The sequence below is a fragment of the Carya illinoinensis genome, chromosome 1, assembly GCF_018687715.1.
Source record: "Carya illinoinensis cultivar Pawnee chromosome 1, C.illinoinensisPawnee_v1, whole genome shotgun sequence".
In the NCBI taxonomy this organism is placed as follows: Eukaryota; Viridiplantae; Streptophyta; class Magnoliopsida; order Fagales; family Juglandaceae; genus Carya; species Carya illinoinensis.
The window spans coordinates 46,009,177-46,081,265 of NC_056752.1; the positions used below are offsets into that span (position 1 = coordinate 46,009,177).

At 34.5% G+C, this 72,089-nt stretch overlaps 2 protein-coding genes across 2 annotated transcripts; both read right to left on the reverse strand.

Annotated features, from left to right (window-relative positions):
* Positions 1-24,408: 24,408 nt before the first annotated feature.
* Positions 24,409-39,694, reverse strand: LOC122277658. The gene is made up of 3 exons (XM_043087748.1): positions 39,388-39,694; positions 39,242-39,283; positions 24,409-24,823 (listed from the first exon to the last, which is right to left on the reverse strand). The coding sequence occupies exons 1-3, from the start codon at positions 39,601-39,603 to the stop codon at positions 24,737-24,739; spliced, it is 345 nt and encodes a 114-aa protein (XP_042943682.1). The 5' UTR covers positions 39,604-39,694; the 3' UTR covers positions 24,409-24,736.
* Positions 39,695-45,861: 6,167 nt separating this feature from the next.
* LOC122277669 (protein SIEVE ELEMENT OCCLUSION B-like) lies at positions 45,862-49,309 on the reverse strand. Its single transcript, XM_043087759.1, has 7 exons — positions 49,015-49,309; positions 48,723-48,815; positions 48,143-48,588; positions 47,957-48,051; positions 47,735-47,865; positions 46,952-47,410; positions 45,862-46,787 (listed from the first exon to the last, which is right to left on the reverse strand). Exons 1-7 carry the CDS (start codon positions 49,219-49,221, stop codon positions 46,191-46,193), a joined length of 2,028 nt encoding a protein of 675 aa, XP_042943693.1. The 5' UTR covers positions 49,222-49,309; the 3' UTR covers positions 45,862-46,190.
* Positions 49,310-72,089: the final 22,780 nt, after the last annotated feature.

Sequence of the window (72,089 nt, forward strand, 5' to 3'; positions counted from 1 at the left end):
TTTGTAGAACTTAAGTGCTACAAAAATAATTCCCACCGTTAATATAAACAACAAATATAAATGTAAATAATTATAGAAAATAAATCTAGAATACCTGATATTCTGGAGAGGCAAAAAGATCACAACACTTTATCCAGTCGTCTAATTTCATCTGCTGGAAAGGGCACTGTGCAGCCTCTTCAAACGTCTCAAATTTCTTGAAATGGTCGTGACATCGTCCCTTGTGACATCGGAATAGTGTAGCCATTAACTCATTCATAGTTCTCAAATCCTCGCTACGACCAAAGTCGAGGTCAAATTCATCCTAATTATAAATTAATTACGTTAAAAATATGATAAACTAATATAGGTGAAAAAAATGATATAATAAGTAAACTCACCAGCACACAACTCCGAATGTGTTCCTTAATGTCATTCGGCACATCTCTCCAGGAGTGCACATAAAATGGAGCGTAAGATCGAACTGCTGTGCCAATATAGGAGGAAAGCGCTGCTGCAGTATCATTCACTCCTTCAGTGGAATTATCAGGAATTGTGATTTTCAGTTTACCATGCCTTCGATTTTTCTCAAGTGAGATGCCGCGTGTATATCCACGACCGCGACAAGCAGATGCATTAACTAATAGATGATAGTACAATTTTGAAGGTTTTATATATTATTTATTGAAACAAATCTCTTGATTATATATAGTATTAACGTAAACATTCCTTACCGGTAGGTGTCGACTGTGCATCGTTCTCTGTAATGTTAACTTCATCTTCGGGAACGGACTCCTCAGGTGGGGAGTCCTCAATGGGTTCGGGACTTGAACTCGGTGGAGGAGGCACATTTCTCCTTTGTCTTTTTGGCGGCATACTTGGAAATGATTATATATAACAAAAAATATTATTAGAATAAATTTATATTTATTATAAAATTCTATAATGGTTGTATATGAATAAACTTTTTAGTACTTTTAGTCTTCATCTTTGGATGTATTGTCCATGTTTGTTTCAGAATCTCTCTGTATAACATCTTCGTCATCATCATCAAGCTCTTCTTCGTCATCCTTATCCACTTCCCCCTCGGATTCTTGTTCGTCTTCTTCTTCTAATTCTTTTTCTGTACTTTTCTCACTTTCTTCAATTGAATGATGATTTAATGAAGACGGGTCGAGATGGATGAGTGGGACGTCATCGCTACATAAGAGGAGCAACTCGAGTGCACCGAGGGCAACAAATAAGTTAATACCCCCTCCTCCATCTTCCTGGTAGGCCTCTACATTTGGAGTGTCATCTTCGTCTCCACTATTATCGTAATCTGCACTCGTTCCTACTTCATATATATTTCGAGGGATAAATTTTTGTACAACTCGCCAAGTTATCTCTCCACTATCTTCATCAGCACTTTTCATTGGATCAATCAAGTAATAGATTTTAGTAACTTGACAAGCCAGTACAAATGGATCATCTTCGTACCATTTAGATGCAGTATTGACACTCGTAAAATGATTATCCCTATATATCCAATCCCGACCACCGCCTAGATCCCACCAATCACATTTAAAGACATATGTTATAGACCCACCCAGATATTTCAATCCGATAATATCACGAATGACACCATAATAATCAATATCATCTGTTCCATGACTCCCCTCGACCAAGACACCACAGTTTTGAGTTTTTCTATTACGTTCACGGTCCAGAGTATGGAATCTATAACCTTGAACTGTGCATGCAGTGTATCGAAGTGCTCTGTTTGATGGATCACGGGCCAATGCATACAATTCAAAAGAGACTGATCCGGGATCACGAGCACGTTGTTCCAATATCTAACAATTTAAATAATGTCATTTATTAAATATTAGCTAGAGTTAAAACTTTCATCATGTAACATATATTATCGAGTTTAGTTCATACACGTTGTTCAAACCATCCAGAAAATTCTGACTCGTGTCTTGCCACTATATCTTCGACGCCTTCCATCTTAAGTTTGTCCATGTGCTCACTGTATAGTATAATTTATCATATTATTTTACATAACAATAGTTAAAGTTAACCTCATTATCTTTAAAATTATTTAAACCTTGTGCAACGACATATCTGAGATAGTGATCAATCTCCTAACAACTATTTAGCACGTATTACCGAACTTTACCCAACTCTGTATCAAGTAAATCGTAACCCATTTGTGCACCCAAAGGTCGTACATTCTGAGAAAACACTGATAGCTCATGAAGAGGCGGAGCAACAAGATCAGCATTTCGTTCTTGACGAATAAATCGTGTCTCAACACCACGAAGATATAAAGAGCAAAGTGTTAACTATTCATCGTGTATATAGGCCTTTGCTATTGAACCCTCAGCTTTGGCTTGATTCCCAACAGTGAGCTTCAATCGACCTAAATATCTTTCAACTGGATACATCCAATGGAACTGTACCAGTCCACCCAACATGATCTCCCTGGATAAATGTATTGCTAAAAGAACCATGACATCAAAAAATGAAGGTGGAAAGATTTGCTCAAATTTACATAGTATAGTAGCAATGTCTTCTTCCAGTTTCTGCAGCATATCTCGATTCACTACCCGAGCACACAAATCCTTAAAAAAATACACAGTTCAGTTATGGCAACACGTACAGCAGATGTTAGCTTCCAACGAATTTCCACCGGTAATAACTTCTGCAAAAATACGTAACAGTCATGACTTTTCAATCCGCCAATTTTCCAATCATCATGGCTTACGCATCTACTGATATTTGAAGCATAACCATCTGGCAACTTCACACCTCGCAACCATTTGCAGAAGTCCATCCTCTCCTCCCTTGTCATTGTAAAACATGCATGCGGCATGACCACCCTCTCACCTTCCACTCGTAAATGCAAATTATGTTTAATTCTCATTCTCTCAAGATTTTTCCTTATTTTAATCGTATCTTTCGTCTTTTTATTGATGCTCATCAATGTACCCAGTATATTATCACAAATATTCTTCTCAATATGCATTACATCCAAACTATGTCGCAACATGCAGGACGACCAATACGGCAACTCAAAAAAAATACTATGCTTTGTCCAATTCAATTCTGCTACGCCTCGTTTTCTCTTATTCTTTCCCTGACCTTTGCCAAAATTGTTCGTTGCCACATGTACCAATTGTTCCAGGATCTCTTTCCCAGATAGCTCATTTGGTGCAATTCTATCTTCTACTCGTCCATCAAACTTAGCAGATTCTGTTCTCCATGCATGATTTGTTACTAGATAAAGTCAATGACCCACGAAACACAACTTTTGAGAATATTTTAACCACTCACTAGTAGTTTCTTTATTACACGTCGGACACGCTAACTTTCCTTTAATACTCCAGCCGGAAAGATTTCCATATGCCGGAAAGTCATTTATCGTCCACATTACCGCAGCATGCATCTGAAAAGTTGTTGATGTGGATGCATCATAAGTTCTGACGCCTGCTTCCCATAACTCTTTCAACTCTTCAATCAACGGCTGCAAATATACGTCAATGTCATTCCCAGGTGATATCGAGCCGGGGATAAGCAAAGTTAACAGAAAGTTGGGCGCCTTCATGCACCTCCATGGTGGAAGATTGTACGGAATCAACACTACAGGCCAAGTGCTATAACTTTTACTCATATTTCCAAAAGGGTTAAATCCATCAGTTGTGAGTCCGAGGCGCACGTTCCTTGCTTCTATCCCAAACTCTAGAAACTGATTATCGAAAGATTGTCACACAAGTGAGTCAGCAGGGTGCCTCATAAATCCATCATTTTGAACTCTTTTCTCTTTGTGCCACTTCATATCGTGAGCTATTTTCTTACACATGTCTAATTTTTGCAACCGGGGTTTCAATGGGAAATATTGCAATACTTTAACCGGCACGCTTTTCTTATCATTCCACATCGACTCTTCGCATACAGGACATGCTTGTTTCTCCTCGTTCTCTTTCCAAAATAAAATACAATCATTCTTGCACGCATGTATGGACTTATATTCAAACCCTAATCCCCTTCTCAACTGTTTTGCTTCATAAAAGTTCTTCGGCAATGCAGATCCTTCGGGAAGCACTTCGTTAAATAAGTCTAATACCATGTTAATTGCTTTGGTTGACATTCCACACAATGACTTTATATGAAACAACCGCACAATAAACGACATTTTAGAATATTTTGTACAGCCTGGATAAAGTTCGCGCTTTGCATCTTCCCACATTTCTGGAAAATTATCTGAATCATTCCGTTGCCCACTTGAGCCATTGTTGTCAACCTCATCCATAAACATCCCACCTCCAATGTCACTCAACATCTCCTCCATCTCATTTCGCTCATAATCATTATCCACGTGCCGCAAATTTTCCCGCTGACTGAATAAGTCATCCGCTAATTTTGCATACGGCTCACCATGCAGTACCTATCGAGTATACCCCAAATCCATACCGTTCACAAATATATGACTTTCAGCTTCATCCAATCCTATCGCACATAAATTTTTACAACCTCGACATGGACATTTAATGTAACCATGACTACCAGCAGAGGCCTTTGCAAAATTAATGAAGGCCCTTACTCCACGCGCATAGGGTATGTAATCTTTTCCAAGTCTATCACGTAGACGCATCCAACTTTTATCCATTTATAAAAACATATAATTTTTTAGTAACACATATAAGAGTTAAATACACATGCATGTCATAATACATCATGTTCAAAGTACTCTTTCTCAAGGTAGTTGGTTCTATCCTATTCGAGATTATATTCTCCATATTGCACAAGTCTCGTCACTCTACTATTTTGAACGTTAGTAAAACTTTCGGCAGCACTTCCCCATAGTTCTCCAAGTATACATGTTCACATATAGGGATTATGTGACGCCCCCAAATTACGTTTGGGATCAGACGGACATTTGAAGCGTCGAGACATGCAACACAAGGTTACCTGCTCCCGTTCATGACATATAAGATACAATATTCCTAACATGAATCTAACATTATGCAATATTCACAGCGGATAATTTTTTTTAGCAATACTATGCACCAAATTGAAAATATCCCAAATACTTAAAACATACTTCATATATAAAGATCCATTGAATATCCTAGTCTACTGTGTCTAGTTGGTCAGCTCCTGATCCTCTTTCAGGTCCTGTAACAAGATCTACCATTCGGGAGAATGGTAGTTGGAACTACCACAGTGAGATTTGATTACAAATCTCAGTAAGTTAACAAAACAAACTTCCACACAGGCTAATGATGCATGGATGACAGTAAAAGCATGAATGCATAATCAAATTCATAAATAATTGAAGCATATCTTGACGTACAATATAGCATAATTGACATAATTTAAATTGAAACATAAACTGAATTTGACTTGACATGAACTTGATCTGAAACTTGACTTAACATGAAAAATACATACTCCACAGTTGTTGTGGCCCCATGTATTTTACGTGTAAATACATATTTCACAGTTGTTATGGCCGCATGTATTCTATACGTCATAATGCAGTTAAATACATACTCCACAGTTGTTATGGCCCCATGTATTCTACGTGTCACAATACAGTTAAATACATACTTCACAGTTGTTGTGACCCCATCTATTTTACGTGTCACAATTGCTGTGTCTCACGTAGTGTATACGTCACAATTGCTATAACCCCATACTTCGTGTGCCACAGTTGTTGTGGACCCCACAAAACTAAATGTAACTCAAGATGAAACATGACTGGAAGACGAAAGGACTGAAGCCGTAACGTAACATAACGTGACTTGAACATAACTTGAAAGACATGACCAACTTGAGATAGAAATATTTCGTAACATGACATATAATAAACAATATATTTAATATGACATACTTGCAACAGTGAATATTACATGACTTGACATACATGTAATAGATGGCATACTTAACATGACGTACTTGTAATGTATAGTAATACATGATAGAATATATTATGTAACAGTTTTCATATACATGACAGAATATATTATGTAACAGATAAAAACCAATGACAGAATAAATTCTATATAACAGACAATTATGTTATAATTTGGCATGGCATGACATATATGATAATACACAAATATATACACTGTAGTTCATTTACTTAGCACACATACATAGTAGACTGCTAGTAAGTTAAAAGCTAACTTACTTCGATCTCCGCGTTTCTTATAAAACCTTAAGCGCGATTACGAGGAACTGTAATTAGTGATTCTAAAAGTTAGCATGAAATTACTAATAAATTGAAATATGAAAAATACTAATTAAAGAGTAAAATTTTCATTTTTTTTATTCTGCATGTAGGAAAATGACCGTTTTACCCATAACTTAAGGATTTTGCAAAATTAACTCCAAAAGTCTCCAAAATTTACATGCCTCATGTAAATTTTATCCTCAATTCAAATATCAATTTATAAAAATTTAAAACTAATCACAACTATTAAAACTCCATAGGACCGAAATTCCTATATGCTATTTCTATTGATTTTTGTTTCCAACTTGTTTTGATCAACTTTTTTTGATCTATGACTTATAAATATGTGATCTTCAAACCAAACCATCACATGGTTTAAAAAGATGTCCTAAAACATATATAAGCTTCTAATTCAAGATCACATGGTTAGAAATTAACCAAAACATAAATTTAGCCAAGAACATCCACACTTTGGATTATCTGAATATCTCTTTACATAAAATTTCATATCTTTGAAACTAACATCAAATATCTTCAAAATAATAATATAACATGTATATAAGATGCTTAGGATCCTCCAATAAAATTATCAAAGTCATTGGAATAAGTTTAGACCACCAAAGAGTTAAACTTTCTCAAAACATAAACTGTTTTTCCTCTTCTAGTTTCTAAGTTTCTAAATCTAAGCAAATCTTTCATCAAAACCTTTAATCATGCAAAAATCCTCAACCAATAGTCATATATACATGTTAACAATACTCCATAAAAATTTCGGACCAATATCTATCTATTAGCTTGGTCAAAAACTCCAAACTATAATATATTCTCTAGTTTATCTTCCAGAATGACCTTTTTATAGTTTACATAATATTTTACTGACCAAATGATTTTCAAATGGGACAAATAAGATATCCACGTAAACTAAACTAAAAAAGGAATAACTTATATGAAGGATACTTTATGATAAAACACTTACAAAAGCTTCGAAATGGGTGTGCAAAAGAACTCCTAAAAGCTGTCCGAGAGAGAGTGTTTGATATTCTTTTAAAGGAACGTGTAAATGAGGATAAGTTCGTGGGTGGTGGCTGAAGATACTTATGGACGAGATTTGGAAGATGATAAGGCTGGAGTTGAGAGTTGAGTGTAGGTTTTTCTTACCCAAAATATCTATAAAAGATCATCTCAAGATATTTCTATCCAATAATATCTACAAAAATCAACTTAAGATATTTTTATCTAATAATATCTATAAAAATCAACTCAAGATATTTTTACCTAATAATATTCACAAAAATTAGCTCAAGATATATATATATATATATATTTTTATCCAATAATATTCACAAAATCAGCTTAGGCTATTTTTCAAAAGTGGAGAGTATACTTGGAAGAGTAAGGTGGCTAAAATCTTTCCATGTGTCCTATTAAAACTTTCTAACTATCTCTAAGAATCAAAAACATGCTTCTGATACCACAGTGAGTAATAACATCAACTATATGATTAATAGATTTGTGAAAACTTATCAAGTCTTCACGAGATTCCTAAAACCAATAGAAATTTCACCGTTAAATTTCTAGCAGGCTGTTACAGATTATAACCCTAAGAACAGTATACCCGAAGAACAAATGAGAAAGACACCGAAACTTCATACTAAACGTTCAAAGTAGGAATAACGTTTATGTGCAATATAGATAATATAATCTCAAACTATCCACACTGGACAATTCAAGAATTAATGTACACCTAAATGTACACTAATTTTCAAACGGGTCTAAGGTTATTTATGCAATGTTATACAATATTTAACAAAACAGTCTACAAATAAATTAGCGCACATTGTTTGAATTATCCCGATGTACTAATAATATTTATATTATTAATGATTGATAACACTTAGAAATTATTTGTTGAATTATATATATTATTTGTAGATTTATATTATTTCGTATTTAATATAATATATAGTAAATTAGATTATAATTACTAGTTATACTATATATTGATAACACTTAATTGTTATCAGTTATTATATAATTATTACTATTATTTCCAAAATTATTATAATTATTATAATAATTTTTATTATTAAATAATTAATTATTATTATAATTACTTATCTATTTCTTATTAATCCTTCTTTAATACTACACATTACATGATAATTATTATTAGGGATTGATACTAATAACACTATACTATATATTATTAGATAAAATATTTATTATTATTCAGCTATTAGATTTTTAGGAATTATTATTTTATAATAATTATATATTAATAATTGTTAATATATAATATAAATACTTATTTATATTATAATTTTAGTAATACGAATTTTTATATATACTATATAGTTATGCCTTATAATTGACCCTTAGTAATATATCTCATTTATTATATTAGTTATTTAACTAATTATATAGATAATAGTTTTAATCGTAATATTATAATTTATAATTATCGTTATTATAATTATATACTATTTATTTTTATTTTTACACAAATAATCACACTATTTATTTTTATCGAAATTGTTATATATATTGTTTAATTACAACATATTACTAAAATAGACACATAAATTTACAAATAATTATTATTTAAAAACACACACTATACTAAAACATTATCACATTAAGAATAAACATATCTGATTAGCTTATAATTTTGTCTTCCAAGTGTAGAAGCTGTCAAGGTAATACAAGGATAAGTCCAGGATCACCGTAAATTGATAAAATAGGACCGTAGAAACATTCCCCACTGTTAGTAGATGCTTATTCTGGTTGTTTGTGGCTTCAAAACATGCGTTTCGAAGCTTTCGGTAATGGTTGAGTCGACTCAACGATTCCGTGTCGTAACGTTTGGACGTCACGACACAACGTCCGAACGTGTGACCTTTAATATTCTTTACGTTTGCACGTTAAACTGTAACGTGCGAACGTATTTTTTTACGTGCGAACGTTTTTATCCAACGCTTTAACAAAACGTTCGAACGTAAACCGTTGGTCTTCTTCGGCTAGTAAAAACGTCCAAACGTATGACGGTTCAAATTCATTACGTCCGAACGTTTATATCATACGTTCAGAAATGTTCGGATGTAATGAACTCATTCGTACGTTTTTATCGAACGTTTGAATGATACGTTCGATAAAACGTCCGAACGTATCATCTTTGTAAATTCACACGTGACAGTTTTAATTTTAATGTGCGAGCATACTTTCAATAACGTTCGAACATTTCCTATTAAAATATTTTTATATTGTTTCCTTTTATTATTATTATTTTAGATATTGAAAACGTGAAATTATTTAAAAATTTTACTGTCAAAATTATGTAAATTTATAAGGATGATATTTTAATTTTTTGTATAATTCATATATGTCAGAATACGTATGTATCTGTGATTCTAATCATTTTTTTTAAAATATTATAACTTATATATTTTTTTAATTTTCAAGATATGGCTCAGTATATGACAACAAGGAAGAGAGGGAGGGATGGAGGCAATCTGGACATTGTTTGACTGGGGGCATGAACTGTTATGGGGGAACAAGAAATCCTCATTAATGAGTTTGATGAGCTCAGCTGAGAGCAGAAGACGCTGAGAGACGTCTTCGTCACAGAGGCTGGGGCCCTATATGCACATTGAGGGGAAAGATTTACCCATCAATGGTTCGAGAGTTTTACATTGGGATGACCACCATGTCTAACGATGCATCATCCCATACTCTCAGTGTACGCGGTGTACAGTTTCAGTTTTTGGCGGATGTTATTGTCGACTTACTCCAGATTCTGTATATACTACCTGAGTCGACAGCTGCTTAGGCTGGTGACACAGCAGCTGCATTTTCCCCGGGCATATTCGAGGCGGATCCAGCCGCTTTTGCTTCATCTTCGGGCCCTGTTGAGTTGATGCCCAGTCATGAAAAAGATCGACCCGAGGGCGATCCTATTGCTGCTGAGGTTGGTGATGATGAGCGGGACCAGGATTTCTACATCCTCACTGGCACAGACCGCACGAAGCTCGATAGGCCGAACTCTTTCAGCCAGAATCAGCTGCTACCTTTCTTTTGCATGTTGCACATTTTTGAAATAACAAATGTAGACTCGGTGGCACATAAGAGCACATTCAGTCGGGCTCGTGCACAGTTCCTGATTTGCTTGGCACGTGGTGAGCCCTTTGACTTGCCCATTGTTATATTTGAGTGGATCCGTTACGAGGCCAGCATCGTTACCACGGATAATCTCCCGTACGGAGTCATCATCAGCCGCTTATTACTAGCCCGGGGAGTGCCACTCCAGGCGGAGGAGATGATGATAAACCAGATGAGCCCATCGACATAACCACACACCGCCGGAGCATTGGACAGGGGTGAGGCTCAGCTCGGCGTCAGTCTGGTCCTACGCCAGATGTTGTTCCCCTGACTGAGTCTGGGGCTGATGTTGCTCGCCCGTCGGCGAGTACTAGTCAGCAGCCGGGAGTTACATCTGCTGGGGATGTGCGACCTGCTTGGGTTAATGCAGTGATGACAGATATGAAGGTGCATATAGATCGACTGATCGATAGACAGATTGCGTATATAGATCAGGCTGTCGCACATCTTGCACATCATGTAGATGTGCTAAACAATAAGGTTGAGACATTGACTGAGGAGTTTTGATATTTTGTAAACCAGCAGTTCTGAAAGTGATTTGTAAAAATTTATCATATTTTATTTTTTATTTTCGACATATGTAATGGACACAAATATTTAATATATGTATTGTGTAGCTTAATTTCTACTCTTAATTTTTTTTTAATATAACGTTACTCAATCTTACTATTAAAAAAATATATATTATGGTTAATTTTTGCAAATTAACATATAACGTTCGAACCTTATCACTTTAACGTTCGCACGTAATTAGTTAAAATGTTAAAATGTTCGCGCTAAAATTTTTACGTTCGCACGTCAATATACATAACATTCGAACGTTATTGTGACATGCGAACGTATTATGTGAAATGTCTGAATGTTTTAAAATTCTTGCCCAACATTTAGTGACAGTTCTCACAAACTGTCACAGTAAATACGTTTTAGTCACAGTTTGGAAACCGTCATTATTTATAATTTGTCACTAAAAGCCATATTTGTTGTAGTGTTAGATATGTTCAGAGTTGCGGTATAAGTCTTAAAAAATACTTAAATAGCATTAAAGCTTTTTTATTAAAAAATTAAGTTATTTAAGTGTTACATAATAAAATAGTTTTAATCTCAAATAAGTTAAAAAGAACGTTTGAGATGATTGATTTGTTGATTTAATATAAGCTTTGTAATTTGTTGGTTTAATAGACTTAGGCTTTTTTTTTTTATGACTAGGATTTGTTTCTCGCTCTTATTTGTAATTCTCAGGAGTTTGAGATGTAATCACGGTTTTCTTCCGTCATAAGTGAGAGCTATCAATAAAATTAGGGTACCGTCATCTTCTTAAAATAATAATAATAATAATTTTCTACTAGTAAAACTTATTACTTAAGTTATAAACTATAAACTCTAAAATTATAAGCTATTTTTTTTACCGCAATTTCAAATAAGCACTTATTTTTACAATATACGTTACATTGACTTATCTATTTTTTTCACATACCATTTAAATATTTTATTAATTTCAAATTAATATTCTTTCTAACTATGAATGAATTTGCAGTTTCTCCATATCTTTTACTATTTGCAATATCTTTGCATATCCAATATGGTATAGCTTCGTCCTATACACAAAATAATATATATATAAGAAAACAAATTAAAAATAAAATCAAAAGATGAAAAAAATGTGACTATATATATTATGACAAAAAAATTAGAAATATTAGATGCATGTAAATCATTTCATTTCTAATTATGCATCTAGAAAAGTATTAAAACTCATTTCCTCAAACAAATGTTAAGAGGAAGACAAAGTTGAAAGAAAAATGAATAAATAAAATTTTACAACGATGACTAGTACCAACTAAATGTATAGGGATTGTAGTATAAAAATGCTTGAAAGGCCTACTGGCCTGAGCCTAACTTAAAGGCAACGAGTCGACGACGCGGTGCCCTGTACGGAAGACAAGCACCCCTGACATGGGATATAGATGAACTTCTCAGCAAGGGTATAAAAGCTAAACCCTAAGTTAAAATATGTTTCTTACGTTCTCTCATATACTAATATTCTTGCAAAAATTGAGTTGGGTTTCGGAAATGTTTTATCCACGTATCACAAGTCCTCACTTTTCTTGTGATGCAGGAGATCGAGATCGGTGACCGATGTGAATAGCTCTAATTAGAATAACAACGCGAGGGATGAGAGCAAAGTTTTCAACCCTGTCAAAGAAGTGCATATAGGTATTGGCAGCTTACGGTGGCTGTAGCATTCGGGGGTGATAGCTAAGAGGAAAAACGATCTACCATAAAGTTACGTCAGAATTTGAGTTTCAAGTTAATGCAACAAATGAACACTTTCCGTTTAAATATTCAGGACTATACTAAAGGATAGTAAATAAATTAATACTGTAGGGTCAGTTTTGTAATAATCTGTATCTCACTTGAGGTCAAAGACTCAAAAAACTGGTGAATCATATGGACATGCGGTAGGTTTACGGTAGACTCAAAAAAAATTATAATAATAAAATGAAATAAAAAAATTATAGACCGGATGAAATGAGAAAGTTGTTGATTTTGCAAGGGAAACAAAAAGATTGATGATATATAAAAATCACGTAAGATTTTTATTTTTTACGGTGGAGGTGACTTTTTTATCATAGACGTTCGTAAAGTTTGTATGTTTGAAGCTTGTTCATAACATTATTCAAATACAAAAATTTTGTTAATATTGTCTTCCTTATTTATATCACACACTAATGTTATGTTGCCAGTGAGCTTTATATAAGATCTTGCTTTTATGCTTAGTTTATTTTCCATTATATATATATATATATATATAATTATGCTCCCATCGAGGAATAGAATAATGGGCATCAGCGGATAAATGGTAGACTTGTAGCTATCAGAATTATTGGTGGGGTGGCCGTATTTATCAACATTTACGATATTTTACGAAATGTTATACGGACTAGGATTCTTTTACGCTGCGTTAGATTGTTTTACCTCCTCTCAATTCATTTTAATTAATTATTATAAATTTTTTAATTTTTAACCTAAAATATAATAAATAATTTTTTTTATTTTAAAATAATAATATTATTAAAAAATAATATTTTATTTAATTTTTAATATTTATTTTAACTCAATTCAATACAATTCAACGTTAAAATCCGCTCTTACAATTTTTTTACTATTTACAGAATGGTACATTTGTAGCACCATGCGTAGTTTGTGTTCCGTTTGAATAAGACAACTTTGGTTGCCGTGTTCTCTCTTCATTTTCTATCAAGTCTTGCCTTCAGAAAAAATAGGCCAGAGGGAAGTAGTGCTCGGCTCCTCCTTCCCTCCTCTTATCTTTAGATCAGATAATATATAGTAGTTTTTTTTTTTTTAATTTTTTATTATATTTTTTGTCTAAAGTGTGATAAAACGTTGATCTAATGTTCTCGATAGCCCAACGATCACCAGAGCCCTATTACAAATTCCCAAATTGTCAATCTTTCAATTAGGTGAAAAATTTTGTCAAACAAAAAAGCACATAAGTCACACGTACATGTCAAAGTACGTGTGAGTTCTACACGCCGCCACTTGGAGAAGCTCCTCCTGTCGCTACGTGCGACATTTCTAAGACCAAGACCCTTGTCTTCTTCATACTTGACTGTCAACTAAATTTTTAGGATGGCGCGTGCAATGGCGCGTGTCCCTCACGCGCCACTACAATATATTTACTTTTGTATATTTTTCTTCCAAGATTAAAAATGTGGATATACAATTTTTTAAACTGTAATTCGTCATTTTCACATTTATCTTTTTTATTTTTGTTATTAGATTTTGCTTAAGTAAAATATAAAAAGAAATAGTCTATTGAACTCTTTTTGTCCATAGAGTGAAAATCTTCTTTTCCTCTGGAGAGTGGGGTTTGGAAGTCCTCTCCTCTAAAGGAGAATGAGAGATTAAATATCTACTTTAGGTAAAGTGTTGTTTCTCATATATAGGGCTGAGCAACCGGGTACCGGACCGGGTATACCCGGCCCGGAACCCGGATTCTAAATCTAGGCCGGATTCCGGCCCGGATACACCCGGGTTATGACCCGGGCTGGAACCTGGATTGATCGGAGATTTTACAACCCGGAAATCCGGGTTCCGGCCTCTACCCGAGTTTTTTTTTTTTTTAAGCCTATATTATTAAACTTTTTTCAGAAAAAATGTATTGTGGCACTCTCTTTATTTTTCAGATCTTTGCACATAATGTTCCTTCAAAACTCACTTCAATGCTTCCCAAATTCAAGATTGTCATGCAGAAAATTCATACACCAAAAAAGTAACGCCACTGTCGTTAGGAAGTAACGCCAGAAAATTCACTTCAATGCTTCCCAAATTCTAAATGCACTCACTGCCCAGTTAGGAAGTAACGCCAGCACTCCCTGCCCACTTAACAAATACAACTACCACGTCGCTCAATTAAATTCATCACCAAAAACGTCAATCCAGTGAAGCCTCAAAGGCTATGGTTCTATCAATATGCAGAACCAGGTTGTCATGCAGAAAATTCATACACCAAAAAACCAAAAAAGTAACGCCACTGCCCAGTTAGGAAGTAACACCAGCACTCACTGCCCACTTAACAAATACAACTACCACGTTGTTCAATTAAATTCATACACCAAAAAAGTCAATCCAGTGAAACCTCAAAGGCTATGGTTTTATCAATATGCAGAACCAGGTCTTCAAATATCTGAGATATGGTCCTCAAAGGCTATGGTTCTTCCATCTGTTAAAGTTACAAAAAAAAAAAAAAAAGGATATTAAAACACAAGTATGACAAAGAAACTCTTGAAACTCAAAAGGAGGTGAGTTTGAAGGCATAACAACTAATTATTTAGTTGGAAAAATCAGTTGGTTAATTGTAACCAAAATGAGTTGGTATTCTAAATCCAAAAAAATCAAACTGAAAATTTGGCAAATAAAGAAAGGTTTCAGGTTCAAGATTTGAACTTTCGGAGCAAATATATACCATTCACATCTCCTTTCCTTACTCTTGAAGGAGTACATCATATAAAAGAAACAGGTAACCAAACCAACCTCCCAATCTTTTACCGATCTAGCAAAATGTTAATCCAATTGAGTAACTCCATTTTGAAGTTACATATGATTCGCCAATTACTTCCTTACAACATGCAATACTACACAAATCTAGAAGACACATCTTCAGAGGTCAATCCCTACAGTACACAAGATAAAAAAATATGTTGGCAAAAAATACGTAGCCTTATAAGAAGCACCCAAATACTTCATAGGCAGAGAAAAAACTTTACAGCCAAGAATACAGGCCAAGATTTCCGCATCACCAGCTAGAACAATATCATATTTTGCCAAATCAATATCCAAATCTAATAGCACTTCAAAAAATAAGAAAAGGCATCACAAGTTTCACGGTTGTTCGATTTGTGTCACCAAAAATCAAAGTATCATTGGCAAAAAACGACTGGGACAATAACGCCCCTTCACTATCCCTCGACCCCACCAAAAAACAACAATCCCCTATCCATTGTAGCTTTCATCATTCTACTCCATGTCTTCGTAACAACCACAAACAACAATGGCAATCACGGATATCCTTATCCACTACTGGGTAAACTTCACCGACACGGCACTTCTACCACACAGTCCTATAACCACTAAAAAAGACTCCATTCTAATCCACCCAAAAAAAAAAAAAAAAATACTGAACCCAGCAAAATATTACCGATTCATGAAACACCTATCAGAAGAATCGCAAGAAAACAAAAGACAAAAAGCATTACGCATACCTCTCCGCTTGAGAATTACGTTTCTCTTCCTCGGTGAGTTGTAAAGTTATACCAAACCGCTCGACTCGACGACGAGAAGACGGCGATGACAGGATGACGGCGACGACGGGATGAGTGGATGACGGCGACGACTGGATAAGGCTAGGGTTTCGGGAAAATTGGTTGAGAGAGAGAGAGAGAGAGAGAGAGAGAGAGAGAGAGAGAGAGAGAGAGAGAGAGAGAGAGAGAGAGAGAGAGAGAGAGAGAGAGAGAGAGAGAGAGAGATTGGGGGTGGCGAATCGAGATGCTATAGCCTGTAGGGGGATATAACCCAGTGCCAAAACGGCGTCGTTTTGGCACTGGGTTTGGGTTTTAAAAAAACCCAGGTACCGGGTTTTAAATCCAGTACCCGGCCCGAGTGCACCCGGGTTTTAGAAACCGGGTGTTTTCCGGGCCGGTGCCCGTAACCAGAACCCGGTTATCCGGGTTCCGGACCGGGCCGGAAAAAAATCCGGCCCGGTTGCCCAGCCCTACTCATATAGTTATCTGTATAGAATTATAAAAATTAAGATTATACCAGTCACAAAGAAATTTATATTTTGGGAGAGCTTCAATTGATTAAGTAATCATTGCAATTTGTGTCCATACTTCGCCAGATAGGTTAACGTCAACTTTGCCACATATTCTCGAAGAAATGGCATATGGAGCCTGGTGGTGTACCATACTTAACATATGTTGGGTGAGGGACGCGTGCACGGAGTGTGCCACCCTCCACAAGGTATCTCTCCCAAAACCCCATGGTACTGGTTTTGAATGATCTCGGATCCCTCGTCTCTTCCTTGCATGGAAAAGGCGTGCTTCTTTTTTTTTTTTTTTTTTTTTCCTTCTTTTCAATAACTATTATTCTTATAATCATCATTACTATTATACTAATCAATGTTGAATCGTTCGGTTATTTTATGAAAAGTTGTGTTGTGAAAAAATGATTAAAAGTAAGAGCAAATAAGCAAACTATCACGCGATATAAAATTAACATGATTTGATAATTTGCTTATATTAAAAAAATTGTATGAAATTTATTATGTTGAAAAATGATAAAATATACTTTAGGATAAAATCACACAATCTAGAGCGATTATACTATTTGATTAAGTATATATTTATAAAAATATTACATGATAGAAATTCTAATTTTTATTTTTTTATATTATTCACTTAAACAAATCTCGAGCAAACTCTCTAATTAAACTTCATTCGAGCAACTTATCATGCAAACATTAAATGAACTTCTATCTTGCACTACTTGAGTGAAAATAAATACCAAAAATTGACTCAAGTTGAAGTGAAGATGGCCCAAACCTCATTAAACATATGCAAAACAAAACAAAAAAAAACCCGCACATTCTTGTTATGGTCATCAAGTCGTGCCGAGACAATAATAAATCAACTCCACAAATTCAACAAATTGTCATAAGTTTTACAAATAGATAGATGAAAGAAAGTATTTTTGAGAAACGTGAAAGCACGAGAAGAGATGATGAAAGAATATTAATTCAAAGAAAAGCAATAAATTTAATAGGGAAATCTTACTTTTTTTTTCTTCAAATTGTAATATTTTTTAGTAAGATCAGCAAATAAACAAAATTCTCTCCTAATCCTTCGATTTGAAATATAAATTGTAAGTTCTTCACTTTAGAACTTGACCGTTAGTTAATTAGATACATGAAAGATAGACGATGTACTGGGCCGGTTGTAACAATCCAAGCTGTTTTAAGAAGAGAATAAAAGTACATAAAAAGAAGTGATAGCTAAAGTGATAAAGCGACAGTACTTTTGGTAGATATATAATTGCTCATTATAATGCGAATTAAAGAGTGGTATCGTCCATTTTTTAGGCATTGCATTTCAAAGGAAACAGAGGCAATTAAAAGCTGGCATGGCATATGAATATGCATTCCTATGAATGAAACCGCTGATCGTGGGCGTGGCTAACCGATTTGTTGTCTGCAAATTTTATTCTGCATCTTTAGTAGGTAGAGGACGATGTTGAGTTTGTGAGCGAAAGGGGCGATTTCCTGTACCTGGTCCCTGAAATGAGGCGACCATTAATTCATTTGCGTTAGATTTGATATTATATAGACAATATCTAAGATCAATAATTTTTTTTTTTTTTTCCAGAAAAAGGATGACAATAATAGTTTTAATGTTTTATAACCACTTGCATCATAACAATAATGACACTATTTTCTTAACTTTATATTAAATCAAAATTTTACAAAAACTAATTAAAGCAGTGGAGATTTTTTAAAGGAATAGTTTGGTAGGAAAATAACATATTTATCATCATTTAATAATTATTTGAAGGCATATTAATAATGATAACAACATAATTAAAATGATTGGCAAGAACAAACACTTGTCCCTGGTGAGGCCACACATCTTAGTAGTGCAAGCTACAATAGCTAAGATAACCCAATACACATCAACTGGGAGATGTTCCATGGCAATCGACAATGGCGCCGGTACGAACTTAGTTTTGTAGGCTCGTACTGTAGATAACTTCTCCAACTCTAAGATGCACTCCATCATTTCCAATATGGCCTGGATCAGCATGTTAAGTTCAATCAATACTTTCCGGTGTTTCTGAAGCCCCAGCTGCCGTGAGATAGCAGGAACTTGCTTTAGAATTCCCACTGACTTGGCCAGTTGGTGATCCGTTGGGTGAAGCTGGGCGAGGAGCCAGAAATCCCCAAAGTCCTGTTAGGAGGTTGTGGTACGGGGCATACAATTACAACTGAAGTAGAAATGAGAAAGAATAAAAGAAATAATAAGGAACTCCAATTGTAGAAGAATTTCACTTATAGCAAAAGGATTACAAGAATTTCTCTCTTGAATAAGGAGAGCACAATTGATAATACCCTCTCTTATAAAAGGAGAAAACTCACTCTTTCTTATAAAAGGAGAGACAATATAGAGGAGAAACCTCACTATTTTTCTCTCTAAAATTCTCTCTCTTTCTCTAAATTTTTCTTTCAAAATGGGATAGGTTTCTAAAAGCAAAAATATGTATTTATAGGAGTTAAAGGAGGTGGAAGATGGCGGAAGCAAGTGGAAGATGGTGGAAGCAAATGTGAATGCAAGCTTGATGTAGGTTGTCAACTAGCCACAATTTTTGACCCATAAAGAAGATAGCGGAAGCAAGTGGAAGATGACGGAAGCAAGTGGAAGATGGCGGAAGCAAATGTGAACGCAAGCTCAACTAGCCACCATTTTTGACCCATAAAAGTCCATAAAAGTGGATTTACCGCTACATATCTCCCACTTAAAGTCACTTTTGTAATCCTTCTATCTTTTCTACACTTTCCATCTCCATGCCGCTTACATATCTGCTAGGCCTAAGGAGGATCGACACCAGATAAACTTGTCATTATTAATTGGCTTTGTTAATATATCTGCTAGGTTGTCTTTTGTATGGATTTTTTGTATATCCACACTTCCTTCTTCCACCTTCTCACGAACGAAGTGATATTGAACTCGTATGTGCTTTGTCCTTGAATGAAATGCTGGATTCTTTGCCAAATGCAAAGCGCTCTGACTATCACAAAATAAATCAACCTTCTCTTGTACGTGTCCGAGCTCTTCTAGTAGCATTTGCAACCATATTGCCTCTTTGCTAACTTGTGTAGCTGCGACATATTCTGCCTCCGTTGTAGAAGTAGCCACGATAGACTGCAATTTTGAAACCCAGCTTACAGCTCCTCTAGCAAGAGTAAACACATAACCTGAGGTGGACTTGCTCTTGTCAAGATCACCTGCATAATCTGAATCAACATAGCCTCTGACAGTAAAGTCTGATCCTTCATAACATAATGCGACATTTGAGGTACCCTTGACATATCTCAAAATCCTCTTTACAGCACTCCAATGCTCTTTACCAGGATTCGCCATGTATCGACTAACCACTCCCACTGATTGTGCAATGTTTGGTTTTGTACAAACCATAGCGAACATTAAGCTACCCACTGCTGATGCATACGGTACTCGAGACATTTCCATTCTCTCTACTTCATTGCTAGGACTCATACTTGAGGATAACTTGAAATTAATAGGAAGAGGGGTAGAAATTGGCTTACAATCTTGCATGTTGAAGCGTCGCAAGATTTTCTTCAAATAATTTTTCTGAGAAAGCCATATCTTCCTATTATTTCTGTCTCGGTAAATTTGCATCCCTAGAATCTTGTTTGCTGGTCCCAAGTCCTTCATTTCAAACTCCCTAGCCAACTGTGCCTTTAAGTCTGTAATACGATCTTTGTTGGGGCCTGCTACCAACATGTCGTCAACATACAACAACAGAATAATGAAATTACCATCACCAAATCTCTTGTAGTAAACACAAGGATCTGAACTATGTCTGTTGTATCCAAGGCTCATGATGAAGGAATCAAATCTCTTATACCAACATCTCGGCGCCTGTTTGAGACTGTATAGAGATTTGTTCAACCTGCAAACCAAGTTCTCTTTTTCTTTTTCTTCAAAACCTTCTAGTTGGAGCATGTAAATTTCTTCTTCAATTTCTCCATGAAGAAATGCAGTTTTCACGTCCACTTGTTCTAAGTACAAGTCAAATGTAGCACACATCGCAAGGACTGCTCGAACCGTTGAGAGTCGAACAACAGGAGAGAATATTTCGTTGAAGTCTATGCCTTCTTTCTGAGCGAATCCTTTCACCACCAATCTAGCACGATACCGCTCCACTTGATCATTGCCATTTCGTTTGATCTTGTAAACCCATTTGTTTCCGATGGCCTTTCTTCCTTGTGGTAGTGGTACAAGATCCCATGTTTTGTTTTTATGGAGAGCTTCAATTTCTTCTTGCATTGCAACCATCCATAGAGAAGCATCTTGGCTATTTGTAGCCTCATGGAAATTTGACGGTTCTCCATCTTCTGTTAGTAGACAGTATGTGACATTTCCCTCCATAATGTACTCTGAGTGCCAAGTTGGTTTTCTTCTCTCCCGAGTTGACCGTCGAACTTGTGGAATTGCACACTCAGCTTGTTCTTGTACTTCGTGCTCTGATATTGCTTCAGAAGAAACTGGAACTTCTAATTCTTGTCTTTCTTCAACTTAAACTGTAGTAGTCTCTGGTTTCTCTTTTGAAGCACTATCATTTTCTTTTTCTTGTACCTTATCTTCTACAAATACAACATCCCTGCTGATTAGCACCTTGCGGGCAGTGGGATCCCACAGGCTATACCCCTTGACTCCATCAGCATACCCTAAGAAAATACATTTTCTAGATTTTGGATCTAGCTTCGATGTTTCTTGGGCTTTGTACATAACATAAACTGGACTTCCAAATGTATGTAAGTGAGAATAATCAGCTGGCTTATCAGTCCACATCTCCATCGGCGTTTTCAGATCAATTGCGGTTGATGGTGACCGATTGATCACATAACAAGCAGTCTTGACTGCTTCTGCCCAAAATGACTTGGCCATTCCCGCAGTTCTCAACATCGCTCTTGTTCGTTCTAACAAGGTTCTGTTCATCCGTTGCTACTCCATTTTGTTGTGGAGTGTACGCCACCGTGAGCTGCCTTTTGATACCTTCTTGTTGACAGAAGCTATCAAATTCAATACCAGTATATTCTTCTCCATTGTCTGTCCTTAAACACTTGATCTTCTTTTCAGATTCAAGCTCAACCCGCGCTTTGAATATTTTGAAAACTAGAAATACATCTGCTTTATTTTTTATTGGATACACCCAACATCTCCTGGAGTAATCGTCAATAAATGACACAAAGTATTTTGCTCCTCCTAGGGACAAAACTGGTGCTTGCCAAACATCAGAATGGATTAGTTCTAAGATAGCTTTACTTCTAGCAGAGGAACTACTGAATTTCAATTTGTGCTGCTTACTAGTAACACAATGCTCACAAAAGAGTAATGAAACCTTTTTGAGCCCTGGAAGAAGCTTTTGTTCAGCAAGAATCTTCAAACCTCGTTCCGACATGTGGCCAAGCTTATGGTGCCACATCATTGTTAATTCTTCTGCCGAACTTGCCAACGCAGTGGATGCTTCTCCTTCTTGTTGTGTTTCTCCTTTAAGCATGTACAAATTTGCAGCTATCTTTTCCGCTTTTATCATTACAAGCGCGCCTTTAACTATTTTCATGATCCCATCTTGAATATGGGTTTTACACCCACTATTATCTAATTGTCCTAAAGACAATAGATTTTTCTTTAGGCCTTTCACATGTCGTACCTCATGGTGCGAACTGTACCGTCACACATCTTCAATTTGATGGTACCAATACCAGCAATCTCCAAGGCATGATCGTCTCCCATGAACACAGATCCTCCTGAGATAGGTTCATATTGATGGAACCATTCTTTCCGGGGGGTCATATGCCATGTTGCTCCTGAGTCAATAAGCCAGACATCAGCGAATCTTCTTCTACCTTCAGTAACTGTTGTTGCCTCACTGTATAAAATTTCACCATCATCTGAGGTGCTTGCTACACAATCCTGAGCTTTTGACAACTCAGGGCTTTTTCCTTTGGCTTCTTCGTTCTTCTTGAGATGCCAACACTCCCTTTTGTAGTGCCCTTTCTTGCCACAGTGATGACACTTGACATTCTTCTTACTTCTGGATTTTGATCTACTCTGATTTTGACTCCTACTGGGGCCACGTTCCGTTGATCTTCCTCTCGTCATTACCAAAGCTTCGGCTTGCTGTGAATCTCCTGGTCTATCTTCTTTGCTTTTGCGCCGACTTTCTTCTTCAAGAACTGCAGCTGCAATATCATCGAAGACTAGAACTTCAATGTTGCTGGTTAAGTTGATGATGAGTTGATCATACGAATCAGGTAGACATTGAAGTAGAATTTCAGCACGTTCACCCATCTCTATGTTATGCCCCATTGCTGTGAGCTGTGAAAATAAAGTGTTGAGGGTGTTGATGTGGTCTGTCACCATAGTTGACTCCATCATCCGAAGGGTGTATAGTTTTCTTCTCAAGAAAATTTTGTTGTGTAGTGATTTGGCCTCGTACAATTTTGTCAGAGTATCCCATATCTCTTTTGCTGTCTTTTTCTCTGCCACACTTGACAATACTCCATCAGCTAGTGCTAGGTGCAAATTAGCAATAGCATTGCCATCCATCTCGTTCCACTTGCCGTCGTCAGTGATCTCATTGGGCCTATCTCCAATTGCCATCAAGCAATTATCTTTCCTCAAAATTGCTTTTATTCTCATTTTTCACAATGAGAAATTACTCCCATTGAACTTTTCTATTTCGTACTTCATCGCCATTATTGAAGATGCCTCCTTTCCACTAACTGGATCTAATTGTAGCACGAAAACTAGCTATAAACCTGATGCTCTGATACCACTGTTAGGAGGTTGTGGTACGGGGCATACAATTATAACTGAAATAGAAATGAGAAAGAATAAAAGAAATAATAAGGAACTCCAATTGTAGAAGAATTTCACTTATAGCAAAAGGATTACAAGAATTTCTCTCTTGAATAAGGAGAGCACAATTGACAATACTCTCTCTTATAAAAGGAGAAAACTCACTCTTTCTTATAAAAGGAGAGACAATATATAGGAGAAACCTCACTATTTTTCTCTCTAAAATTCTCTCTCTTTCTCTAAATTTTTCTTTCAAAATGGGATAGGTTTCTAAAAGCAAAAACATGTATTTATAGGAGTTAAAGGAGGTGAAAGATGGTGGAAGCAAATGTGAACGCAAGCTTGATGTAGGTTGTCAACTAGCCACTATTTTTTACCCATAAAGAAGATAGCGGAAGCAAGTGGAAGATGGCGGAAGTAAATGTGAACGCAAGCTCAACTAGCCACCATTTTTGACCCATAAAAGTCCATAAAAATGACTTTACCGCTACAAGTCCAATGCAAAAGCAGCAAGTGTAAGCACTGCCTTTGCATCCCACGAATAGCCAGACAGCTTGTTAGTATCGACATCGTTATCTTGTGCGCAATTTCCTCTCCCGGGGTCTTGCATTGCATCTGCACTTCGAAATTTTCACATATTTACAGGTAATTACAGAAGGAAACCACGGGATAAAATTGATAGTTAGTAATGCGAGTGATCGATGTTGACTTTTATGCCTAAAAATATAAGGTCTATTTAAATTGTACATATTGACATCAACCAAACATATAATCTTAACTAAAATCGTTACAATACATAACAAAAGGGCTTTGATGTAAATGTCAATAATATTTAATACAAGGATGTCAAAATTGATTAGACTTTTTGTGGTTGAAAAAAGCCGTTTCTTTAGAGTTTTGGATGTCAAAATTATAGACCTTCTACAACTCACATATATAGAAGAATTTTTAACGAGTCTCACTGTGAATTCGAGGTCAAACTTTAGGATTGATCATGTTAACTACACTTATGCTTAATTCTGAAAGATTTCCATCTACCAGTCCTAGATGTCCAGGCGATAAAATATGTAAAATAAAGGGAAAAAAAAAACACTCAAAAAAGTATAAAATAATACTAAATATGTTTAAGTAGGTGCGTTCAGAATCTCAGATGACTATATTAGCTAGTATATAATGGAAATGCTAGGAGCTAGGAAACAAAAAATCACTGTCCTTTTATAGTCACCTCGCCGGAAATTCGCTTCAGTGTACACAACGGCGGATTAAAGCTCGCTTTGGGGCTCATCATGTCATCACTACAAGAAAATACACTTAACCCAGCGTTTTTTGAACTGCTGCAAATAAACACGCTGCAAATTGTGATTATTTGCAGCGTTTTTCACATCGCTACAAATGTGTTAACACATTTGTTACCTGTCCGGGAGGAGTGTAATGAAATTATTTGTTACAGCGAGTTTTTGAGTAATAGCGGCAATTAGTGGCGCTGTAAATAGAAATGGACTTGTTACGGCACTGGGAGCTACGTCGGGATGAAGCTGGGCGCCAAAGTAGTAAAAATGTTTTAATTTCCCCCCACCCCCCGCCCCAACATTTCGCAGACCACAGTACCTTTCTTCCCTCGTGTTCAGAGAACTCCCTAACCGCAAGCTTCCATCTGCAAAACCTATTTGCCCTACCTCCACCTGCAAATCGCGAGTTCGACCAACTGGTTTGGGGGGAACCAAACTTGAAGCTAGAAGGATTCACAAGGCACACACGTTCACGGAGCTCTCTTTCAGTTTTTGGAGTCCCATTTTCCCACCCCCTTCCCCCCTAGTTCGTGTAAATTCCTCTATTTTTGGTCTATCAATTCCGACTATAGAGCCCCCTTCGCTGAGCATTAGGTTTTGGTGCCCTGTTATTAGGCTGTTCACTGCGGATTTGGGTTCAATTTGCAGCATCGACCGATGCTGATTTTCAGCTCATAGTGCTCATTGTGAAGGTATGTTCTCTTGTCCCCCTAATTTGGTCTATCACTTTTTAATAGTTTTTGTGTTCCTCCACCGATTAATGACCACTAACTCGCTGCCTCCACCCATTTGGTGCCTGCGGAAGGAATTTCTGGGTTTTCCTCTTAGGAATGAAAACACCAGCCCATGTGTTTGACGCATTATGCTGAGATTGAAGCTCAAAATCCTCCTTTACACGTATATACTAATCCTCTCTGTTATTGTTGCAGCACGATCCTTTTCTTGGTGGCAAAGGGTTATTGGTAGAAGCCTCTTCCCCTTCATTTCCTCCACTCGGTTGGTCTATGAAAAATTAGCTGGTAATTTCCTCTGCTTTTTTCCCCATTTTATTCCCAAAGTTTAGGTCAAGTATTTATAGTTTCGTCCATGATTCATACAAGCAGTTATGTAAATAGAACTTGACTATAATGGTAATATTGAAAAACTGATTTAGAGTTGTTATGCTATTTTTTTTGGTATGTTAGCTTGAATATCAAATCAATGATTTGCTTTAATTATTATCTACACGTGATTTTCATATGTATCGACTTATGAGAATTTGGTTTTCATAATTATCAACCAAAGAGTTGTTGGTTTCCTGCTTGACCAAATGAGGATTTTTTATTGACAACTCCATTAAGATACTAACAAAAATCTCATCTCCATTTAAATGGGATGTAAATATTAATTAACCATCAAGTATCACTATTATTATATATGTGTTTGTAGATATATACATATATCTACAAACACATATAATGAGAATGGATTTCTAACTATCTGTCATGATCATCTTCTGTAGATAAGTTCAGTACGTACCATTATCGACCGCGTAGCTGCGACGAAAGCGCCTTTGTCGCTTAAGTTGATCACTTGTTTGAATTAATCTCATTGTGTTATGTTCAGTAAGTTGATTAAACCTCTGCTAGTTTGGTGGAAAAATATATAGGGCCAAGATTATAAGCCCAGTATTGCATGATTTATCTTTTAGGCAGTGCATGGGGGAGCTAGATCATATATATATGTAGTGTATATATGATATTTAAATATATATATATATATATATATATGTATATATTTAATAGGTTCAAAAGAGACTAGATAGGCTACAGCAGAGAGTTTGGATGGAGGATTATCCTCAGGAGATTCTTAAATGTGTAAACTTTGATAAACTCTGTGTGTGTCAATACATGAATACAACATACAGGTTTGGCCTTCAGAAAAACAAAAAAAAAAAAGAGGACTAGGGAAAAAAAACAGAGACTAGATAAAATGGACTATACATCGAGTACTTGCAAAAAATCTGTGCTTAAAGAACATAATTAGCAAAATATCGTTGCAATAGCACGAAAGAATTAATTAAAGATCGTGATTTTTATCACTCATGGTACTGTCAATTTCTTAATTGCTGATAGTCAATTGGAACATATCAAAGCCTCATGTCTAATATTTTGCTGTCAGATTCATTATGTGAACTCTTCTGCCCTTTGACACGGGACATGGTGCGCTATATATATATATATATATATGAAGCCTACAAAGCTTGGACAAATTAATAATCTTACACATGAACAAGATCACATGCAAACTACATATACAAGAAATGCATGTAGTATATGTGACCAGTTATTTGCAACGAGAATAAATAATTCTTTTTAGTAGGAGATGATCATTTTCCTAGCAAATAACTGATTACAAATAAACATTTTTCTTGTGAGTGATAGTTGATAGATCCATAGTGATCTGGACACGCGAGATAAATAGGTGAGAAGTGCCAAGTAGAATATATAAAAGTCTTTCAAAAGTAAGCTTATAATTAAATCAATATAACCTAACGTTAATATATGTTAGATTCTGACCGTGTTTTCTATTGTAAACTAGATATGATAGATTATTTTCTTTTATAAAATTTTTGTGCATACCAAGCATGCACTTCTGTAAATTAGTGGATAGGTTAATGGATATCACACATCTATAAATTAGTACTGGATAAGCTTTAAAATGCATTAAGTTTAATTTAAATTACCACAATCAATGGGACTCCTTTTTTATATCATCAAGTATCACTATTTTTATATGTTTAATATATATGACTATGCTGTTCATCATGTCTCATATCGACTGATGAGAAAAAAAGGGAGCAATAGTAGTACTGTGTGTGTTGTAACTCACAAAATTATCACAATTTTATATATACAAATATATAAAAACTAGAGTGTTTGTTGCATTGTGATTCTTGAATTGTCTTCGTTAGGCCTATGTACTTTAATTTTAAGCTATATTAGTCATTTATCCAATTAAGTCAGACATTAGCTATTCTTAAATTGATAACCTAATTAACTTTATATAAAGAAAATGCTATAAACTATAATATATATTATCCCACCATTATCATATTTATTAATTGCTTAATGCTGTTTAATAGCTTTCAAATGAACTAGTTAATCCTTGTTTTAAAAATCCAATTAAATGCTGACATATCAGCCAAGGTGAGATTATTGTGAGATATGAATATATATAAATAAATAAATATATATATATATATTGGTGTAGTACTTTCTGGCACTATTATTCTTAGTAAATAATTGTTTTGGCTAGATTATCCTTCAAAAGTATTAAAATCATAGATAAAAGTCTAGTACTTCCATTTTTCTAATTTTCCTAATTAATCTAGCTAGCGTGCTAAGCTATGATGTCTTCGTGTTATAAAAGATAAAAATGCAAACTAACATTTTTAATGCTATTACTGTTGGTACTCGGCATTTATTTTTTGGATTTGTCTGTTGGAATACTTTAAACATATTGCAATATAATTAATGCATGATGGATTAATTTCCACCATGCTGCTTGCTTTTCTTTTGACCTGATTCCACAACTATTACGCCCTATGATCTCCATCTCATGTAGTGCCGTGTTTCCAATGCATTATTAATCAGATATGCATAATTCTGTAGAACCTAACTTATAATCTGGGATAAATATGAATCTATCAATATATTCTCTCATTGATAGATATGTACTGTTAAAGAAGTATCTTCTTTAACATAATTGTGTCTTCTTCCATTTAATAATCATTGATGTCATCTACTGTGCTTGGTAATTCGCTCAGTTTTCTGCTCATATTTGATTATTTTTTTGCTTCTCGTTTTTCCCAAATGTGTTGCTCATCTTGGATGAAATGAACTAGCCTCATGTAGGCCTCTTTGTGTGTATATATACTGCTCTATTTTCAGTTGTAGTATTTAGTAAATGATATGACTTTCTATTGGGATACAGCTCTGCTTTTTTGTATATGGACTGTGTTGGTATACTGTCTTGCTCATCACGGCATCATAGTACCTGTAGTTGCTATTTTTTTTGGTGTGTATCCCCATCACTATATTACTGATGTTGTACTGCTTATAAGTGATCCTTACCATTTGGTTTAAACTGATAAGAGCATAATTGTATAAGTTATGGGTAGAAAGTGATTAATTATGTGTTTTTTCAAGATTAACACAATGCTAGTTTGGGATAGGCCTGATAGCGATAATTGAGAGCAGATCCTTGCTGGAAAAACACTAGTAGTAAATAGAGTTATACAAGCCAGATTCCAATGCAATTAATCTGGAACTGATTAATATATGCAAATATCATGGCACGACGATAAGTGAATAGATATCCTCTTCAATATCAGAAACCATGATCTCCATGCCAAAAATCATTTACATATGCGTGTTGCCCTATAAGGCTGGAAACTACTTTCAGCCCCTTGTGTTCTTCTTTGTCATTTTCAAAGTCCAGCTTCAACATTCCACACAGCGTTACAATCGATTGTTTTTTGTGAGAAGAAGGATATTGCATACAACAAACACCATGACTACATATTACATTCTTGAGTCAGTGACATATGACTAAGGGAATAGTCTCAATGTTTCAGTTTTAATTCCAACTTTTAAAACTGAAAGATCCATGAATAATGTATGACGCTTATTATTTAAAAACTGTGATGAGTTTTATCCAGTTTAAATTCCAAGCATATCATATTCTTTTTTATAATAATGTACAGATTTGTGACCCCCTAAAACTATATATTAAACCTCCCTTCTTCAAATATCCATGAAAATATTCAAAATGCGACACTACTACCATGAATCAAACCGGTGGTTATTCTTATTAGCCTATCATAAAGTTTGCAAGTCATCATGTAATTTCTTGTGCACTTAAAATCCGATTCTTCCTATATATGATACTGTTTGTGTCCAAACGCCTACCATGGCCTGTAATGAACAGTATAACAAAATAGTACCCTTGTTATGAATACAACACATATCTTGTTCTATGCTTTTGTTGTCGACTTGATATTGTGTCTACCTCTTTTTTTTTTTATAATTTACCTTTCAAGTGTATTATAATTAATAATACACTTGGAAGATTTCTCTTATTATGTTTATTATGGATAATGTTTATTATCACCTCCAACCCATGATACTACTTCTTAATTTAAACATAAGTTTAAATTTTTTTAGATTAACATGTATATCATTGTGTGTGTTCAACTAGCAATTTCCCCCTACTTGTATCATGCTCCACATGCTAGTTTGTTCTAGAACCTACCGCTTTTATTATTATGACTTCATATCAAAACCACTCATGCCTTCTTCTTTTTATTAGATGGACAAAAGTTGGATGAGTGAAGGTGATAGACTTCTATCACCTGTTTACACTGAAGGGGTTAAAAATTTCTTAACAATGGCACGAACCCATTCCATGGGAAGTGATCGCATTCGGTGTCCGTGCCGTATATGCTGTAATAATCTCTTCTTGCCTATATTTGAGGTGGAGTCTCACTTGTTCATAAAAAGGATAGATCCAAACTACACCCAGTGGATATTTCATGGGGAGGAGGAAACTCTCCCCATCATTGACGATGATGACGATCCCGAAGTTGAAAGTGGAGACGGCTACATTGATGACATGGACCGTATGTTTGATGACATACGAGCAGCCACATGCGGAGATGCTCCTGATGACAACACTACATCACCAACTCACTCAGCAATACCACAGTCCTCCCCAACCCCAACTTTTGACCAACTATTAGAGGATGCCCGACGTCCTCTTTTTTATGGCTGCACAAAATTCTCAAAGCTCTCTTTCGTTGTGAAGTTGTTACACATTAAAACACTTGGTGGGTGGTCAATCAAGTCTTTTGATATGCTCCTAAGCCTTTTGCTGTCAGCCTTTCCTAATGCTGAATTGCCACAATCATATGAGGAGGCCAGGACTTTGGAGCGAGGTTTGGGATTCACGTACCACAAAATTCATGCATGCCCTAATGACTGCATCTTATTTTGGAAGGAAAATGCTAATCTTAATGAGTGCCCTATCTGTAAGGCTTCACGATGGATGCCAAATACACACGGGTCACGAGTGATACCTCAAAAAGTGCTTAGGCATTTTCCTTTGAAGCCAAGATTGCAGCGTCTCTTTGTGTCAAGCAAGATAGCAGGTGACATGAGATGGCATAAGGAGCAGCGGGTCACCGATGACACTAGTATGAGACATCCTGCTGACTCAGAGTCCTGGAAGACATTTGATCAAGCTCACCCCAGATTTGCTAGGGATGCTCGCAATGTTAGGCTCGGTTTGGCAAGCGACGGATTTAATCCATTCAACAATCTGGCTAAACCTTATAGCATTTGGCCAGTGATTCTTGTCCCGTATAACTTACCGCCGTGGTTATGCATGAAAGACATGTTCTTCATGACATCCCTCATTATCCCTGGTCCAAAATCACCAGGAAATGATATTGATGTTTATTTGCAACCGTTAATTGATGAGTTACTTGAACTCTGGGAGCATGGGGTACCTACATATGATGCATCTACTAAGGAAATGTTCATGTTACATGCTGCCTTATTGTGGACAATCAATGACTTTCCCGCCTATGGAAATCTATCTGGGTGGTCAACAAAAGGGAAGATGGCATGTCCGTCTTGTAATGCACAAACAGATTCCAACTGGTTGAAGTATGGTAGGAAACATTGTTACATGGGACATCGACGTCTCTTACCGAGAGATCACATTTGGCGAACGAGAAAAGGGTTGTTTAAGGGTAAAGAAGATCTTCGCATGCCCCCAACAATGGTTGAAGGAGCGGATCTTTTAACTCAATTACAAATGCTTGGAGATATTCAATTTGGAAAATCTTGTAGGAAGAGGAAACGCACTGCAGAGGAGTTGAACTGGACTAAGAAAAGCATCTTCTTCAAACTACCTTATTGGTCAACTTTGCGGCTTAGACATAATCTAGATGTTATGCATATTGAGAAGAATATTTCTGAGAACATTTTGGGCACTCTTATGAACATTCCTGGCAAGACAAAAGATAACACTAATTCACGGCGTGATCTAGAGATCTTGGGCTTCAGAAAGGAATTACATTTGAAACGTGAAGGTGAGCGTGTTACAATGCTACATGCAGCATACACATTACATGGAGATGAAAGGAATAAATTCTGTGCGTGGCTTGCTGAGGTTAAATATCCAGATGGGTTCGCTGCCAATATCACTCATTGTGTATCTGTACGGGATTCCAAAATCTCTGGGCTCAAAAGCCATGACCATCATGTTTTGTTGCAAACACTACTTCCTATTGCTGTGGGGGGGTTGTTAAAGAGGGATATTGCGTTGGCTTTGACTGAACTTAGTAGTTTCTTCAAAGAGTTGTGTGCCCGAACACTAGATGTGAATCGTCTATCAAAGCTTCAACTTGATATCGTCACCATTTTATGCAAATTGGAGATGATATTCCCTCCATCTTTTTTCGATGTTATGGTCCACCTAGCTGTACACTTACCCCGTGAGGCCATTCTCGGAGGTCCAGTTCAATATCGGTGGATGTACCCGTTTGAGAGGTTTCTCGGGAAATTCAAGCGGTATGTTAAGAATAAAGCCCGTCCAGAAGGATCAATAGCGGAAGCCTGGGTTCACATCGAGTGTTTGACATTTTGCTCAATCTATCTCCAAGATGTGGAGACGAAGTTTAATCGACCAGATCGCAACATTGATGGTGTTGAAGAGGAGAGTATAGATGGGTTCAAAATTTTCAACCAGAAACTTCGTCCCTTGGGTATAGCTAATAATGTGCAATTAGAAGATAAACTCCATGCTGCAGCCATTTGGTACGTGCTAAATAATTGTATTGAGATTGGACCCTATTTAGAGTAAGCAATAATTACTTCCTTTCATGCTATCTCGAAACAACCTACTACCATTTGTCATTTAATTTACGTCACAGACTAAATCTGTTTCCCCATTTGTGTTCTACAAATGCAGGGAACACTATGACAAATGCAAGGTGTCAAACCCGAATTCTATAGAGCGCACGCAACAAACTGAGTTTCCCATTTGGTTCAAGCAACGTGTAAGTTAAGAATTCTATTTAGAAAGCAATTCACGTGTTATACCCGACGCTGGTGGTCGATGTCATTGAAACTTATATATGCAGTCATATGCCCGATTGAATGTAGGTTCTGGACCAGCGTAGCAACAATCCACTTGATGTGTCCCCAGATTTGTATGCGTTAGCTTGTGGACCTGATCGGTGGATTGCATCATATGCTGCTTGTATTATAAATGGTAAACGATTCCATACGAAGTCTCGTGAACTTCGCCGACGTTCACAAAATTCTGGGGTGTTGGTAACTGGTGACCAAGATACTCATAATGTAGACTTTTATGGTATTATCAATGATGTTGTGGAGTTACACTACATGGGGGGTCGTAGAGTGTACTTGTTCAGTTGTGATTGGTTTGATGTTGGTGACAAAAAACGGGGGGTACAAGTGGACGATCATTTAACTAGTCTCAATATGAATAGGACTTGGTATAAAGACGAACCATATGTGTTGGCATGCCAGGCTTCCCACTGTTTTTACATTAGGGATCTAAGGGAGAAAGGGAATTGGTATGTTGTGCAGAAGTACAATAATAGGAATGTGTATGATATTCCACCAGTGCAGAGGGTTTTAGAAAGCATTGATGGCGAATCGAGTGACGATGATGCCAATCAAGAGAATGAGTCCCCATATGACTATCCACTTTTGCATTGTGATGCATGTCCAGTGTCAACTCCACTTAGTAGGATTGATATAGAACCTTCCCTTATTGAGCCACGAGACCAGATGGAGTCGGGTGGTAATAGCAGAATTGTGGGAGATTTTATTGATGATGCTATGGTTCCATCTGGTTCTGGAGATGCTTATGGTGATTGGGAATATTCAGATGATGATGACCCATCCACCGAGGAAGAGTCTGACTTAAAATAACCAACTGACAACATAATGATATTAGGTGAATTCTCATATCTTACCAAAAGATACACAGTATTTTGATACTTGACAATTCCTATTAGTTTAATGCATTATGCAAATTGGAGTGTGCACTTATATTTGTAAACTACTTTCATGGTGTTAGAGATGAGAGACTAATTTAATTATGATCTCAGGTCGGGTGAAGAAGGGTTCACATATGCGCATAGTGTTCTAAAACAATCCATTGCAATCCCATCTCAAGGAATTCACACTCGAGGAGCATGAACGGCTCAGGTTGATATGCAAACACTTTTTTTGCTTTATATTGATTTTTGTAAATTATGATCCTAACACAAATGATATCTCCCTCTCAATGCAGGCGCGCCAGTGGGATATAGTGGCCGAGGTCGGCCCAGAGGCCGAGGATTCTGTGGTAGAAGAATGGCACCTTACTCATGCCGAGCCCGCCGGCCACGAGGTGCTCGAATTAGTTCATATCATAGTCCTGATAATGTCGATGAGGCCAGCTCGGATGACTCTACCCAACCCCCAAGCCATCCATGGGAGCCACCATGTGCGACCACAACACTGGAAGCTGAGCCTAACAGAGTCACCTCACCCAGTATAAGGCCGGAGACAAATAGAGTTCAGAGCGGTATAGTTAACATGTTTATGATTTTTTTGATGAGTTCTCAATATACATATCATGCAGTTCTATATATTTGTAAATTCCAATTCACCCTGACTGCATATTAACACTATTATGTGATACAGGTGTGGATGCCACAACAGAGCCTAACAGAGTGAGCGCACCCAATATAGAGGCAGAGCCTGCAAGAGTTGAAATTGGTACAGTCCACATATGCTGGCTGTTTTTTTATGTATATTCTTAACCATTTACACAAAAATGGTGTTACAATATATTTGTAAATTCCATCAGAACCTGTATGACATTATTGTTATTATGCTGTACAGGTGTGGACGTCCCCACGGAGCCAGCTCAAGTGACTTCACATGATATAGAGGCAGAGCCTGCAGGAGTTCAGATCGGTAATGCTCACATAACCAATTTTATTAACTATAATGACATATTTTATCCTGCTCCACATGCTCAGTTTTATACCACATCAGATAATGTAACCATATACATTTGATGTTATTTATGAACTTACAGGTGAGGACATTCCCATGGAGCCTGTACCAAACCAGGCTCAGAGGAGACGTGGACGTGGCCCAGCTAAGTGCACTGAATTTGAAAAATTGCAGAAGCATGAAAAGGTGCTGTTGAAGATAAATAATGGAGAAACAGCACCATGTTGCTCAAATGCCAACATGTTTACAACACGATTAACATGGATAGTCAAACATCATTGTGACATGAGTTATGCAAGGTGGAGCGATGTACCCCAAGCACATAAGGATGAGTTAATCGATCGTGTTCGGGTAAGACTTTTCCACTTTAATGATGGTAGGTTTCAAGTGGTCGTAGTATAATTGATTAAACCAAATACATTTAATTATATATGCAGGGGGATTTTGAACTTGATTGGGAATTGGAGAACTATCGATTGACTGTAACGAAACAACTTCGGAAGCGGTTTAATGCTTTCCACCATGAATTGCATAGGATATATTTATCATATGCCAGCCATGACGAAGCATTGGCTAACGGCACAGTTTTGGTCAGCCCCCTTGTTTAGGTGAAGCTATGTGGTAGATGGGGTAGTGAAGGCCCGGTAGCGAGGCCTTCAAGGTATGCATCAAGGGTGGTCAATACAAACTACTTGTTCAGTTAGTTAATGTATCACGGCATTGATTGGATGTTACTCAACATATGTGTGAAAATTGTTTTAATTTAATGGTTATTTCATGGCAGAAATTATCAACTAAAAATCGGGAGAGTAGGAAGAGGCTGGTTATTAACCACACAGCAGGTCGCAAATCCTTTGTGCGGATTCTTGAAGACAAGGTAAACGGTTTAGGCTATTACACTTGCTTTCTTTCTATTCTGTAGTAAATTATTTTCATATAGGGACAAAGCATCTTCTCCCTATTGAAACGTATAGCATTTATTCGTTATTCTAATAAATACCGGGATTAAGCTACCAATCCCGGTGTGGAAATATGTTGGCGACTCTTTCCTGACTGTGTGTTATACCATGCCACATTCCACACACATTTGGTAGAGGGCTGAATCGGCGAATATGGTAGACTTCTTCAAGGAAACCCACTGGTCAAAGAAGAAAAATAACTTTTTAACACCAGCCACCGAAGACAAATATGTGAGTAAATTCATAGAATTTCTGAATTTTAATAACATAATTGCTTGTTATTATTGTTTTTTGATTGTGCAAAAAAAATGCTAACTTAACTACACATCATTGTAGTTAATGGATTTATAATGTTGTATTTCAGAAGGACATGGTTTCGAAGTTGGATACTCTAGAACCAGAGCAACGAACTGACGAAAGGATAGCGGGTGTCTTCAGAGAAGTACTTGGTCATAGACCAGGCTATGCAAGAGGATTGGGAGAGATGATAATCCCAGAGTCTACGAGACAACGCACATTGGCATGAGAGAAAGAGTACCTAGATTTGATTGAGAAACATAAGAAGGAGGCTGAATCATCCAAGAGTGAGATGGAGGCAATAAAGGCAAACATGCAGCTTCTGTTGGAGAGACAAGCAGAAACTGACCGTTTATTGAGGGCTTTCTTTGCTGCTAACCCGACCCCGCTCAGTGAGTCTCAGCGAGAGACTCAATGAGTGGGGACATGTGAGAAGACAAGGGAAGGTTTTTTGTGGCTTTTTGGGTGCATTTTTTGTTGTGCCGATGGTGTTATATATTGATTGGATATATATATATCCAATGGAAGGATATAAGTATATGTTTTGTGGGAGCAAGCTGGGTTGGGTAAAACTCAGTTTTGTGCCATGTGAGATATCCTTAAATTTTCATATGCTCAGTTTGGGCAACCAACAATCCATGAGATTATGCAATGTCGTAATATCATAAAGGTAAACCTCTAAGCCACCATTATCTTTATAAATTTAAACATATTGTAGTTGCTAGCTAATAAGTCACTTACTACTCATTGAAGACTTTAAAAACTAATGGTAATATTTCTGTTGGGCTTGACAAACTCATGTACAGGATATGCATTTGACCAACCATGGAAAGGTCTGAATGGGACGGGGAATTTATTGCAATGCCATTGTACTATGATTGGCATGCTTGGAAAAGTAGATTGGTAAGGTGTGGGCCTGTGTGATGAGTGCCAAAATAGAGGATGCCTGAACTGCAAACTACATCAAAAGAGGAAGCTGAATTTCAGGTGATGTCTTCATTCCCCGTCTTTTCTTCCACCCACTGATTATCAAAACCAACACGTGCACAGATTTGGATGACTTATATTTTAATTGACTGACCTTAGCTTTTAGGTGGCAGTGATTATAATTGTGTGGAAAACACTAGTATGATGGATTTTCGATATACGATAATTTCATGTATGTCACAAAAATGTATTTCCCTTCAAAGGTTCATTGATAGGGTTAGTATTGTGATTACTGCATTTATGCACCTATCTTAGAATCTTGTTCAGACATTTGGGAAAAATTATGGAAGCACAATTGAGGAATTGTGTAGAACCTAACTTTTGCTTATAGGACTTATATGCGCAACGGATTTTACCAACATTAAATATAACCATGTGCAAGAAAAAGAAATCAAAAGAGTTGGGATTCAGCATTCCATGGCAAGAAAAGTTAGTTTATCTAACATTTTTACCCTTTTACAGCCATATAGTAAAACCTACCAAAATTCTACAAAAGACATACAAGAGAATGAGGATACCAAAATTAGGCCCATGCAGCCAGTGATTAGGTAATCTTCACATTTGGTGTAGTTGAAATTGTTGATCTCTAGTATACAAGCTGCTGAGAAGACTCAATAATCGAGTTTAAATGACCTGTATGCAGCAGCTTAAAAGCCTCAATGTCCTGGTCAATCCATCCTCCATCACCTCATGCATTAAATTCTTCCATCTCTAAACTCTATTGTCAGTTTAAGCATAACCCAATCTGTTTGGCCTTTTATTAATGAGTTTGAAATGTGTATATATATAGAGTCTGGATGTTTTTATTTTTGGTCTTAAATGCAAAGTAGAATTTCATGTTATGTTTGATAGATATATATATATTATATGCAGATAAGTAGATCTATGTGTAACCCACGTAGAATACATTGGTGTACTGAAGTCAGAAGATCCAGACTTTGTTTCAAGTGGATATTTATCATATGCAGAGGCTGGGAATGCCAAAGAGCTGAAATGTTTTTATCACTAATTTTGTACATTTGCAGCTGGATCTTTGATTGCAACAAGATAACATTGAAGGGCTACGTAACCTATGGTGTCTCACATGGGGGGCTTTGGTAGATGTTCCAGCGGCTCTTGGGGTAGAAGCTTCATGATCTCCAGTTCCTTGGACACCTAAACCTGCTGTATTGGGCTGTATTTATGGAGAGAACTTGAAATTTACACATGTATTTCCTGTTAGCTTGACTCCGAAACATAGTAGTTAAAATTCCCTTCCATTAATGCACCAAGCTAATGTATTGATTACTAAAAGATTGTAACAATGTTGTATTGGATTTCTAAATTTTTATTATATTGAAAATGTTATGGCTGTAAAAGGCAAATATGCTTCTATCTTGGATTGTGGTCTGTTGGATTGAATTAGGTACAAAACAGTACGTAGACAATTACGTACTGGGTATGTCTAAAAAGTACCCCATTCTCGGCGTTGAGTGAGGCGCTGGGAAAAAAATATGGCTTAGGAATATTATTTGCAGCGTTTTACATCCCGCTGGGACTAGTATGTTGTCTACCTTGTTATTAGATTTTGCAGCGTTACAAACGCTGCTAAAAAAAATATTCTCAACGTTATATTAAAATGCTAGCAATATTAAACGAATATTTGCAGCGTTCTAATAGTCATTTACAGCGTTGTTTAGCGCTGTTAATAAACTTATTTGCAGCGTAATTTTCAAACGCTATTAATAATGTACTGATAGTGGCAGCGTTGCTTGATAGCGCTGCAAATAATCCAAACTTTATTTGCAGCGAATTTTGTATTATTTGCAACATTGAAGTTATGCTGCAGAATCTTTTTCTCAGCGTTTTATGGCCAGAGGAAGATCGATATTTCCAGCGTTTTTTGATTATTTACAGCGTGAGAAAACGCTGCAAATAGTAGAATATTTGCAGCGTTTTTGGTCTATCGCTAGTTTAATTTATAAGTGAGTATACAAATGCGACTAACATCCGGCGTATCAAAAAACGTTGCGAATAATTATTCCCAGCGTTTTTTGGGATTATTTGCGACTATTAGTGATGCTGGAAAAGACGTATTTTCTTGTAGTGCGTCCAGGCTCTCCCGGTGTGCTTCTGTACCGTGCAGCAAGTCCTAAATAATTGTTACCGAGAAAATCTTATATATACACAATCCGGTATAAAAAGAACGAAATACAAGCTCAACATTGTCGACAAATTAAGAGTATGTAGTACTACCAGGGCAACATTGTCAATAATCAGGGAGGCACGCTTAAGGATGTTCTCAGCGAAAAGGAAAAGAGAGTCGACATCAAATTTTTCATCCCCCGGAATATGGGTTGCATGAATATGGTTCATGATGTCGTGGTCGGACATGGTTAACACGCTCAGCTCATCCTTGACTGTTTCTTGTTCTGAGCTTGGAACCCACTTGCCCGCCATTGTGCAACGCATATCAAGATATGTAAGCTAGAACCCTTTCTTTTTCTTTTCTTTTTTCCGTGAAGTTTTGGGCGGAAGAAAGAAGGCTTGCTTATTTGTGTTCTGGTTCTGAATAAAAACATTGGGCTATATATAAGCAACGTCCAACAAACACGAAAGAAGATAGGGGTAAAAACCGAAAAGGGATTGGTTCATGTGGATTTTAGTACTGGCTAGATTGGTAATGTGCTGAGCTGATTTACGAATAATAATCAGATATTCGAGAGATGAGACTAGGTAAAAAGGATTTGAGTAAAAATATTTTAAGAGATTTTATGACATGATAGAAAATTAAATAAAAATTAAATAAAATTAAAATATTGTTAAAATATATATTTTTTTAATATTATTTTTATTTTAAGATTTAAAAAAATATTTTTTATATTTTATTTAAATGTTTGTAAACATTATTAGATAATGATTAAATAAAAAAATTGAATATTTAAAATTAAAAAATATTTATATTTATAATATTAAAATAAAATAAGATTAGATAAAGTGAGAGATTTTATTATTTAAACCTGGCCTTAATTTTATGAATCCCAATTTAATAAATATCCCGTGCGTGCTGTACCACTCCGACAAACAAGAGTGGTCCTTCCGTAATTGTTCTCTACCTCCTTTAAATTCCGTAATTAGTTTAGGATGAAATACTAAGACCTGGTTTATTTTTATAAACTATTTTATTTCATTTTTATTATTATAATTTTTTTAAATTTTAAAATAAAATATAAAAAATAATTTAATTTTTTTAAATTTTAAAATAAAAATTATATTAAATTATTATATTTTAATAATATTTTATTTAACTTTCATCTATTAAAAAAATTCTCGCATATTATATATAAAATATTGCTTGTGATATTTTGGAACAAATTAAAAATGTCACAAAACCGTTTATTGTTAGTAAAATACATAATAATATAATAAAAAGTACAATAGAATTAGCATTCACACAAAATTAATTTGGATTAAAATACAGAAATCTCATTTTACTAAGAGATTTAAGTCATCTGTGATATATAAAATTTTTTAAATAAATTGATCAACTTAACTGATCATTCTATCGTTCGAACTAATTATATACAAGAGGTTGAGGTCAAAGTTTCACTAGTAAAAACACATCTCTTTTAATGCCGTAAATAAACTTATAACAAAACTGATTGAGTTAACGCCCCACCCAACGGCTTGCTTTTCTTTATGGTACTTTATAATATTTAAACAAAATCAAACGGTAAAACTGATGCTGGGTATAAAACCCATAAAGTAGTACTAACCATTCAGAACTTAAAAAACACTTGGAAATAAAAGATGATGTAAAAGCTTTCTTCAAAATTCATCAAAGAAAAAAACTATAGGAAAGCTTGATGACAAAAGCAACGGGAATGATAAAAACACGTTACTAATAAATATTATTTATTCAAAAATATCTAACACTTAAGAATTCTCGATCATATGTTTGTTGTACGTACCAGTACTCAAGAAAAGGGTTTTGTACATAGATCGAGGTACTGTAGCTTACATGGATTGTTACTTTTCATGAGCATGCGTCATTGTTATGTACTAAGACTTAGGTGCATATGCTTTATATTTTACACACGTGTATAGAAAATTAGTTACATTCTTTCTATTAATGTGTTAGTCAAATAGTGTTAATTATATAAAGCAGCTTTGTATCCCAGTTTTATTAATGATTAAGAAATACATAAAATTAGAGGTCTCGATGTTCTTGATATTATGAGAAAGATCGATGATAAAATCCTAAAATTTCAAATTATATATAACACTTTCAATTCAATCCTTTTACTTTTTTATGATAAAAAAAAATTGATACTTATCTTTTCTAATCAATTACAAACATTGACTTTGAGATCATATATTGGCGTGTGTAAATAAATGCACGCTTGAGCTTTACTCTGCATAAACTAAACACAATCCAATCATGAAACCACATAGAGCAATATCAGCTTATAAGACGGTAAGTCATGATTGGAGGCATCAACAATCATTTAAAGGTGTGAAGTATTTGATTGATCACCTAGCTAATTAAATTAATTAAGGAGATCAACTCCGGCACAGCACATGGCAAACAACTCCGGGCGTACTGGCACCAGGAAAAGCGCGCGCGGGCCCTGAAAAAGCTTCTTTATTAAAGACAAAAAAAACACCATGCCAGAGGTACGGACCACGGAGATAATTGAAAAAAGACGAGCTAGCTTTGGAAGACGAAAAAGAAAGGCCGAAACGAGTGTGAATGGATGAGCCAGGTATCTGCGTGCAGCACGCGATGATAATACTTGGGGCTTTGTTACGTACAATTGATAAATATAATTGACGTGCAGTAAACTGTAACGAATGAATAAAAAAAATTATTTTATATTTAAGAAAATTTATATAAATAAAAAAAATCATAAAAATAATTTTTTATTTCATATAAATCTTATATTAATTTATTTTTTTCTTCACGACTGCACGCTAACTGTATTTTTTAATTGTAAAAAATATTTCTCTAATACTTGTGGCCATCATGGCTACTCCTTTCTCATAATTTTTCGTGTGACGTGTCAGATACTTACGATAATAAGTTAAACCGTACATTTCGACATTTATGAGCCCCTCGGTGCACGTTGTTCATGCTTGAATGACTGTGTCTGTTCATAAGGTACCCCATGGCATTATTTCGTAAGCCAACCGATCGGTAATCTGGTGTCCCGACCACCGTGCCGAGTAAACAGCATGGGACTGAGGTCGTGATGCCCTCGGCCTTTTTCACCCTTTTTATCATCATCAATGCTTCTTCTTTTTTTTTTTTTGTCTTTTTTCTTTTTCTTTTCTTTCGTTTTTAAAAAAATAAAAAATAAAACTTCTGGTTCCCCATGTTCCACGTTTTTATATTATCCTAACATTCAACTGGATGCCAACTTTTTTGCAGCAAACTTTTCGTTCTTTTATTTATTTATTTAAAAATTTGGGATAATATGTATAAGGTTTAAATTTTTATAGATCTTTATAAACAAAAAAGTAAATTTTACTATAAAAAAATGTGAAAAATTCATTTTTTTGTAAAATTTTTTATAAAATACTTAATTTTACAAAAAAAAATTATACACTTAAAATTTATACGTAGTATTCATATGCGTTCAAATTATTTAATAGGATAGTTCTGGAACTAATAATATCAAATTCAATTTGAAAAAATCTACACTTCTTACCATTCACACAATTTTTACAAATTATATTTTTTTAATTATTATTATTATTTTTTATAAAATATTTATTATATAAATAATGAATAAAAGAATTAAATTAATTTTAAAAAAATAAACTTAAAAACAATTTTAAAAATTTGAAAAAAAAAATAATACATAAAAATTAAGAAATTGTCTAGCATTGGCCATTCAATTTTATTAAGAAAACGTGCCAATCTTTTAAAAAGTCACTTTCTTTAACAACAAGATCTCTTTCTATTGCAATTGTCACTGTACATCTGGTCGTTAAGAGCACAAAAGTTTTAATTTATTTAAATACATCTTATCAACGATTGGATCCAAATGCCAGTCCAATGAGAGTGACAATATAGGAGAAGATGCGTAGGCATGGTTCCACAAATTTTTCCAACTATTATTTTATTTCAATAATTAAATATTATTTAAATATAAATATTTTTAATTTTTAACTTTTTCATCTAATTATTATAATTTCCTTAAAATTCTAATCGATATATAAAAAATAATTCAACATTTTTAAATATAAAAATAAAAAATATATCAAAAAATCATATTCAAACACTCTTTTAACTTTATAATTTTTTTATTTAAATTTTTTTCTTTTCTTTTCCAAAACTACATAAAACATTTTAATTCAAATAATTTCATTATTATTTACAAACTATCTTATTACAATCACAAATTTCTCATCTTATCTGTACAGTCAAACTAGACCTAAAAATATTTATCATTTTCTTGTATAGCTAAGTGCATGTTTCAAACTGTAGTGAGAAATATAACTTATAGTTTTAAAACTTATACCTTATAACTTAATTAATAAGTTTTATTTTTAAAAAATTATTTACTATTGATAACTATATATTTAAAGTACTATTAAATATGTTATATTTATTTAAAAATAAATTAAAAAAGTGATTCTTGATATAAAAATTATGATTATTTAAATTTTTAAAAATTATAATCATATTCTTAAAAGTTTAAAAATTATAATTATCTTAAAATTGTATATATATTTTTAATTATTAACAATCTTTTTAAAATTTGAATTACGTTTTGTATTATTTAAAAAAATATGTTTCAATATTTATATTTTTTTTCAAACATATTTTTTAATTTATTTAAGATTAAAAATATTTTAATACGTAACACTTAACTAATTTGAGTCGAAATTTTGCACTGCCAACTCTAAATCGAAGCAAATGTACTAATATGTCGTATATAACATGTTGTTGACAACTCTAATTATGAAGAATACAATGCTCTTCTGCCGATAGACTAACATGGAGAATTTTCTTTGCCCTCGGATGCCCTTCGAGTCTTGAACATACGACAAAATACAAATACCATCGAGTTTTATTAGTAAGTGGGGTCTAGTAGAGGAACAACCAAATAAAAATAAACGTGTCAGAGATTTTTTAAAAAGTTGTTGCAGTGTGACCATATTTAGATTTGACTCTGCCACGGACCGATACGTCTCTTGTGGCGTACAAATGTCCTTGTAATGACGTTAATGGATCATATCTTCAGGATTTAGTATGGTCCGTAGGTGAAATGATTTCAATCGGGTGAAAAACAACCATTCGGTGCGACTTTTTACCAAAATTGATGCCGAGCAATGGAGAGGATTTGCATGTAACAACCAAACCTGACCGGCAGGTTTGGAGAAGAAAAATAGTGACTATATCAACTCTGGCTATTTTCGATTCTCCTAGTAATGAGATTAGAATAGAAAGAGTGTGTTGCAAAAGAGAGAGAATAAGAGAAATTGACAATAGTAGAATAAAAGGAAAGAAAAAGAAGATAATCTTAAATCAAAACAATAATCATCCTTTCATTTTTTTAATATGTTATGCATTAAACGACTTTTTTTGTACACTTTAGATATAAAACAACGTGGATTCACTTAATTTTAACTACGGTATATAAATATATATATATATTTATTTATTTAATTGACCAATTCGCCAGTTTGAATTAAGTCTAAAACAGAACTGAATAGACAGCCTATTTTATCTATTTTCTATTGTTGACGATCGGTTCGTCACAAATTTCGGCCAATTTCTAACTCCAATAAACGGTTTCCGTCGACATAGGTCGGTCCGACCAGTTTCTATTTACCCCCAACAATTTATTTTATTTTATTATTAAATTTTTAGTAAATTTTTAAATAAAATATAATAAATAATTTAACTTTTTAAATTTTAAAATAAAATTAATATTTTAATAATATTTTATTTAACTTTTATTTCATCTTATCTCATAATCCATCTCAATTCACTATCTTAAGGTTCTAAACCAGGCCCAATCAACGAAAATACATATGGGGTGAGATTGTTGGGTTCTTTCCAAAACAATGTGGCAGCCTAACCGTACGAAATTTGGACAGACCTATACCAGAATGTCCACTTTTACCGTAAATACAAGTCGGTTTGAAGTTACAATCAAGCTTTAATATGATATAATGAAGTTCAAGATAAATGTTTCAATCAATTATATATGATAATTGGTCATGTTTTGTAATTTGCATAATATTGATCGTGTGCTTTATTACATATATGTTAATTGCTTAGGACAACTTCATTTGAATTAGGAAAAATCATCTAGTTAGCAGAACAAATAAATAAATAACTCGAGTATATTATGCTTGTGAAATCAAGACGCTTTTAAGGAAAAAAAAAAAAAAAAAAAAAAAAAAAAAAAAAAAAAAAAAAAAAAAATCTGAACAGTGAATACTCAATCATAAATCCACATTACCATCCCAAGTGGATTCTTTAGAATTTCTAAAAATTCCAGGTCTCGATTTCAAAGAAATAAATATAACAAGGAGGAATATCTATCCAATAATAATTTATCGTTTTGTCAACAAATGCACTATCGGTTTGATCATTACTTTTCAAGGACATCATTGATTTTGATTTTGAATGCTATGATCAGAAATGTCAAGAACTATTTGGCGAATGCATGACTGCATGTCTTACAAAAAAATAAAAATAAAAATAAAAACTTGCTGAGAAACCTTGGTCTCACTCCAGATGATACTCATTAAATTTACTCAAAAATCAACACAAATTATAAATAAATTTGAAATGCTATGAAATCTTGGTGGATAAAGCATGGGGGGGATGGGCAGAGACAATCTCACACGACAAAAAGAGGAGTAAAAAAGCGCCTCTAGATCAAATCTCACCACGAACATTAACGACTACAAAGATAGTCCTCGTAACAATGGCATCAGATTACCACCGTAATCCGGATGCCATTTATTGTAGACACATATTATATCTGGTGCAAACAAACGTAGAGAGGGGAACATGCGGAAACACCGGCAAATATCTAGTGCAGTGAGTTCAGAGCACCGTCAACATGGCAGCACTTAAAGCTGATATAGGTCTCCATGACGCGGGGGCAGTGAGGGCAATGCATATGCTCAGGGACCTTTCCGACACCTAAGGGAATGTCTACACGGGAGCAAGGGCGATTCACTTCAATAACCTTATCATGGTACTGCTTGAAAATAATTTCGTAGCCAATCTCGCGCACATACCCCTTCCATTTGTCAAACTCGTCCACGACCTTCATAACTGTTGTCCCATGACCGGTGAATATCACTTTAGACCCTTTGCTCAGCACCACCCATCCACTTTCATTCTTGTAAGACAGCAACTTTTGGATTTCCCTGGTCACAGCGTCCGGTTCAGTCTTCTTCTCAGTCTTGGAGAAGAAAAAGCTTTCCATTTTGTCCCAGAAACGCCCTAGGATGCCAACATCATCCTGCCCTTTCTCGTTTTTCCCTACAAGAACCAACTCGATGTAAATCCTTGCCTCCTTTATTGCCGGATCGTTGGCAAGGGCAGTTGCTTTCTTGGTGAACTGTTGAACCCACTCGTTGTCCTTGCCTCCATAGAAGAAAATGTACTTGTCATCCTTGATCTGATTGAATAAGATGTGTCAAACTCCCGAATGCAATTATAGTGCTCTAATTAATTATGATTTTTTACTAAAAGTGCGAGCTTGTGTATGAATATTTGTAAGAACTAAACCAGAAAGTGAATATGACGAGAAAAAAATTAAATAGAATGTGACAATAACTTTACCACGACAGGCAATTTTGGATTGACGCCAACCATAATGTCTTCCATCACATCTTCTTTAGTTGCCAAAACACCTTCTGCCTCTTTAGTGAAAGGAAAGGCCTTGATTCCCCATACCTTAATGATGTGAAGTGCATTCGGATGTTCCACCTTTCCTCTTGGATTTATCACCACGACGATAGGCTTATTCTTGAAGTTCCACTCCTCCTTGATGAACTTGATGCCCACCACAGGTGAAAAGTACTGCACTGTATACCAAGGCATCTTAGACCGCAGCACCTCAAACTTCTTTCTCAGCTCATCCGTCCAGTGTTCCACAATTGGGATCCATACAATTTTGTGCTGATCCTTCTTACTTATTCCATCATAAACTGGCTTTAGGATCGAGATCTCTTCGATGGTGATGTCCAGGCTCGAAATGAAGAACAGAACATCCTTTTTTTTAAGCACGTCGATGTTAACCTGTTTTTGTGTAACACAATTAAGAAAATCAGTTTACTCAAAATAGTTCCTAATGTGCCCAGTGCAGTTTACGGAGACGAGGAATCGGAATATATATCAAAATATATTAGGGAGAGAAGATCGGCAATATCCTGTTATTAGGGATGATATTGGCCAATTAAATATTGGGCTACTCCGAGTTTTCATTGTTCTTGGCTAAGTATTATCCCCGTCGGTATTCCAGTCAAATAACATATGTATGGTTAAAACTTGCCAAATATATCGTTTTAACCAATTAAGAATTCTGTTTGGTGGAAATTCGAGATTTTTTTTTTAAGAGCTAACCAATTTGTTGGTCGAACCATCAATAAGTGACGGCTCTGCATCTTTGTGGAAAATGAGCGCCTTGAAAACCTCCATCACTTCGCTAGGTGTTTGAAATATTTTCTTGAGTTTCCTATAAGCTTCAATTACGTCTGCAACGAACAAGAATCTTTGGTCAGCATTGTCGCGCAATAGAAGTAGCATGCTTGCTTCTGAATGAAATCTACAGTCACAATTGCTTACCTATTTGTTCGTGGGCAAGTTTTATCGTCCTCCTTAGGACATTGAGAATGACGTTGATTTTCTGAGCGAAGGGCGATAGTTCCTGTTTCTTGCCTCTGAAATGAAGCAATAATGGTACTCAGTTGCCGTAAAATCAACAGATCAGAAAGCGTAACATGATATGCAAGGTGAAGGAATGAAACTTACTCGTCACCAGTGATGCAACACATCTGCGTGGTGCAAGCTACAACTGTAATGATTGCCCAGTAGACATCCACAGGGATTCGGTCCATGGCACCTGCCAATGCTGGTACGTCCTTTGTATCATAGACTGTTAGCTTCTCCAGCTCAAAAACGGACTCGATGACTTCCAATGTTGCCTTGATCAGATTATTCAGCTCAACTATGGCTTTCCCATATTTTTGAAGGCCCGGGCGCTTTAAGACAACAGGTACTCTTTTCAGGATCCCCACTGATTTGGCGAGTTGGTCCGATGAGTGAAGATCGGCAAGCATCCAGAAATCCCCGTAGTCCAAAGCAAAGGCCGCCAGTGTCAGCACTGCCTTGGCGTCCCATGAATAGTGTGCGAGTTTGTTAAGTATTGACAGTGTTGTTTTGTGGGCAATCTCCTCACCCGGAGCCTTGCATGCCATCTACATGATTAATTACAGATTTGTTAGTATTAAAAATGCTTATGTATTTATATAATAAAATCATCACATTCATCGATCGTAGTCCCATGTCATGCGACGAGCTACTGGAACAAGTGGCCGTTCCCTATAATCACCTCGCAGGAAAGTGCCTTCAGTGTGCAGGACGGTGGATTGAAACTGGCTTTGGGCACCTTTTCGTCCAGGTGCTCCAGTTGTGTCTTGGTACCCTGTAGTACATGAATATGAGGAAGTGTATGGAGAACAGACCAAAGAAAAAAAAAAAAAAAACAAATTCAAAGAAACTTCAATTTAACCAAAACCCATGAGACGAGACGTGTGTGGAAAGAAAAATTTAACTTAGCTCATCTACATTTTCTCGGTTGTAAAAGAACGTGTATGGTAGAAACTAAATATATGTACATGTACCAGAACAACATTGTCAACGAGATGGGTAGCACGCTGAAGAATGTTCTCGGTGACAGCAAAAAGAGAGTCGACATCAAACTTCTCGTCACCGTGAACATGGGTTGCATAGATTGTATTCATGATCTGGTCATCGGACATGGTTAGCACGCTGTGCTCAGCCTTAGCGGGTGGCTGAGCGCTAGACAGGAGCATCTTGAGGGTGGCCATAGTGTTTGGTATCGTAAAGTGCGAGGGGTTAGAACTCAGAAGCTATTGGGTTTGGGAAAGTGCAAAGCAGTTTTGGTTGTGCATTGAGCAATAGCGAGACGGCCTTATTTATAGCCGTCGGGGAACGGTATGCTTTGCTAACTCCTTTCCAGACGGGGCCTTCTGATAATAAATATCGAGGGGGCTGAATTCATGTGGATAAGGTTGGATTTGGGTAGGTAGAAGTTTCCATAAGTATTGTGAATAATAGTTAAAAAATAATGAAAAACTAATAATAGATTAATAAATAGTAATAAAAAGTAAATAATAAATAATAATAAAATAATAAATAATATTAAAATATATTGAAAACATATGATATATACACTTTCAGTATCCATACATATTAATCCTAGCGATTTGGAGCTATATGTGGTTGTAATATTGGAACTAGCCAATTATGACATTGATTTTATATTAATTTAGGAAAATCTTTAAAAATATTAATTTTATAATAATAACCTCATTCTAAAAATTAAGTGGTTGTAAAGTATTTGTACAATTTATAACTATACGTAATATTATTTAAAAAATTATATAAGAGAAATACATAAAACCATAAAATCAAATGGCATATATTTAGAATAAATAAAACCCTAGATTAAAAAAAATTAAAGTTAACTACTAATAGAGGATGATTCCCTTCACCAATTTTATTTTTTTCCGTTTCTTATTATTTTTCGTGTTCGCATATATATATATTAAAAATATTCCCGCTTTAATAAATAGTCTATTCTTTGCATTTTGATTTTTAGTTGTTTTATTTTTTGTTAAAAAAATTCAATGTAATTATTTTTCTCAATTTCTTATATTTTGTCCTTTTCTTTGATTTTAAAACCTTCATGCCACACAAACCAACCTACAAGTCGTTCGTTTGCTGGAATCACGTGACTCCTGATGCTATTACATGTTGCTTTGAAACAAACAAAGTAAATAATTGTCAGAATAAAATTTACTTTTTCAAAAGAATAATGCTAGGCATCCAGCCTCTGGGCTCCCGTTGAGAATCTTTTTAATATATTTTATAATTAAAAAAATATTTTCAATAATATTATAATTTTTTTTAAAATAATATTAAAAAATATTTATATATAAAATAATATATAAAACTATACTAGTGGGAGTACCCAACCGTGCAAGTAACACTACCTTTTTCAAAAAGTAATACTAAGTACTGGTAATAAATGTTTAAATCTTATATAAATTTAAATATTTAATAAAAAAATATTTTAATACATTTTAAATCATTTCTATAATTATTAAATAATAAAAAATTCCTGAACGGTATATTTGAGTGATATATTTAAACAGTACTGCCGAGGATGCATTGGACTTTACTCTTTAGAATTTGAAAAAATTTAATTATAATCATAATTATACGTTAATATATGCATGAATCTAATATAATTAATCAAAAAATAGATTTTATTGAAAATAATATTAATATAAATTTTAAATATAAAAAAATCAATATTAATATACAGATTAATATGTAACTTTATTTAAAGATAATAAAACTCTTAAAATTTATCAATTCTCTTTTAAAAAAGTAATAGCACGTGGTTTTTCTTTATTCATATATAACGTTATATAGTACAAAAAAAACTGGAGACATCCCAAAAGTTAAAACCATCTAGATAGGATTTTTTGTTTTCTTTAACAACATAGATGGGTTTGTATGTGTGAACCTGAGGCTACTAGTACTCTTGCCATATCTGAAACACGTACGTAAGACCCGTGTACAGCTAACTGCTAAGGTCATGGGTGAATGAACTGATGAAGTCGAGCCAAGAAAAAAAAAAAAAAAAAAAGGCCAAGTAAAAAGACTCTTGACAACATGCGTGCGTATTGCTTTACGGGGGATAAGCTTGTACCGACCGTATATACACACACAGATATATATGAAAAATATTTTAGTATTAAAGTGTTTATACAAAAATAAACTTATGATAAATTGATGTGATTTGACGTATGTGAGATTATAAAATTATTTTTATTATAAAATAATTCTAATAAATTTTAAAAAATTACATTAATTTATAGATTTATTTTATATAAAATTTTTGTGTACGTAATAGTTATATATATATATATTTGTTATTAACTTAAACGTTTGTAATGATGAACATTTTATTCATGATATTGAAATTTTTTTTTCAGATAATACATCAATATTTATTTCATAAAGTTAATGAGAAGAAGTAGAAAATTGTGTTTGAAAAAATCTTTATTTAAACTATAAACACGTGAAACAGATCTGGAATACTAATTCTTTATTAAACTAATTGGATTGGACCTTTTTGAAGAGAAGTTCTGGCTATTAGGTTTTTCCAAATCGATATCTTTAAAATTTATTTAAAGTAAAACACAATCTTTATTAACAGTAAAAACTGTAAAATCAGTAAAAGATGATTCTGATGTAGAAATGGTTTGTCACTAGGCACTACTTCATTTTTCCGCGTCCAAACCAGTACCACTCAGCGTGCGCCACGAGTGTCGTTTCACAGCTTTGGTCCCAATTCCCATTTTCGGGTAATGCCAAATTAAAGAAAACGCAAAAAAAAAAAAGAAAAAAAAAAGAAAAAAAAAAAAGGAAAAAAAAAAACTAGCTAGATACGGATAAGATTCGATGACAATCTTCTTTGTCTTTTATCAGTATTTGCAAAGAATTATAAGAATGTGTAATTTAGCCTTTTATACTGATTGGCCTGATTATACTTTATATATATATATATATTTGCCTGCTTATACTTAATAAGATAAACGAAAAATAGATAATACGATAGATAATCTTGACAGCTATTATGTGAGCCATTATAATTTTAAAAAAAGGTCACAACACAAATATTTTTTTATGCTAGCTGATATTATATATTCTAAATTAGTGTTGTGTTTAGTGTATAAAAAAAAATCATTAAAATAATCTTTTCCTTTTAAATTCCCTATTTAACTTGAAAATGATAATGTTTACTTGTTCAGTAAAATATCTGTAAAAAGTTGTAATTGTTTTCGAAAATGAATGGATCCTCTTTAATATATTGACTGCTAATTAAGAAAAGGAGCTAACGTTAGAAAGAACAGAAAACTAATAAATTTCAATACCTTTTTTTTCTTTTTAATTTGCTTTTACCGTCTGAAAAAGATGTACCTGTAAGGACACTTTAAGCAATATTGTTGGCATGCACATCTTTCTGCCTCTTTTGGACCCATTTTCTAAAGTTGACGTGTGAATGGATTGCTCTCAGTCTCACATGTTACACGTTTCCTTTTTCATTCGAGTAGATATGGCTCTTTAAAAGACAAAAGTCTTTGCACGTGGCACGTTCTTATGCGGAGCTTGTGAAAACAGTATTAAATTCCATCTTTGTTAGTCGGGATTTTTCCTTCGTTTCTGGCAAAGCAAGTCCCACACATATCCAAATATATATTCTCTCTCCTAATAAAATTCCAAAGATAATTTATCGCTGTCAGTTCATATTTTTGTCTTAAAAAGGGAAACAATGGAGGACAATAAATTAATTAAAAATGGGGGCCATAAGGGTCCATGCATGTTCGACCTATTGAGATGAGAACATTAATTATAAGCTTTGGGACCAAAGTGACAAGCTGGAGCCTGGATTTGCATGTTGCCAATGTCCAAATCTGAGGCCCTACACTATTATTATTTATATCTTTTTTTTCAACAGTGTTTTTATCTTAAATTACACTATATTAATTATGGGGCAATATATTCGAGTTTTCTTTCCTTGAATTAACGGACGCTTGAAAGGAGCGGATTGAAACTTTGATGGTTGATTGAAAAAAGCGAGAGAGGAAACAAGGTGCATGTGAGGCTGTCATGAGCAGTACTGAACACGAACAGTCTATACAGACGTCACGTCTTGCTGGAGAGCTAGCATACCCATGACCATGGCGATCATCGATTATTGGTCTAAAAAGTAGATACCTTCTCGATAAGAAATATGTGGCTCAGCTCCAACAATGTTGCAAGAAACAGAAATCAAAGGGACGCGTGTAAGGGGTAAAGAGGATGTTGCAGTACTACTCTGTCGAGATTCACCTGAACACACTTATTTACTACGTACAGGCAGCACATTTATTTACAAGGAACACACTTATCGTTCAATCCTAATAATTAAAAATAATAAAAAAATAATCTGCATATTTATACTGGATACCCTTGTTAACGACAGGTAATATAGTTTTATCAATTAATCATTACTAAAATTGATAAAATTATTTTTTTATTATTATTATTATATTTTACATATTTTTTAAACATTAAAAAAAATTAAATAAAATATATAATTGTATTAAGAGTTACTTCTTTAATTACTACTAAGTGAAATAAATAAAATACTCTAATAGTGACTTTAAAAAATAATAATGAAGAGGTTAAGTAATATTTTATTTTATAAAATTATAAAATAAATTTACATAATTTTTGTTAAATTTTAAAATTTTTTTTTGAAACCTAAGTTGTGAACCGATCGTTAATAGTGCTAGAGTAATGCTACATGTAATCACTTTTGCGTACTTTCTATGCACTCCACTGATATGATTGGCTGGATTAAATTTTTTTTTTATATCCAACCAATCATATCACTGGAGTGTACAAAAAAGTGCACAAAAATAACTGCACTTAAAATTTTTATTATTTTATAAGGGACACAATTACCGTTCAGTCTTAATAATAAAAAATAAAAGTAAAAATAATATGCACATTTGTACCACGCCAGCGATGAGTGCGGCCCTAAGCTTTATTCAGTTAGGCTCGTGTTTTCAGACGTAAGATAAAGCTGTGCGTTATTGGTTTCACGCGTGGTCCTGCACCGTCCAAAGCATTTAGCGTCGTTGAAGGAGACCAACCCAGAAAGAAAATGACGGGAGACTAGTTTTCAAAAGGAGTAGGTGCTACATCCCCGAGGAACCATCGAGAAGGTAAATTTTATTTATTTATTTATTTTTTTCTGATTTGTTTCATTTTTTTATATTTTTAAATATTTAAAAAAATTGATTAAAAATATTTCTTTAATCACTAAATAAAAAAATAAAAATATAAGAAAAATGCTCCGGATCATTATATATTAATTAATTAATTAGTTTTCGCTGTAGTATTTGTAGGTTCTCAAAAGATACTACTGTTAGGATGAAAAGAAATAGATATATTTTTTAAGTAATACATTCAGTTCGGTAAGATGTATAAGTTTCTTGTATATTTTTTAAATGAGATTTATTATTAAAAAATAATATTTTTAAATTGATATCATATTTATTTATTATTTTTTTAAAAAATATATAAGATTTGAACACTTTAAAATTATAGATATCATTTTTCATATTTTTCTGATCAAGATAAAAAATATTTTTAATGTTTATCAATTCATGATACAAAAATGGTATATTTACTTTTAGAGTTTATCTTAAAACAGGATCCGGTGAACTTCGGATGTTTTACACCATCTAATAAGAGAGTGCCACGTCAGAAATTCATGAACCCTACCGTGGGTTCACTCACACGTTATTCTCATTTGTTTTCTTCAATCCGTTCCCCCTCTTTCTCTCTTCCACTTCACTCTCTCTTCCTCACCGTCTATCTCCCTCTGTTTCCATCAGACAAAGCCTACTTTACAGCTCTCTGCATTTCCTTCATCACCAAAAATGATAAGAATTCCTATCACTTATGCTTACAGAAATGTTTTCCGTTGAATGGTGGAGAAATGTATCTAAATCTTTTTTTTTTTCCATAACTTTTTTCCCATCAAAGCTCCAATTCTTAGATCTTACCGATAAAGCTCCAGTTCTTTCGAATTTTAAATGCTTGAAACTTACCATCTAGGTACGAGGCAGTGCGAAACAGATTTGGATGCCCTTGCCGAAATCTAAGATTTAGACTCTGATTTGTTGTAAATGGTTTTGATGTTTACTATGTTGTGAGATAGACTCAGTATTGTACTTATGTGGGTCGATTAATGTATGAAGTTCATTTTTATCAAAAAAACAAAAAAAAAAAAAAAGAATACGGAGAGAGAGAGAGAGTAGAGAGAGATTGCAAATGGTGGTTTGATTTCTAAAAGGGAGAGAGAGAGAGAGTGAATGAAGACGTGGGGAGGATTGCACTTGGGGAGTGGTCAATTTCTTTATTTTGCATCTATTGTAAATCTACTATGCCTGCCACGTCTCACCCTACTATTGGAAGGTATAAATCTTCTGATTACACAACGTAGGGGCTCCTTTTATTAAATATGTACTATATAAATGATCAGTAGATAAAGTTAATTAATTTAAAAAAATATATAAAAAAATAAATATAATGTGCAGTATAAATCGAGATAACGAGTAATAAATCTCCTTATTACTTTTGAGATGTGGAAATTCAACTTTTATTTATTTATTTATTTTTATTTAAATGTTAGTTTGCTCCTTAAAGTGTCCTGTTTTGTCCGTGTAAAAGTCTCTTTTTTATTTTTTTACGGTACTTTTTTTTAAGGGAAATGAAATTTATATAAATTAATACAGAATTTATATAAAAAAATTAATTTTTTAATTATAAAATTAATTTTTTTTAAAATAATTACACTATATTTATATATTTTATAACTATAGGTAACATTATTTTTTTTTTAATACCGGTATACTCCTCTGTTTTCTATCGAAATTTTTGTTTTATTTAGCGATTATATACACAAATATTTTCTTTTTTATTACATAACGAGAGATATAAGTAACATAACTGTAATGATTAGAACGCGTGGCCGGCGTGTTGCTCTCTGTACCAGTTGCGGCAGCAGCTTTAGGTGCTTTTGAGGCTATGATGTTTGCCTTAGAACTGGGTTTGTCTCAAGTCGTGTTTGAATATGTCTGTTTACAGGTGGTCAATGCTTTGAAGGCGTTTGATTCTGCTGAAGTCATACATATTGGAAGGGAAGCTAACAAGGCATCTCATTTTTTTAGCAAAATCTGCAATCTTTTTGTTGTCTTCTAATATCTTGATTGAAGAATGTCCAGTTGTATTAGTCTGATTATGCATTCTAAAATGTGTATTTCTCAATTGATACAAGTATGATTTTTCATCCCAAAAAAGAAATCATTTCTGGCATTGCCTATAAGTATTTATTTATAAAATTATTATTTATCTTAAAAAATTAAATTAATAAAAAGAGTTCATTTTTATTATTTCTGGCATTGCCTATAAGTATTTATTTATAAAATTATCATTTATCTTAAAAAGTTAAATTAATAAAAAGAGTTAATTTTTATTATTTAATTTATATTTTAACTCTCTATCACATGTGAGCTAGACTCACTCCTAATAAATAAATTTAGTAAGTGAAATATTTAAGTATGTGAAATAGATTACAGAATTAAAATTAAATGGAGACATATAATATCTCTTACCATTTAAAATTACTTTATCCCAAAAACTAGAAGCGGTGATTTCACTGCTCCAGCCCCATTAGATGATTGTCCCACATTAAAGGTGCATGATAATTTGTTGGTTGAAAGAAATGATTATGTTAATAATAAAGTGAATAAAGAGGTCCACTGTCTTTTTTAGGCATTTAGTATGGAAATTAAATCATGGGTCCATGGTCTGAAATCAAACACCAAGACCAGGAGTGGTGAGTAGAGCCTACAAGGGCCGTGGAGAGGTCCTACAGATGGTGGAATTTCAACATCAAAATCGATGGCAACAACGTACGTTCTTGATTTCCTTTGGATAGTGAAAAGACAGCTCGACTGAGCAACAACAGTACTCTAGATCGTTTGGAGAAAAAGCTTGTATACCCCCTTTCATAATTGACCGCTAGTTAATTTTATTTATTTATTTAGTAATTAAAGAAGATATTTTAAATATATTAGTATATTTTTTATTTTTTAAAAATATTTAAATATATTAAAAAATTATAAAAAAACAAAAAGCAAAAAAAATTTTTTTTTGGGCATTTAAAGTAGCCCAACTCTATGGTTTGGCGGGCTGTGCCATAATTGTTTGATGAGAAATTCTGTTTATTATTTTCATATATTATACATTTTTTTTCTTACTAAATATGAAACAGAACATAGGAAAAAGAAGTTTGAAGGAAATAAACTAAAGTTGCAAACTGATATTTTGATTCGATGATCTCACATTTACAAGTAAAGTTTGTATTTATATATAGAGAAATAGAGAGGAAAATGTACTTGAATTAACTAACTTTGATATAAACCAATGAGAATATTACACGTATCTCTTCTTATTTTTATATACTACTTTGCAGTGTATTAATATGTAATAGTCAAACTCAAAATGATATGTGTATATTATGCAAATTTATCTTGGATAACAAGCACTCAAATGTTTTAGAACTTAAAAGGCTTAGTCATCAAATGATGAACAAAAGCAACATGTAAAGTGGTTAGGGATTCCTCTTGAAATTTCTCACACACCAATTAACAATCTAATTCAATGTGTTTAGTTCATTCATGATAAACTAGATTGGTTGCTATATAAAATGCAGCTTAATTATCACAAAACAAAAGGGGTGCAAAACAATAAGCAAGGCACGAATGCAAGTAATTTCATAGACTGTGAAGGCCATTGACCTATATTCAACCTCTATAGGAGATGTAGAGACTGTGTGTTGTTTCTTGTATTTCCATGACATGAGTAAATCACTAATGAAAATGCAATACCTACTCACTAATTAACGGGTATCTAGGCAACTAGCCGAATCTGAATCTGAGAAGACTTTAATATGTACATTAGAGGATGTTGGAAAGAATAAGTCTTGACCATGAGCCAACTTGAGATATATAAGAATTCTCATGGCAACTTGTAAATGTGATACACGAGGACTGTCCAAAAGCTGAGATGGACTGCATATGTGATATCTAACATGGTATGAGTAAGATAAAGTAATCTTCTAATCAACCTTCTATAGGTAGAAATATCATCAATTATGTCACCATCTTCTTTTGACAGCTTTGTTTGAGTATCGATAGGAAAAAGAATTGGTTTGGCAGCAAGTAAACTAGCATCTGAAAGTAACTCTAAAGTGTATTTTCTTTGAAACAAAGAAATACCTTTCCGTGATCGTGCAATTTCCATTCAAAAAAAAAAAAAAGTTTGGCTAGCCCCAAATCTTTCAACTTAAATTGAGCACTTAAAAATGCTTTGATAGATTCAATAGCAGTCAGTTAAGGAGGATGTAATTGACATAAAGCAGTAAGGCCACAAATGAATTACCTTCTTTTTTAGTAAATAGAGAATAATATGCTTTGGATTGTGATAACCCAATATCAAATAATACAGATGTAAACTTTGAATTCTATTAGCTAGAGGCTTATTTCAAGCCATACAAAGACCTCTACAGTTTGCACACTCTTGTGTCACCCTTGCTAAGATAACAAGGAGGTGCTTTCATGAAAACTTGTTCATCTAAGTCTCCATAAAAGAAATCATTAATTACATTTAAATAAAAAAGATTCCAATTACGGATAGCAGCAAGTGATAAAACACATATGAAAGTTACCATCTTTGCAATAGGTGAGAAAATTTCAAAAAAATCTAAACCTTCCTTTTGAGTATACCCTTTGGCAACAAGTCTTGCCTTGTCTCTCAATTAAACCATTAGAATTGTATTTAATTTTATATACACACTTACAACCTATAGGCATTTTATTGGAAGGTATAGTTGTAAGGACCCAAATGTTCTTAGACTCTAATGCAGATAATCTACAGACATAGTAGCTCTCCAATGAGCATGCTTAACAGTTTGGTGATAAAAAGTAGGTTCAAAATTAGAAGATATAGCAACATAAATGGCTTTATGATATGGAGACAATTTAGAGTAAGATAAAACCTCAAAAATGCTGTATTTATTACCTTAATGAATAACAGGATCTTTAGAAAATGTTGTAGAGCTAGAATCAGTCAGATTTCAATAATAGCTTTGCAAGTAACCTGGTACTTTACGATGTTGAGTTGACTTTCTAAGAGATGAAAACTGGGTTTTATTAGTTAGGGATGCTAAATGTGTGTTGGCTGTAGTGAGTGGATCAACATAAGGTATTTGAGATGGAGATGATTAAGAAGATATGAAAATTTCAGTATAATCAAGAACTGCTTTAGGAAGAAAATTATGACTTTTCTGAAGAATGAGTGGATTAAGAATGAATTTCCAAATTGGAATTGACTCTTGAAGGATTGGATTGAAAAAGAAATAGAAAAATTGATTCATAAAAAATTACATCTCTTGAAAAAACAAAATGTGTGATTTTCCAGATCAAAAAGTTTATCTCATTTTATACCAAAATGATATCCTACAAACATGCATTTTCTTGCTCTAGAAGAAAATCTGGTTCTGTTTTGAGCAAGAGTGAATGCATAACATAAACAACCAAAAACCCTCAAATAATTATATGATGGAATTGAATTGTAAAGAATATCATGTGGAGATTTATTATTTGAAACTAAAGATGAAATACGATTTATGAGATTACAAGCAGTGAGTATGCACTCTCCCCAAAAAACTAAAGGTACATTTAATTGAAATTTTAAAGCTCTTTCTATATTAGTAAATATTGGTGTTTTTTTTTTCTAGTATAGAGTTTTGTTGAGGTGTTTCTACACATGAGACTCGATGTATGAGGCATTTTGAAGCAAAAAAGTATGTAAGTTTAAACTCTAAACCATTATCACTTCTCATATATTGTATTTTTGTTGCAAAATGTGTGTCAATCAAATTATAAAAAGTAATGAAAATATTCCTAACTTCATAATTTTGTTTTCATCATATACACCTAAGTAAATCTAGAATGATCATCAACTAAAGTAAGAAAATATCTGGACCTATTATGAGTTGGAATAAAGAATAGACCCCATATATCACAATAAACAAGGTGGAAATGAAAACTTTCATTATATGAATGAATTTGGAAAGGAAATCTTTTCTGTTTTGCCAAAGGGCAAACTGTACAATGATCAACAAGTTTATCTAAGAAAGTAATATCTAGTACATTCTTGGAAAGAGAAAAACAATCAAGATATAGAGGGATGACCTAATCTAATATGCCAAACTTTAGAATTTGTGATAGAAGTCACAAGATTTGAGTTGGGTTGAGTCTCAACTACAGTAACACCTGATTGCTGTAGTACGTATAGTCTAGCTGATCTTCTAGCTATCCTAATCATCTTCTATGGGGTAAACTCCTGAATAAAACTAGAATCAAGTAAGAAGATAAAAGAACATTTTTGGGATGAAGTGAGTTTACTCACTGAGAGTAAATTGTATACAAAAGATGGTACACAAAGTACATATTTTAGAATTAGATTTATGAATAGTTGAACTATGCTAAGATGAGTAATAGGCACAGTGTCACCATTTGGAAGTTGGATTGAAGTATTTAAAAATTTTGTGATGGATGTGAAAGTATCAATTGAATGAATAATATGGTATGTAGCCCTTGTGTCTACAATCCAACTAGTATGAGATGTTAAAGGAGAAATCAAAGTACTTGAAAAAAGGCTAGAATGAAGTGATATACGTCGAACAGATTGAGAAACAGATTTAGAAATGACATTTGCTGCTCAATGATTGGTATTATCAGTAGATTGTGAGTGTATTAACTCTAACAACTTTTGACAATCCTCTTGAGAAAAAAGGCAGTTGATTATTGGACTCAAAAGGTGTACTCAAAAGTTTGGCCTATGACTTGATTAGCTACTGTAAATTTTTCTTTTTGTAAAAAATTTGTGGAATTCTACTTAAACCCTGGAGGGTAGCCATGTATCTTGTAACATTTATCCACTGTATGATTATTCATACCACAATGAGTGCAAAACAACTTCTCTTTTCATGGCTACTGTTTGCTTGGAACAAATCTTCTCACTGTTGAACTTGAATCTTGTATCTTACTCATAAAAGCTATAGTATCCACCATACTGTTTCTATTGATTTCTCAGTGTTTCTCTTCTTGAACCACTAAAGAGAAAACCTTATTTATATCTTGTAAATGTTCCTTAATCAAAATCTATCTTCTCACATGATATAAACAATCATTTAATCCCATCAAGAATTGTATAACATGCTACCTATCTTGGTAACTCAACAAAACTCTTATTGCATCGCAGGTACAAGTCTGTAAAGCACCACAAGAACAAGTAGGAACTTGATTGTCATCAAGTAATTCATCCCACAAAGATTTGAATCTTGTGTAGTAGTCTCTCACGACATATTTTCTTGCATTAAGACCGATAAATCCTTTTGTAATTGAAAGATTCTTAGCCCATTTTCTTGTATAAATCGATTTTTCAAATCTTGCCACATATCTTTGGTTGTCTTTGCATAGATAATACTGCCAACAATTTCTTTTGACACAAAACTGATAATCCAAGAAGAAATCATGTTGTTACATCTTTCTCATTAATTCATACGAAGACTCTGTCAAATTCGGTTGAGCAATCGATCCATTTACAAAATCAATCTTGTTCTTTGCTTTCAAAGCATTCAATGTATGATAATTTTCTCCATTGAGGACATTTGATACCAGCATAGCGCTTGGTGAATCACCACTATGTAGGTGGAAAGGACTTGCAAAACTCTCCAATTCAAAGAAGAAATGGAAGCGGTGGGGGCCATGGCAGTGGACTCTCTTAAGGTATCTGCTCTGATACCATGAAATAGAGAAAAAGAGAGAAGAAATTTGAAGGAAATAAATTGAGTTGCAAACTAATATTCTCATTTAATAATCTTACATTTATAAGTAAACTCTGCATTTATATACAAAGAAATTGAGAGGGAAATGTAACTGAATTCACTAACTTTGATATGAACCAATAAAAATATTACACGTATCTCATCTTATTTCTATATGATACTTTATAGTGTATTAATTTGTAATAAAATATATGATATATGAATAATGAGTAAAAAAATTTAATTAATTTAAAAAAATATATATTAATCATTATAATTTTTTTAAATTTTCATATAAGATATAATAAATAATTTAATTTTTTTAAGTTTTAAAATAATAATAATATTAAAAAAATAATATTTTAATAATATTTAATTTAATTTCTAACATTCTTGTCAAGCTCTCTATGAATCTTTATATAAAGAAAAAGTTAGGGATCCTCTTGGAAGCTTCTGCATTCAGTTATTTATTTATTTATTTATTTTAATAATAAAAAAATATTTTTTAATATTATTATAATTTTTTTAAATATTTAAAAATATTAAAAAATAATATAAAATAATAATTTAACCGAGCTCCAGCGGTGACTCTAGGACTAGGAGCACCCTTACCTAAATATTACACACTCGAAAAGTAAAGTCATAATAATCTGAGTATGGAACTAACGGACAAGCATACCATTAATTGCTTAGAAAAAAAAAAAGAAAAAAAAGGAAAAGGACAAGCATTATGTAGATTAGACGACGAATTAGGTCACCGTACGTAGTACTTATTTGTGTGATGGATATAAGTAGAGATGGCAGAATCACTGATGGCTCTCTGGATAGAATATTTCAAAAATTGACTTGAGCGGTAATAAATGAAGGAGCGGTGCTGTATCCACCGAATGATGTAACTCAAATAATCACCGATTGAAGCCCTTTTTTTTGTTTTTGGCTTTGTTTTTGTTTTTGTTTTTCTGTAATTTTTTTTTTTTTTTTTTTTTTTTTTTTTTTTTATGTTTTGTTTGGTTTTTGGTTTATTTTTTATTTATTTATTTTTATTTCATTCATTTTTTTATATTCTTAATTTTTTTAAAAAAAATAAAAAAATTTACAATAATACTAAAAAAAATTTACTTAATCACTAAATAAAAAAAGAATTCGATATACTTTTCAGATCTCAAATTCAGACCTAAAGCATTTCCGTAAATGAAGATGGAGAGATTATTCTCAGTGACAATCTTTGCCTCCATAGACCAATTGGTACTTATCATCCTTGGACTAATTGATAGAACAAGACATGTGTATTGTGTGTTAATTCTCAAACAGGTACAATTATAATGCTCTAATTATGATTTATTAAAAGTATGAGCATTTTATAATATGAATTTTGCTTAAGAGTAGCATTGTAGAGTATGAAAAAGAATGGAAAGTCTTCTCGTCAGCCCCTATTTTGTTAAAGTCGAAGCACACCTTACGTGGCATAGAATGATTTTACATTGTTATCCCTGTTGCTTATTTCACGTTCCCGTATTCTCTCATTTCACTTCATTTCAAATTTTGAGAAAACTGTCTTCGTCTCCCCCCACCCCGAGACCCTTCCCCCTCCCTCTTCCCCTCAAGACCCATCTCCCCCCACCCTGAGACCCATCTCCCCCCATAACCACATCGCGTCCCCTTCCTCTTCCCCCCCTCCCTGAGTCGCTTCCCCTCATCCCATCGCTTCCCCCCTTGCATAGCAGAGTACCTCCCCAACCTCAACCCGTGTCACCCAGGCCTAAACCCAACCAGACCCGACCCCCACCCCCGCGTCGGCCAACCGTAAACCCACCCCCACCCTCGCGTTGCCCTGTCACGGAAGTTTCTTAAATTCCAGAACTTTAGCATCCGTCGGCCCTCACTCTGCACATCCTCTGGTTGTGGTGATTGAAAAGTTTAATTTCTGTTGGGAGATTTGTAGCCACGAGCGAAGGTATTGACCAAAATTCAATCTTCGTGAAATTTTAATGCTGTTATGTGGATATGTGGATTTTTCATGTTATGGAGTTTTCAGCTTTAAATAAAGTATGTGCTAGTTCAGTTAGATAAACATTTGATGAAAGCTTCCATCACGCAGTCATACTCGTAAATGTCAATGCATACTTAAGTTATGGTGTCATGTAGGTTGAGTACTGAAAATTCAAAGTAAAAAAATTATGAAAAAAAAAAATTTGCTATGGCTCCGAGTCTATGAAAGTCATGCATGTAAATTGACTTCTAATTAGTCCAAGGTAATTCAGTTGAAATGAGAATGAATTTCCATGTTGGAATTTTTCAGAGTTGACTCACTGTTGGATTCCAACAGTTGAAATTTGTTAATGGTGTGGCTAGGGGTATGGTGATAAGTTCATAACTTGTGCATGATTATATCAAATGATTATAATCATTAAGGCGTCATTAGGGATTACAATGTATTCAACTACTGTCTAAGGAAAAAAGGCAAGTTTGTCATTGTTCTAACATTTTCGTTGAAAATGATTAATTATTAGTTGGAAAGAAAGAATGTTATGGCTCATCATAGGTAAGCATATTTATGTTATAATGGCTTTCGGCTAGTTTAAATCTTTGAAGAATATTATGTTTGTTTTAATTTACATGGAATTGTCTACCATGTGCACACGTGATAATGGCATGCATTGATGTGTGAGTGGCTTTTACTATGTATTTAAATTCGTGGTTCTATTATTTAGTAAGAGATCAATAGGCTCTATTCATATATATTCAATGCTGTAAAATGACATATCTATCGTTAAATTTGTTGGGAGATTATTCAGAATCACGCATGGCATCATCCCAATCATCATGTTTATCTAATGATGAAGTCATGGAATCACCAACTTGTTGGTGTGGCTTGAAAACATCACTTAAGACATCCCATACTAAGTCTAATTCTGGAAGGAGATTTTATGCCTACCCAAAGTATGATATGGTAAAGCAATTATGTAATTTGTCATATTTGTATTATCGAATTCTGCTTGCAGGTTGTGTTTTTTTTTTTCCGTTAATTGGGAGTTTGGACTGTGTGCAGGGAAATGTGAGGTGTGAATTCTTCGTCTGGACGGATATATTTTATTTGCTAGATCAAAATATTTGTAACAGAGAAAATAAAGTTTGGAAGATGTAGGATGACGTGCTGCTTCGAGAGTGCGAAGTTCGTTTAAGGGAAGAGAAAGTAAGAGAGAGAGAGAGAGAGAACTCTTGAAAAAAAGAGAGGAAATTGTTGTGTTTGTATTGGATTCTCACAATTGTAATACTATTCTGTTGGTTTGGATAATGCCTTGTATGTATTCAAAGACACGTTGTATGGAGCACATAATTTTGAATTGGTTTTAATGTACTCGTACGTCCCTATGTTTTGGTTATGATGTACAAAAGGGGAATTTGTAATTTGTGAAAAATTAAGGTGTGCTTCAATGAAGTTCCAAGTGAAGTTCCAAGCGTGACAATTTATGTAATTTTCTAGCATTCATTCATGCATTTAGGTTGGTATCAATCATTCTATAAAACTGGAACTTAACATCCTCATACATGTGGAGATGTTGAAGTGCAGGTTTAAAATATAAATCATGACATGGCCTGGATGCAAAATTGAACCATATATTTTATTATTTTTAATTATTACAAATAACCTTAAATATCCGTTTATAATATGCCATATAACAGATATGAAAGCAGAAGAATATCGGGTTGTTTGGAGTATCTTTACTCGCATAACCAAGTTGAGGAATTTTCCTTAAATGTTAGAATGCATCATGCAATTTATAGCTAGTTTGATCCAGTATATATATAGAAGGGATCTCGACCCAGTTTCTGCATTCGTCCCTTAGTAGAAAAACCAATAAAGGGGCACAGATTGAAAGATCCGATCCTCAAGAGCATAAAGGATATATATATATATATATATATATATATATATATATCTGTTGAATGCTGGCAATGTTTTGCATTGGCCACCATTGATCGGTGTGCACTCGAGCCAGGGTCTCGGCTTCCATGGAATGCAGTCCACCATTGTCTCTAGCTCGGGAAAGCCTTGATGACATGACGCGGGATAGGAACTCTTTAAGTTCACAACTGGATTGGCCAAGCAAATGAGACACAAAATCATGTTATGGAAGCAAAGGGTCCTCCAACAACGAATGCCAAAAAATATAACACTAAACAGGTATTTTCCAATGAAGATTTGATGACTGAAGCAAATGGGATCAAAAATTTTGTGCAAAGCAAGGAAAAGATCCACTTTAAAATTCAATCAATATGCAAATGCAACCTATCAAAAAGTAATTTAGAAAAAAAAAAGCATAGGTCTGCTTAGATTTAGATATTCATTTCAGCCTTGTGACAGAACTTCATGCCAAATTCAACCCACAGATTTTCTTTCTGATCAGAGAACTCCAATAGACAATTGGTAAACGAGTTTAGGCAAAGTTTTGGGAGCTTCATGCCAATTTTTTTAAGTCCGAAAGTAATTTTTGCTAGCTTAGCCTGGGTTCAGGCCATCACAATCAAATAAGGGTAATTTGGACTAATAATGACAGAAGTAACATATTATACAAGCAAATAATTCTTGCACAACTATCCACTGTTTCCTATGAATAGAATGAGCCATAGTTACCTTGGAAGTTCAATCCATACAACATTGACTGGTATCAACCATGCCTTCGAGGCAACATCTCTTACAATCTGTAAATCACAAAAGTAACAGAGAAAAATCATCCAAAATCTACCTTCACCAATACTAACATTTGAGTTTTGCAAAATCTGAACTTCAAATGCAGTTAATGCTACCTGTGGACAGAATCAATACTACTCAATTAAACATCATGTTTCTTGCCTAACTTCATGCAGTTAACGGCACTTTCCTTACCCTTTTTCACTCTTACATGAAAGACAATAAATTATGGAATTAGAATGGAAAGAAACCAAACCTTTTTATGTTGCCCATCATCAAGTCACATATAACCAACCTATAAATCATGCTACCAAAAACCAGCTGCAGCAGGACGACTACCTCGGCAAATGGAACGAAAGAACCACACCTCTTCCGGAAGATCAAAAAATAAGTCGTTGCACTCCACAAAAAACCTTAACATAACTTTGGCATATTCACAAACTATACCAATATTCACAACCGTACACCAAAACTCACACCAATACGTACAAAAATGAGAAGTTCATCAAATGGACCTCACGTGCGGAACACCCTACACACTACCCTATCCAAAGTGGGGAAATCAAAAGCTTTAAAACAAACTTTAAAAGTGTATTACCAAAGTCAGCCCAAAAAAAAAAAAATGACTTCACATCGACAATCTCAATTACAACATTACCATTACCCAAATTGACAAAAAAGACTGAAGCATCGACAATCTCAATTACACCATGACCATTATCCAATAGACACAAAAACAGCAACGACCATTATCCAATAGACACAAAAACAACAACTCAACTATGTCGGCACATCTGAAAGAAAACAACTATAATGTAAACAACTGTTACATCATGTTATCAATCTTTAGTTGAGAAAAATATATTCAAAGACACATTTAACCAATATCTGAAGACCTCTCGATTTCACCGGTGGCATAGATTGTGTGACATTACTCTGTTGTGTCCCAACACCTTGCCCATCATCAAATGGAGGTTGTTGAGTGCCTGGGGTGTCACCCAATGGCATTGCATCATCCAATATTTTCCTGCAAGCCTAAGTTAAGAAATAGAAAAAGCCATAGATTAGAGAAAGATGACATAACAGGTTTTGCAATCACTGGTATTGGAAAGTGTACTACCTTTCTCTTTCTTGCCACCTTCTCTATGGGTGGAACCTTTCTCTTACTTGGGGGTCTCCCTTTCCCTCGGACCACGTGAGAGCTTAATATCTTCTTACCCTTATCTGCTTGTACGTTTGATCCAACATTCGTTGATTCGGATCTCGATCCAACCGTTACATCATCACATCTTGAATTGAAGTCATCGACAACACGTAAGAATGCATTCACACGCGCATCACTTTGTGAAATTTTAGTTGCTAATTTCATACATCTTTTAACCACCATCTCATACCTCCGTGCATCTCCACTGGCCCGCAAGTCATCATAACTACTTTTGATCAATGTGTATGTCCTCGTCTCATCCTTTCTCCAGCAATCCAAGACATATATATCTGGCACCACATTAATTCGGGACAACTGAAAAACTTTAAGTGCATGCCTACATAAAATTCCCCTCATCTCAAACAATGCACACGTGCATTTCAACTCACACCCCTTTTCGTTAAAGTAAAGTATGTAGTGGGCAATTTTGTTGCAGTCATTAACAGAGATTTCATCCAATATCAAAGGTTGAAATGTAGCCCTGCTTGCTTACCAATGTGCAATTACAACACATTCGGCCCATCAACTATTTTTGGAACTCTTTAAACTTTGCATTTGTCTATAAGCTCTGAAACTGCTTCTTAAAGTTGAAAGGGGAGACGCATGGGATCGTTTGGTTACTGGAGTTGAAGTCAGCCGTTGTCTCTAGCTCCACCTTCTTCCTCAACGTACTATCAAATTGGTCCACGAATTCCTTCAATGTTGTATCGGAATGGACATATCCATCAAAAAAAGCATTCATACTTTTTGATCGTTGTATAGTGCTCATGCCCGTCCAGAAAACATCATTCAAGTAAACCGAAACCCAAAAAGTCATTTCCTCATATAAGGTCTTGAGCCAATTATTATCTTTGAGATCATACATATCAAGAAGTTGACTCCACCTCTCCTCAATTTCCGAGCAAGTCTATGGATCATACAATGCAGCCTGAATAAAGGTCTTCAACCCAGTGGAGAAATGAGAGTGAGATCCTAACTTCTCTAGAAGTTTGCGCATTATATGCCAAAGACAATATTTATGACGAGTTTCCAGAAATACAATCTCAATTGCATTCTTCATTGCCCGGTCTTGGTCGGTTACAATGGCTTTTGGCGCTCGACCATTCATGCAATCCAACCACGTGCAGAACAACCAAACAAAAGAATGTGTGTCCTCGCTTGACAACAACCCTACCCCTAGTAGTATAGATTGACTATGATGGTTGACACTAACAAATGGAGCAAAAGGCATTCCGTACCAGTTTGTTAGGTACGTTGTATCAAAGGTTACAACGTCTCCAAAATACTCATAAGCCGATCAACTCCGTGCATCAGCCCAAAATACATTCTGTAACCTTCCATCATCATCTACATCCATGGCAGAAACAAACCCATCATTCTGGTTTCTCATTCTTTGGAAGTACGCATAAAGGGCATCGCCACCTCTTTTACCCAATCTAAAATGTCTCACCTTATCAATAAAAGTCCGACAATCTCTCTCTTGAAAATCTAAATTCTCAAAACCCCCAGCATCAATGACAAGAGAGAAATAATTCTTGTTCAGTCGAATACCTGCTCTATCATTAAGGTCGAGAATCCTTTGACTATATTCATCTAGACGTTTGTGAGATTGCAAGAGTCTTGATTTCTTGGGGTTGATAGTAATGTGGTTGTGCATATTTTCAACTGCGGTGATAACCCATTTTTCATTCTTGTTCAATGTCGCATTTACCTTTGTTTTACAATCCGTCTTAGTTGTTGCACGTGGCTTCGAGGGATTAATGTTCTTAGGTTGGTATTTTCCCCCATGGGCACATCCAATAGTAACATAAACGGACCTCCCATTATCATCTTTTTTAGTCCTCTGTGTCCTTACACCAAATCTCTCTTGCTTGGCATATTGTTTATAGTAGGCCATAAGCTTATTCTCACTAGGAAATTCCATACCAGATCTTGGTGCTTCAACTCGGGCATCGCCATTTGGGCTAACAGTGTTACCCTCTAAATCTTCATCTATATCAAATAACATTTCTAAACATGGAAACATAGAGATGGATTAGTATCAATTCAATATTAGCGTCATTAAAGTGAAAGTAAAAATTTGTGTAATACCATCAGCCGAGTCAGAAAATGTAATTCCAACATTTTCTTGAAATTTTGAAAATGCAGAAAATTCTTGACTAAAGTTATCTAGATTATTCGGAGGTGGAGGGTTGGACATATTTACATCAAGATTTTGCTGCAATAATGCAAATAATTAGAATAATGAGCACGTCAAACACATTTTTTTAAAACAATAAAAGGCATCAAGTTGCACACTCACATGGTAATCGTTTGGATCTCCTAATGTATTTTGAGGTGTCATTAAAGACTGCAAAGTTGAAGTCAAAGGCCTGGGTGCCATTTCATCTTCTTCCCCCATCACATTAATCTATGAATGGTCTTTCGAGACTTTAAAGGAGAAGTACATGATGGCACAAGAAGAAAAATGAACATTTAACAAATCATAATTAATAACCATTAATAAAAAATATCTAAAAGTTTAAAATAAAAACTTCCTCCTGCAAAATCGGTGTGTTGCAAAGTATTATAAAAAATAATTAAATAAAAACGATTGCCAAGTAGGAATTTTGCACACCGCTATAGTGCTTGGTCCCTATCAAAACTCATTTACCCCATGCAGCTCATGATCCGGCTCGATTAATAAATCTGAAATTGCCTTAATTTTCTTAAGTTCCTACTAAAATGAGAAAATTGGAAGTACAATTTTTTTCTCAATTATGTAATAAAAATTCACCACTAAATGGGAATACTTAGTCCTTAAAAAAAAAGTTTTCAAACATAAAACCCATTACAGAAAACACTAACTATCCCTTTCCATTCAAAGAGAAGATTTCTCCAGTTGTAAAAGCCATATCTCACACGAATACTCTAAAGAAATCAGAATGATATACCACATCATCATATTTCAAATCACAACACCCAGAGCACGCATTTCATCAGAGAATATGATAAAATAACAAAGGTTAAAGCAGATATAACCACATGTATACCATTCTGTGGCTCCCTTTTTGTGAACTAAAACCATACAAGGCAGAACAACATTGGCTGAAGGGAACTTCAAAATTGAAAGAATAGATTTTTTACCCTTCTTCACTCAAATATTAATGCTGACCTACAATAAATTCACCTTCTGCAACAAAGCCCATTTCTTTCTTTCTTTCTTTCATTTTAAGTGCTAGATACAACCCAAAAATGCATTCTGAACATTTCAAACGAAACCGAGTAATATAATACGAACAGAGCTTAAAGACCCAAGTAAAAAACACCTGGGGAGTTACCTCTTGTTGTTTCGCAGCGGGTCGGGGAAACAGAGCAGCACGCGGAGACCGAAGAGTGGCGTTGGCAAGATTCAGGTTGGGTGTCGCTGGTTGTGATGACTACTAGGGCCGACAACGATCGTGGGTGTTGGGTGAAGATAGAGACGACGACGATTCTGTTGGGTAATGCGGGATGCTTTCAAAATATAGAAAATGGCGTAATGGCTTCAAATAGACGACTTCACTGGATGCTTTCAAATGGCGAAATGGCGTAACGGCTTCAAATAGACGGCGAGTATTCGCCTATGGGGGTGGGGAGATGAGGTTCGACACGGGTTCGATTTCAACGCGGGAGGGGGGGTTTCAATTCGAAATTGGAATTACACATCTCAAATGATACCAAAATGCACCGTTTTGCATAATTAAAAAAAAAACATTTGCCATGTACGGTGTGCAAAATTGCACACCGCTACAGTAGCTAATATCAATCAAAACTCGGAAAAGAATTTAACACGACGGTTGATTTAGGATTGACGCCAACCATGATGTCTTCCATCACATCCTCTTTAGTTGACAAAGTTTGTTCTGACTCTTTAGTGAAAGGAAAGGCTTTTGCTCCCTATAACTTAATGTTTTGGAGTGCATTCGGGTGTTCCACCTTTCCTTTGGGACTTACCACCTTGACAAGAGGCTTATTCTTGAAGTTCCGCTCCTCCTTAATGAACTTGATCCTACCACTAGGGAAAAGTATTGCACTGTATACCAAGGCATCTTGGACCATAGCACCTCAAACTTCTTTTCCAGGTCATCAGTCCATTGCTCCGTAATTGGAATCCATACAATTTTATGCTGATCCTTCTTACTTATTCCATCATAAACCGGCTTTTAAAGGACTGAGATTTCTTCAAAGGTGATGTCTAGGCTCAAAATAAAGAATAGAATGTTCTTCTTTT

What these genes read in the sequence shown, in the direction of transcription:
- LOC122277658 (XM_043087748.1), bottom strand. Translation starts at nt 39,603, where the DNA reads ATGCGTTGCACAATGGCGGGCAAGTGGGTTCCAAGCTCAGAACAAGAA. An exon ending in TTATTGACAATGTTGCCCTG is followed by an intron (nt 39,284 to 39,387) that starts GTAGTACTACAT and finishes ACAATTATTTAG; the next exon opens with GACTTGCTGCACGGTACAGA. An exon ending in CACACCGGGAGAGCCTGGAC is followed by an intron (nt 24,824 to 39,241) that starts GCACTACAAGAA and finishes TCTTGTAGTGAT; the next exon opens with GACATGATGAGCCCCAAAGC.
- LOC122277669 (XM_043087759.1), bottom strand. Translation starts at nt 49,221, where the DNA reads ATGGCCACCCTCAAGATGCTCCTGTCTAGCGCTCAGCCACCCGCTAAG. An exon ending in TGAAGGCACTTTCCTGCGAG is followed by an intron (nt 48,589 to 48,722) that starts GTGATTATAGGG and finishes TTAATCATGTAG; the next exon opens with ATGGCATGCAAGGCTCCGGG. An exon ending in ACTTGCCCACGAACAAATAG is followed by an intron (nt 47,866 to 47,956) that starts GTAAGCAATTGT and finishes TGTTCGTTGCAG; the next exon opens with ACGTAATTGAAGCTTATAGG.